Source organism: Arachis ipaensis, chromosome B8 (assembly GCF_059453495.1).
Source record: "Arachis ipaensis isolate K30076 ecotype BB chromosome B8, ASM5945349v1, whole genome shotgun sequence".
NCBI classification, from domain to species: domain Eukaryota; kingdom Viridiplantae; phylum Streptophyta; class Magnoliopsida; order Fabales; family Fabaceae; genus Arachis; species Arachis ipaensis.
In genome coordinates, this window is record NC_142443.1 from 25364042 (window position 1) to 25434921 (window position 70880).

Below are 70880 nucleotides of genomic sequence, written 5' to 3' on the forward strand. Positions count from 1 at the left end.
AAATATTATATTAATTTTTTATTATTTATTATAAAATAGAATATACACTTTTTCTAATAATAATGAATTTATATGAATTATGGTGATTAATTTAAATTGGGTATACCTAAAACTTAACATGACCCAAATTCCACTAATATAATATCTTAATAACTTTTTAAACAATAATGAAAAGATTAAAAAAAATACATCCTCTATTCAATTTTTATAAATAAAAAATTTAAAAATCACTAATATTTCTCAATTCTTACATAATAAATTTAATTAATATATATGAAAAAAATAACAAAATAAAAAACTTAAACAACCCTTGATAATTATCCCCAAAAGACAATGAGACCTCTAACAAAAAAAAAATTGTCAACGAGACCTTGTCAAGGTCAATGGGAGAGAGGTTGATCTCGGGCGCTAGAACTTAGAATTGAGCCTTCAGATTCTTCGTTAGCTCGTTCATTCCCTCAACTACCGACTCCTCCAGGCTAGCATACTACTCCCTCATCCTTGCCAAATCCTCTTTCAAATTCAGCTTCTCCCAAAAAATACAGGTATAGCTCTTTTCGACCTTCTTCTGCAAACCCTCGGCCATATCACAAGCCAGCTCGGACTGCTTCACCCTCTCACGAAGCTTTGACAAGTCGAAAAAAAATTCCTTTATCGACATCCAATTCTGACTTTATCTCTCGAAGAGAAGCGATTTTAGCCCGAAGGTCGGTCACCTCCCTCTGGATAGAACCAAGTGGAGTTGCCTCTAATTATTTCGAAAAGACTGAGTACACCCCAGCAGTTTGGATACCTCCCCAGACAAGTACCTCCAAATGTCTTTTAAGAAAAACATCATCCATATTTATATGGCTATAAGGAAGGATAAGCTCCACACAAAAGGTAATCGCATTGAAATCTTTGTCGTGGATGCTGCCTAAATTAGAGGAAGGAGTTTTTCGTTCTCGAGAACCCTGGTTAGAGAAGGGTGGCACAGGGAAAACAGTTCAAGGCAGGTGTTCCGTGTTCAAAGGTGGAAGAGAAGGGAGGACAATTCTTGAAGATTGGAAAGAAGATGAATCCAACTTTGAAGGTGAAGAAGTGTCATCCGACTTACCAGCCTCCTTCAGTTGGACGGCCCGAGCAGCGGCATTATTTTTGGCCTGCCGAACTCTGTGCAACGCATCTTTATCGTTGGTCATCTTCACTACAAAGGACAAAAACAATAAAAGAAACTTAGGTTTCATAACTCGGACACAAATAGTAGAAGTGTTCGTCAATGAAAAGCTAACTACCTAATTCAGTACGAATATAGCTTCGCTTTCCTATAAAAAAAAATTTGGTGTCAATATTAGGAGTTCAGCTCCAACACTCATGAAACAGGGCTATTACACACTCCTCTACTTTGTCTAAGTCCTTAAGATTTTATTTGATAATGTTGGGGATCTCCTCCCATTATAGGCTAAACACATTCTCATATCTTTCATTTAAGAAAAAAGGTCGAGCACCCTCCACATGTCAAACCTTAAAAAAATAGTTCTTAAAATCATAGAATGAATAGTTAAAAATAGAGAATACCTTCCTCTCCTGAACAGCTCAAAAAAGAAATCCAATACTATTTTTTAAAACTAAATGGTTTGTTAATTTGGAAAAGGTAAAATAAAATCTTAGAAGACAATGGAAGATGAAACTCCTAACTAATTAGTTGATAGACTTTTACGAAACTCGAGGAGTTAAGTTGAAGTTGAGAAGGGCAACTCTACAAATAGGAAAGATTTCCAACTCAAAGTAGGAAAAGGGAAGACTTACCCCCAACCTAGTAAAAAAACACTCATACATGAAAATGAAATGACGCTCCGATTTATTAAGTCAGGGAAAGAAAATTCTATCCTCAGGATCGGGGGCCATTATTTCATCCTTTTTTTCATCCTCTCTTTCTCTACAAAGTCTATGTTGCCTACAAAATGTCTTTATATACTCATTATCAACTACGAGGACAACGAAAAGAACAATAATGTCTACCTAATCTAAATCAAAAAGAACTTTAGTAGACATGCGGAGGACTACTGAGCAAGACATAAAAGGTTATATCTACAAAATAATAAGAAAGTCGCCACCACAAAAATTTATGAGTTACAAATTGAAAAAAACAACACCAACAATCAGACACTTAGAGAAGTCAGACCATTCCCAATGATGGGACATTCCAACCACCCTAAGCAAAAACACAAATGAAGCCATTCAAAATCAGCATTATTCCAGGGGCAAGGAAAATTCTTAGAATTCAACAACAAATCCAGATTCTACAAATTCTTGCAAGTTTTCACAAACAATAACGAAGGTTTACGATAATCAAGATGATGAGCATAAATAAAAAAATATTTTCACTTCTATGAACATGTATCAAGAAGCCATATTTTTAGGAAAGCAGTCTTTTGCAAGAAATATCAAAACAACAAACAAGGAACATCAACCGGCAATGGCAAAAAATAAAAGAAAGAAAAAACTAACTTTACTGAAGAATAGGAGAAAGTAACTATGACGGTAGCACAAGTGAGCAATCCCCAAATGTTTTAGACAGCATGAAATAGAAAATCAAACTAGAACTGAACTTCAAAATAAAGAAATTCTGAAAAAAGATCAATGGAAGCAAAGAGCAAGAGAGGTTTCGAGAGAAATGACGCAAGTTTTCAGAAGTTGAAGCGAAAAAGAAGAAAGAGAAAGTAATTATGTTTATATATAGCCACTAGGGGTAAAATGGTACATTCACCCCTCATTTAATGGCAGACACGATTATCAAGGTAATTGAAAAGACGCGCAAACAGTTATGAAAAGCCGTAACGTTCAGATTCAAAAACACGTCGAGTACCCGACTTAGCCCCAAGAAAGTCAGTATACCCGACGTGATGAACTAAAAGCTACAAGAGATCAAGATCAACTTAGAGATGCTTGAGCCCAACCTAAAGAAGTTCGGTCTCAAATAGGGACATTGTTCTTACCCTGTCCCACAACTTAGCCAGGTCCAAAATGGATAAAGCCCAAACAACACTCTACTATTCAAATCTTCATTACTACTTATACAACCTTACAAGAGGTCGGACACGGCGACATGGGCCTAGCCTTACTTATCTAAATAAGTAACTAACTCTTTCAATATCTCCTATTAATCTAAAAAGGAGATCTCAACAACCTCCATAATAAAAGAAAACGAGTATCCACCATCAAAGGTGAAACTACTCTAAGAAGTGGTTATTAACTCTACATTTACACTTCTAAATACTCCGACATCCTCAGGTATTCTTCGAACTCCAACTTACTAAAAACCTGCCTAAAACCCTTGCTAACTTAAGCATTAGAGTCCCTTGTAGGTACCATCCCCTACTTCCTCACGAAGAGCTCGGATGGCGATACCTCGACACCAGAAGACGTTAGACGCTACTTCAAAAGGAGTCCGGACCTCATGTTCACGCCCAAATTCATCTATTTCAGGTAACCCACGGAACATATCCTTTATGTCCTATTCTTAATATCTTGTCTTATTCTATTTTTGAAACCAAATGCAGCCTAACTGATGGAATAAGAGCATGAAGAAGAGAACTCAGATCCATGAGCACGTGTGCGTCTTGCGCTTGAGTTCACTATGGAGAAAAGAGTGACTTTAGAGTCACTAAAAACTAAAAATATAAATAAAAAGTCAAAAACTATAAAATTACAAATCAAACATACTCTTAGTTTTTGATAACCACTGCAGTTGGATTGTTTTTTAATGTTTCCAAATTGAACATTTTACTACCTAATAAATTTGTATTTATTAGAAGTTTTTTATCATTATTTTTATTGGATAAATTAATCTTCTATCGTTTCAAAGGAACTAACTTGTCTTATAGGAATATTTTTTGGACTTAATTGTCTTATAATAAAATTTGTTAAAAATTTATTATTTGAATATACATATTAAAAATTTAATTGAAAACAACAAAGACCAATCTGTCCATTGAGAATAATTCTTTCAAAGTTATACAAAATAAAAATTTTGTTGGAATCAAAATGCTTCAAAAAAATTTCTTAGGTTGTGTTTGATTCTAAAGATAAAACAAAACAAGTCATTGAGAATAAGATATAAAGAATAAAAACATAAAAATTAGTATTTTATATTTTATTTGATGATAAACTAAACATAAAAAAATCAAGTCATGAAAATTTAATTTTTACTATTTTTTATACAAAAAATTTAAGAAAAAAATATAATAATAAAAAATAAAATAAATTAATGTCAATATATATTTTTTTATAAAATATACTATTTTAGTATATTTTTTTTAGCCTGTGTATTCAATATTCATATTTCCACGGTTAAACATTTCACCTAAATTAGATTAAAATTTTTGGTCTTGCTTGGCCCTAGTTGGATTTTATATATATATTGGTTTTTTATATATATTGTTTTACTTTTTTTTTTTTTTTTGGTAAGGACATATATTGTTTTTCTTTTTACTACATACTTCAGCTTGGGCCGCATTTAAATCCTGCATTTGGATTTAGGCCCAAAAGAATGTTAAACAAAGCAAAATTGTCCCCAATTCCCATTTCCCACCACCATTTTCCACAGTCAAAACCCTAACACTCAGCTGCATTTCGCGGCACAGTTCGCTTTCTGTTATTAACAGGTAACAACCAACGAACTCTCTCTACATCGGTCCGAAAGAGAGCATCAATGGCGAAGAAGAAGGAGAAGAAAGTGAACGTGTCTGGGAAGCCGAAACACTCCCTGGACGTGAACCGCAACAATGGCGCCGCCACCAAGGAAAACACCCGCTCCGCCTCCACCGTCCGCCGCCTCAAGATGTACAACACGAGGCCCGTCCGAGACCGCAAGGGCAAGATCCTCAGCCACGATCTCCAGTCCAAGGACCTGCCTGCTACTCGCATCCAGCCTGACCGCCGCTGGTTCGGTCAGTCCCCAACTTCCACAATTCATCGGCTACTCGAACCTATCTCTCGTTGAGGGCATTTAGGGTTTTTGACATGTTTTCGTGTTTGTGAATTTTGTGATGTTCAGGGAACACTCGCGTGGTGAATCAGAAAGAGCTTGAGGTCTTCAGGGAAGAGCTGCAAAGCCGAATGTCAAGTAACTACAATGTTATTCTGAGGGAGAAGAAGCTTCCCTTGTCGCTCCTCAGCGATCACCAGAAGGTTTCTTCAGCTGCTTAATTGTTCAAAAATTACTTAAATTAGCGATTTTTCTTTTTGTTAAAACTTTGGTCATTTTTCAAGCTTTGGTAGATTTTTTTTTTTTTTGATGAAAAATATTCATCGTTTATATTGGGATTTTACGTGTGAATGTAGCAAGCAAAGGTTCACCTTCTTGATAGAGAGCCTTTCGCGAATGCATTTGGGCCAAAGACTACGAGAAAGCGCCCAACCCTCTTGGCTGCTGATTACGAGTCCTTGGTTAAGAAAGCTGATGGTTCTCAAGGTATTGAGAGATGATGATTTTTCTTTGTAACTTGATTGTATTGGCTGCTTAACGGAGGTTTTTTGTGTTGTTTTGTGCTTATAATTGAGTATTCTTTAGTGAAAGTGAAGAATATTGACTTTTTGTTTCCATTTTTGGAATGGTTGGTGTGATTGATTGATCATTTTTTTTTTTATCCCCAATCAAATGCATATCTGTTTTACAGAGGCTTTTGAACAGAAGTTTGGTGCTAGTGGATCTTCAGATGCTAATGAAGAAGATGGATTTAGGGACTTAGTGCGGCATAATATGTTTGAAAAAGGTCAAAGTAAACGTATTTGGGGTGAACTCTACAAGGTCATTGATTCTTCTGATGTTGTTGTCCAGGTAGAGATTCAGTCTTTTCCTAGATTTCTCTGTAAAACATTTTGCATTATAGTATGTTTATGCCTGATCCATTTGATGTGACTTGCATGCATTTCTTTGCTTGAAATACTATGGGTTTGTATCATATGTTTGAAAGAATGTGTTATGAATTATGATGGGCATTTCTGCTGCAAATTTGCATGGACCTTCTGTATCAATGTAATATATTGAATTTTAGTAGGTTTTTCGTGTTTGTTTAAAGCTAAAGTCCGTGGTAGGTTGGATTTCGTTTGACTTCAAGATTCCTTGCTGTTGCATTCCTACTATGCTTTTCTTTGGTTTATGAAAGCATTCATGTAACCTAATTCTTTTGTTGAAAAAATTGTGTCCCATTCAGGTTCTAGATGCTAGGGATCCACAAGGCACAAGATGTTACCATTTAGAGAGGCATTTGAAGGAACATTGCAAGCACAAACATATGGTTCTTTTATTGAACAAGGTTAGTTCCATATGTGTGTAACATTTTTCTATAAGTTGCATTGTTGCTGAATACAAATTGCTGTTATATGCAACACAACACGTTCTTGATGCAACTTTTTTATTTATTTTCAGTGTGATCTACTTCCTGCTTGGGCTACAAAAGGATGGCTTAGAGTTTTGTCAAAAGAATATCCAACTCTAGCATTTCATGCAAGCATTAATAAGTCCTTTGGAAAGGTATTTCCACTGTACTGAATCTTTATTTTGTTTGTTCTGTTTATCTGCCATATGAATAAGAAATAAATGAGGTTGCATTATATGCATTCCCCCACACTCTTTCAACTATTCTGCATCTGCAGTTTCTTTGTTGTTTGCTTATTGATTATCATTGTCTGTAGGGTTCACTTCTATCAGTTCTAAGACAATTCTCTCGATTGAAAAGTGACAAGCAAGCTATATCTGTTGGATTTGTTGGATATCCAAATGTTGGAAAATCTTCAGTGATCAATACATTGCGTACAAAAAATGTAATTGTTCTTTTTCCCTTACTGCATCTGAAATGCTTGTTCTTTTTTGTTAATTACGCAGTCAGTATAAATAATGAGAGCATTGAATTTAGAATCGTTATTTTCCCATATTGATTCTCGGGGAACAAATTAGAGTTTGTGCTATGTGGAGTGAGCATTTTAGTATTTTCATTGACGTTGTTCTTTTGCTGTGTCAAAGGTCTGCAAGGTTGCTCCAATTCCAGGGGAAACAAAAGTCTGGCAGTATATAACACTTACAAAGAGGATCTTTTTGATTGATTGTCCAGGAGTTGTTTACCAAAACAAGGACTCTGAAACAGATGTTGTCCTTAAGGGCGTGGTATGGTTTTCATGATTTCTCTTCCTAGCACAACAATATTTCACTCCTGCTTGTTATGGTAGTAGAGCTTAATTGGCATTCAGTTTTGCATATTAGTTAGTGGATACATTAGACAACCATTCTCAACATTTAATTTGTTTTCAGGTACGTGTTACAAACTTGCAAGATGCTGCAGACCATATAGGTGAGGTCTTGAAACGTGTGAAGAAGGAGCACCTGAAAAGAGCGTATAGAATAAATGAGTGGTATGGATCTATCTACTGAACTTACTACTCTTAAATATAAGATCTGTTTGTGCTATTGTTGTTTATGCACATAACTCTTGGTTCTCAAAAATATCCCTTGTTATCAGGGTGGATGAAAATGACTTCCTACTTCAGCTTTGTAAATCAACGGGAAAACTTCTTAAGGTAACATCTTGAGTGGATCTAGATTCTTGATTTTATAGTAGAAAGTTATTTTGTCATCAACTTGTTATGGAGGCCTGATGATCTGCCCTATTAATAAAATCCATTCGTTTTCAATATGCCTAAGAGTTGAATATTCAAATATTTGAACCAAGCAACACTTGTTTCAACTCAAGGAGAATGTGTTTTGATTCAATGATTTCTCTCCCCTTCCATGATTACGTAGTGTTTAATGTTCCATTTGGGATTTTGGGCATCCCTGCAATTCCTGAAGCTGTTCGCTTTTGGAAGACAGTGATACATAGTAGACTTAAACTGTTTATAATGGCTGTTTCCACTTTCCAGGGTGGGGAGCCTGACCTGATGACCGCAGCAAAGATGATTCTTCATGATTGGCAGAGGGGCAAGATACCATTTTTTGTTCCTCCTCCACGACTAGATGACTTACCTGAGGAAACCAATGTCAATGGTGTAGACATAGATGAAGCAGTTGATTCCAACCAGGCATCTGCAGCTATGAAAGCTATTGCAAATGTTCTATCATCCCAACAACAAAGAAATGTGCCTGTTCAAAAGGACTTATATGACGAGACTGAGTTGCAAGGAGAAACAGCCGACCAACTTCAAAATATGGAGGATGATTCAGACGAAGAGAACTCAACGTCTGACAGTGACACATCTGAGCAGGATCCAGCTACTGATGCCCCACCTGAGAAGCTTCCTTCTGCATAGCAGGTTCCCTTCAAAGAGCCAAAGTTTCCAGTTGCAGTCGTAGCCTTTGTGGAATTATGTATCAAATCACAAGTTGCTTGAAAATCTGGAAAGAGCATTCCCCTTTCCCTTCATTTTGATTCTGTTTCCTTGCATAGGCTCTTATGTTGGGAGTTGGGACATCATCTTCTGCGTCACATATACACATGTCAAATGCATCAGTTTTGTTCTCAGCTGTTCTGTTTGGTCATGTAAATCAAAGCTTGAGTGAAAGTCAACGATGATTTTGGTTCATATATCATATAGTGAATATTCTATTATATAGAAAATAGGAACTTGCTGGATTTTGTTTCCTTGAGCAGGAGTTTTACTGGTATAGTTTTGTAATTTGTATGGAAATTTTGTTTAATCTTGTTGCACATTTACTATCCTAATTGTGATTTGTGAACTAGGGAACATTTATTTATTTTTATTCAATTTAATACTATCATATTGCCATCCACGGGGACAAGTTTCAATGGATTTGCAATCATATCGACTTTTAAATGTTGAAACCATGTGAAGTGAATTTCTCACAGCAATCACATATTCTTGGAATTCTATTCTAGAATATAAGCTTTGGCGACTGATTTTCCTTGCCCCATGTTCTTGATTCATTCACCAAATCCAATTATGTTGTCATAGTATAGGTCTGTCATGACTCCTATAACAAATCCTTGAGCCACAAAAGTTGATGTCTTTGTCTCAAATAAATGGTGTGTCCCTGCATGCTAAGTGATGCACTCAAGGGTGGTGGATAAATTGCACGTTCCTTGTTTGAGCCAAAAGCTGGCTTGATGTAAAATTTCGTCTAACATTGAATGTCTACTAATAATAATAATAATTCAGTAGATATAGATTACTAGGAAGACAATGCAGCTGCGGCTAAGCTAAGACTTTAAAAAGATTTGTGCAATAAGCCAATAATTGAGAAAATCAGTTGGAAAAAGTAGGCCAAAGCTTCGGAAACAGCCTGGAGCTGACCATAGTCATAGTAGGACAGTGTATAGGATTTATTTGGTTTGCAATTTTATTGTTGATCTTTTTTGTTTCTAAAATTTATAAAAAAAAACTAAGGAAAAATTAAAAAGGATAAAAAAATAAAAAATATAAAAACGCAAAACAAAGAGATTATTTAGGATCTATTGTTTGATTAATCTCAAACCATTAATAAGTGCATCTTGGAAGCAGTAGATTCTAGATTGGATGTTGATCCTCAAAATAGAGGAAGCCTCTTAGAAGTATCACATGCTAGCTACCATTTTTTTTTTGTTTAATTATTTGTTGATCTCTGTAATTTTATCAAATATTTAATTAGGTCTTTATACTTTTTTTTAATTAAGTTTTTTTATTACTTTTAATTTTATAATTAAGTCATTTTCATATAAAAAAATATTAAAATTAACAGAATATTTTTTTTAAAAAATATGTAGTCAAAGATCTAATAGGTTCTTAATTATGAATACTTTTAATTTGTAAAAAAAATATTCAGTTAACTCTAACAATTTTTACACTAGAAAAGACCTAATTACAAAATTAAAAATAGTGTAGGAATCTAATTGAAAATTTTTTTATAGAAATCTAATTATAGATTTGGTAAAACTATAGAGACCAAAAGAATAATTAATTTTTTTCCTTTTTTTATTAAGCTGTCATCAGTCAAATAATATATATATATATATTGGTTGATGAAATTAAAAATGTCATTGAAAACTTTTTATATTATACATACAAGATTAGAAGTTTTTAAACTATAAAAACTTAATTGCAAATTGAATAAAATATAGTTTATAAGCATTTGTAGAGCAATTAAATCTTAATTTTTCTTTTGAAAGGTGAACTAACCTATATTTTTGTGTTATATATAATTCATATATTTTAGAGAGAATACTGCGAAGCTTATAAATGATTTTTCTCTTTTGCAAGTGTATTCCCCAAACTCAAAGATGAGAATAAATATTGCAAACGGATAGGCATATATTCCCCAATCATGAAAATAAGTTTTTTCTAAATTCTAAGACGTTGTTTTAGGAAATAAGATTTTATATTCTTGAAGCAAAAAGTCACCAAAAAAATATACTTGAAGCAAAAAAATTGTAAAATACTAATTAATGGAAAAATTATATTATAAATGATAAAAACTCATACGTAATTATCTTTATGTAAAGTTGATAGTAAAAAATAATTAGATAAATTAATAAATTTGACTGAATTATTATTTAATAATTATCAATTATCAATTTTACACAAAAGATTTGTACGAGAATTTCTCCCTTATAAAATTACCTTTAAGACCTCCCTTATAAAATTACTCTTAAGATCAAATTATTAGAAAGAAAAAAGCTTTGTTGAACATTGGTACTGTGGGCTAATTCAAAGCTACCACCACCAAATTGCGACAAATTTGGATGTGTTGGATTTGCTATGCAATTAGTCACCAGTTGTGTTGGTTCAGTGGCTTTTCTATTCAAGCGACATCTCAAATGACATGGACATCTAACCAAAAAATTCCAAAATAAAATAAAGAAAAAACAAACTATTCTTTTTCTTTTGCGTTTAAGAAAAAAACTACTTTATGTTGTTGCTACATACTTTAAGAAGAAAAAAAGAATGATTCACTTCTTTCTTATTTTAATTTTGTGTTCCCCCCTCCTTTTTTTAGACTTTTTAGCCTTGCTATAAAGTCATAACTCATAATTTGATCTTTACCTAAAAGATTTTGTGTATAATGTGTTTTTGCCTTTTATATTGGTATTAAAATTTGCAATGATTATTTACTAAAAAAGAACAAAAAAAATCACGAACGTTAAGTTTTGTCAATCAGTTTTCGGAATAAAGCTCCATTTTGCTAAACTTGACTTTAATCTTTTTTTTTTTTTTGATAATATTAATCTTGTTTATTCTAGTACCACAACTTCGTACACATAAAATAATATGATTCTAGCTCTATGTGATAAAATAATGGTGTACACCAGAATTATATAAATAAACAAATCATTCAATAATGGTGTTACCATCAGAATTATATAAATAAACAAATCATGAGAATGAAGTAGTCTTATATTTTAAGTTTAATTATTATTCGGTGAGTTTTTATAATTTTACTAAATTTTAATTAGATTTTTATATTATTTTTTTAATTGAATTTTTATACTATATCAGATTTTGTAATTAAATGCTCATTATAATAAAAATATTAGAATTAACAGAATATTCTATTAAATATTAGGTGTATTCGTTTTGTTTAATGAAATATTCTGTTAATTCTAACGTTTTATCACAGCAGACACTTAATTACAAAATTTATTATAATATAAAGATTCAATAAAAAAATATAAATACCTAATTAAAAATTAAATAAAATTATAAAATTAACAAAATAATTAAACCTATATTTTATCCATTAAAATAGTAAAGAAATTGAACTTTGTTAAATCCAATCTCACAATGTGAATTTCAATTAGAAATCTAGGTTTAGATATTGGTATTAAAATTCATGTTATTGTAAACAACACCACTCGTATAAAATTAATCTTTTGTATAAAAATAATAAAATAAACAACACGTGCTGTGAGAAAAAATAAAGTTTAATTATTTCATTCGTTCTAATTTTATTAAATTTGTAATTAAATTTTTATACTTTTTAATTAAATTTTTATATTATTTTTAATTTTATAATTAAATTATTTTTAGAATAAAAATATAAAATTAATTCAATATTTTTTTATAAATTAAAAATATTTATAATTAAAAATTTAATTAAATTATTGAACATATGTTTTTCTAAAAAAAAAAGTTAATTATACAATTAAAAATAATTTAAAAAGTTAATTAAAAAAATATATAAAAATTTAATTAAAATATTGATAAAATTATAAAGGTTATAAAAATAATTAAACTAAAAAATAATCATATTCTAACTTTATCATTTCACGTGATACATGATAGCGATATATGTGACACCGACATATTTGAATGTATATATGATGGAAACGCTGGAATCAAAATCGACTAGTAATAGTAAGAGCCTTATCATCACCGAATTGACATTATTTTCTTTTGCTTTCCTTTTTTATGATTTTGAATTTGATATCTTTGACCAATTGGGATCATCTGTGTAGTTTATTTCATGTATGTGTGATTCATGAAAAATATCAAAGTTATGAGGCATTTATTTACTATACTTTTGTAAAATTTATATTATATAGATTAAAAGGGTACTATAGTCTATATAGATTCGTTGATAGTGGGGGCAACAAGGACAAGTTGGATTATACAAAAGAAAAGAAAGATAATGAGAAAACACGTGCATGCTCCATGAAGATTCAGTTGATGTATATTTTGAGAATACCTTATATTATACAGTTATATCTTATATTATATTATATCCTTGTAGACATGAAAATGTTGTAGTCTTATATTTTATTCATTACATAATTTAATACGTACGTTATTCTATTAAAAAAACTACAATGGAAGTACCAAAATAGTGCTAGCTTTAATTATGACTACATCATATGCATGTTTCATGTCATATTTTGGTTTGTGTAAACTCTAAATTTTCTGTATTATATAAAGATAAAAATATAGAAATAATGAAATACAGAAGATGAAGTTATTCATCTTGATTAAAACATAAAAAATAGCATACAAACGAAAATTTCATATTGTGAAATATATATAATTTTTGGATATTTTCTTAGTTTTTAAAAATTTTCTAAAGTGAAAAGACTAATAAAATTAAATAAGAGATTAATTATCATTAACATGAAAGTTTTATTATTTTATTGTGATTAAATATGTATTTTTTATTTTACAAAAAAAAGTTAATTACTTGAATAATATTCAATAAAAAGATGTACAAATATTTTGCAGTTGTACTATGAGAATAAATATTTTATTCAGTTTTTTAATCATATTTGATTTTTTATGATTATTAAATAAATTATAATTATTTTTTATGATATGAGTTTACATGATTTGATGTATGTATAGAACTGTTTTACATTAAAAGTGTATCAAAATTAAATTGGATTAATAGTTAAATTTGTTTTGAAAAAAAGTTATTTTTTAAATTCATCTCTAAAAAATTTTATCAATCAAATTAGTCTTTAAAGATGATAAATTAACTATTTTTGTCATTCCGTCACTCTGTTAACAATTTCTATCAACGATTAGTCATGTAAAATGTTAATTGACAACATAGATAATTTTTGACATATTCAATTGAACACTAACCAAATATATTTATAAAATTCTATCATTTTAGTCTATTTTTTTAATTACATAAATTCTATTTTCAATATAATCTAATGACTAAATTGATAGATTTTTTTAAACAGATTTGTTTAACGTCTAATTGGACATACTAAGTACCATATATACGTTAGTTAATATTCTATATCATCTTGATGGAAAGGAGCGAGTGATAAAATGACAAAAATAATTAATTAAAAATCAACTAATTTTTTAAAAATTAATTTGACTATTAATCCAAATTAAATTTTTATGTAGTTTAAAAAAAAAAGTAAAGCCTCACATGCAATTATTTTTATACGAAATTAATAGTTAAAAATTATTAAATAATAATATAGTTAGAGTTATCAAATTATTTAATAATTTTTAAATGTTAATTTTACATAAAAATAACTACGCGTAAATTTTTATTTTTTGAAAAACTTCTTCCAATGTAAACAATTTTAACAAAAAAAAAAATTTGTAATAATTGATTTAGTAATTGAATCTAAGATTTTGAAGTGACACAAAAATAACTTGATCCAAATAAAAAATCTTTTTTATTTTTTTTATTTTTTTTTATTTATTTATGGTTCTAAGAATCATACCGATTTGATCGGTTCAATCACATTAATTGAAAATCAATTATCAGATAAGTTCAATTCAAATAAAAATTTAGTGGATAACAAATCTTCGAAGAATAAAAAAACTGGCAAAAAAAAAAAAAACTATTAACCCATCAAACCAGGGCAGTTTTTTGTTAACAGTTTTACTTAAATATAATATAGGAAAATCTTGAAGTGTTTCGATACATCCGTATTTTAGAAATTTTAAATCGTTATATAATATATATAATTAAAATCAACAATTAAAAATGAATGAAATGCTGGTATATCCATATATTTGAAAATGTAATGATGTGGTTTGTATTTTGCATTGCATGTTAGGTACATTACATAGTTTTGCAATTGAGTTGGCAGGGAGAGAGACAACTGTGGCCCAGTGAAGAAGCAGAGAGAAAGGAAGATTCATGTTACTGACATTGCATTCCGCATTGCCATTGCAGCTGTAATACACGCGCTTTGCTTTCCCCCTTTCATTTTGGAATCTTAAATGTTGTTTTTTCCGTTGAACTCATTCATTGTACTTTAGTTGTTATTAGGTAAGTTGTTTGGTTTTGCTACATTTTCATAGCTCTACTCTCTCTCTCTCTCTCTCTTTCAGCCTTTGAATTGTGACTGTCACTCATAGAAGAGAGAGAGAGAAAGAGAGGGAGATCTGTGAAGTCTTCATTGTTTTCTTTAGCTGATTTTCTCTTGTAATGGTGAGACAGGTTCCATTGTGTGAGTTTCCTAGGTTCCTGACACTGTTTTAAGGTGGTGGGGTGTTTGATGTTGGAATAAAGCTGTGACCTTTCCACTATGATTTGAGGATGTTCCCTGACTCATCTTGCCACTGTTGCTGAACCATGACAAAAAGGGTAGCATCTTTTTTCTGAGATACAGAAATAGTATTCCATGTGTTTGATGAAATGTAATAGTCTTAAAGGAGCTTCCTTGAAGAAAGAAGGAGAAGAAAATAATCCTCCTTTTGTTGTTTTTCTTCTTTTGAAGTGATTGGATTGGTGGAAAACTAAAACAGGCCAAAAGGGTTTCCTTATTTCACCTTGTGTGTGGGGTTCTAAATTTGCTTTTTTAGACTCTTGAATTTATGTGGAGTGAAGAACCACTAAAGTTCCTTTGGGGGTGCTTTGCCTTGATTCTCTTTGTTGGCCATTGCCCTTGGTCAAACGTGGTAGACTGGTAGTTAAGGGTATCTTATATAATCTGTGTTGGAGACATTAGAAATAACAGGATCTTCCTTCTTTGTTACATCTAAATTAGGGATCAAGCTAACTAGCTGCTGATCAAAGACAGAACCAATTAGGATTTCTATTTGTGGGATTCAGTATTATCCCACTTAAGTTATAGTTTGATTAAGCACTGAATGTTTGTACAATTTGCATAGTTGATCTTCAATGAGACCTTTAAATTTAAGTCAGTAAAGTCTGAATAGGTTGGCCTGAGGTTTTTTAAGGCATAGTCATATTTGAGGTTTGGTCTGTAAATTTGGTTACTTCAATATGTCGGATAGTGTGCAAGAAGCGCGGTCGCTTGCCTTGACTCCTACATGGTCTGTTGCCACTGTGTTGACCATCTTTGTTGCTGTCTCTTTGCTTGTGGAGCGCTCCATTCACCGATTAAGCAATGTAAGTTTTCTTCTTAGAAGTTTTATTCGGTTTAGGATTGGTTTTGATGTTAACCTCTGTAACAAGGCTATCAAACTTGAGAGTTAGGTTAACTTGAATTGTGTAATCAACAAGTAAACTTGATCAGGGACCTAAACTTACAAGTTTACGAGTTAACTTGAGAGTTTGATAACCTTGATCTTTAGTTTAACAAAGATTTGCATAGCGAAATTGGAAGCCTGTTCAAGGCATTAAGCAAACACAAGCTGTGGAGTAGCAATGGAGGACCTATTGTAGGACTCGTTTTATGAATTGGAATGAATAAGCTAAATTTTGTGTTCAGTTTTGACATGAATTCTGATGTCTGTTTTTTTGTTCCTCTGGGCCTCTGGGGCTGCAGTGGTTGCGGAAAACTAATCGAAAACCATTGCTTGCTGCTTTGGAGAAGATGAAAGAAGGTACAATGCACTGAATTTTTCTTCATTGTGTTAATATTTTTGTTGCATGTCTCTTTTTCACTAATCAACTCGCTTTTTTCTTTCCTTTTTGTGTTTTGTATTTTGCTATCTTCAGAGTTGATGTTGCTTGGATTCATATCACTCCTACTAACAGCTACCTCAAGAATTATAGCCAATATTTGCCTTCCATCAAAGTTCTACAACAGTGCTTTTGCTCCATGCACAAGATCTGAGATCGATGAAGAAATGGAAGATAATGGCTCCGAAGGACGTAAATTATTGATGGCTTTTGCTTATCCAAGCTTAACTCGGAGGATGCTGAATGGCATGAATAGAAGCTCCTGCAAAGAGGCATGAACAACAGACCCCAATGTTTAAACTTTGGCTATTATGATTATTCATTAATTATTGCTCCAAATCAACGTGTGTCAAATTTTCATTTGTTATGTTTCTCAGGGTTATGAACCATTTGTGTCATATGAAGGTCTAGAGCAATTGCACCGGTTTATTTTTGTCATGGCAATAACACATATATCTTACAGTTGCCTGACGATGTTGTTAGCAATTGTGAAGGTGAGAAATGTTTCAACATTAATTTGAATTTAAATGGCATTGAACTGAAATTTGATGTTACAGAACACTATCACTTAGATGTTTACTTATTTATTTTGGTAACTATGTATTAATGTATGCAGCAAAAAATCTAAGTGTTATAATTTAGATTTCTGATTGGCATGACAAATTAATAACACCAATAGTTTAAAGCAGATTCATAGTTGGAGAGTGTGGGAGGATGAGGCTCATATGGATCAGCATGGATCTTTGGCAGGTAAGCACAATACTTCTTAATATGCATTTGTTGTTTGTAAGTGATTTTCTTTGTGTGCTGTTGAGAGTATATTGACTATTTCATGTATTGATGTAGTAATCACGAGAGAGTTGACAATGCGAAGACAATCGTCCTTTGTCAAGGTTCATACATCAAATCCAATGGCCAGAAATAGTTTCCTCGTTTGGGTGGTAATTACGTAACTCTATTTTGTTTCCCCATTAACATTTGATTTCATTTAATGTATTTTGTTGAATGTCTACCTTTAAGTTCTTGAATTCGTGCGATGAAAAATGGCATGTCTGAAAATACTTTAAATCAAAATATTCTGAAACAGAAAGATTTTGATAATCAGATGGTTAGCTGGGCCAGAATTTGATCAATTTGCTTTGCTTAATATATTTTGCAGTTGCTATGGCAAATGAAGTAGTAAAATATTGATAATTCACGTTACCTAATTGCATCATTTCTCATCACTTTATGCAAATTGTAACATCAAACTCTCTCTGTGTGAATCTTTGATATTTTACCTGATATTCCCAACTGCTACATTCATATGTTATTTCGTCAATCTACTTATGTCAATTGCATATAGTTGTATATTAACTTGATAAACTGAGGTTTCATTTTGACAACTTATTTGGTAATACTAACTAATTCTAAGTTTAATCAAATTGTAGACATGTTTTTTCCGACAATTCGGCCATTCGGTGGTTCGTGCTGACTACCTTACACTTCGTAAAGGATTTATCTTGGTACGTATGCAATAGCTTATCTTGGTCTAAATGGTTTTGATTTAAAAGCAACCTGAGTTTTATTTTACTGTGTAAATTAAATTCTTACTTTATCTCTGTTATGCAGTGCTTGGATCTCTGAATTTTCTAGTATTCATGCATCGCTAATTTTTTTTTTTTTTTTTTGGTACTCCTTTACTCAGTCTCTTTTCCTTTATGGCAGAATCACAACCTCACATTAAAATATGATTTTCACAGCTATATGGTTCGATCTATGGAAGAGGAATTCCAAAGGATAGTTGGTGTGAGGTTAGTAATGGTTGAGCATTTTTTGTCCTCATTATTGAGGAAGTCAATAGTACATGATCTGGTGTGACCTTTACATACTGTGTATGATTTTATTTCAATGTTACAGTTTGTTAAGAAATTTCTGGAAAAGAGTCTTCAGTTTTGCATTTTTAAGCAGTAGTTTCAACTTTTCTATTCTGATTCATTGCAAATAATCAATGTAAAGAGAAAAGAATGTACATTATTTGTATTAAGCATGTGTTGCATTAAGTCATGGTTATAGTTTTTGTTTTCCACAAATGTATTTTCATGAAGTTGAGAGCTAACAGTGTCTGTTTGTAAAATCTCTTGCAGTGGCTTACTCTGGGGATTTGTTGTTGCTTTCATGCTTTTCAACATTAAAGGTTAGTCTGTCTTTTTTTTTTTTTTTTTTTTTTTTTTTCATAATCTTAACTTTCAAAATACACATTCCCTCCATTACTAAAACCGATTTGTATCTTTCTTTTGGCCAAAGCTTTCACTTTACTTCCATTTCTCTGTGAGATTACCTGAAACATAATTGTGGTCAGTTATTGAAGTAGTCAACCCAACTAAGAAGAATAACTTGCTGCTATTATATTGTGGTTTCATTATGTCTTTGTGTTGTCTTAGAATCTTACAATTGCTAATTAATTTATCCTTTTTCTCGGTTTACCGCAGGATCAAATCTCTATTTCTGGATAGCTATCATTCCTGTCTCGGCAAGTTATCTTTGTTATTTCCTTTCTTTCTTTAAGTTATTTTACTTTGTTGAACACTTTCTGATTACCGTGTCTTTTTATTTCTTGTGTTTATGAACAGCTTGTTCTTTTGGTGGGAACAAAGCTCCAGCATGTTATTGCAACGTTGGCATTGGAGAATGCCGGAATCACTGGTTACTTCTCGGGATCAAAGTTGAGGCCTCGCGACGAACTTTTCTGGTTCAATAAGCCTGAACTATTGCTATCCTTGATCCACTTCATTCTCTTCCAAGTAAGCAACAATAGTTTATCTGCTACTTTTGTGTTATTTCTAAATGAAATTTGTTTGTTTTTTCCCCTCCCAACTCTAGATGCATGTTCATTTCCTGGTTTTGTTTTCGCAGAATGCGTTTGAATTGGCTTCGTTCTTTTGGTTCTGGGTACTTCTCTACTTCCTTATCCATCTTAAGTCATAATTATTTCCTTCAACAAATAAGACAATAACTAGCTTTATATTTTCGATAAGCAAATGTTATAGCCTTATTCAAATTTTTTATGATTGACACGTTGATTTTAGTATTGCTTAAAAGCTTCTTTTTGGCAAGTTATTGCCACCTTTTTTCAGTGTTATCAGAAGTACTTTAGATATGATGAATCATCCATAGAATAAGATACTGAAGAATGGCATGAAGTTCTGTATGTACTAAAATGTCTTTTTTGTTATTGCAGTGGCAGTTTGGTTATAATTCCTGCTTTATCAGGAATCACATGCTTGTGTACTTAAGGCTAATCTTAGGGTATGCTGAAACCATGAGATCCTTAATTCCATTTATTTAAGATGTTAAAAAAGCCATGTGCCATTTTATACCTTTTCTATATAAACTTTGTAGGTTTGCAGGACAGTTTCTCTGCAGTTACAGTACCTTGCCACTATATGCGCTCGTTACACAGGTAATCCACGACCTAAATCGGTCGGTTTCTGTTGTATGTTTTCTGCTTTCAGGATTTTGTTGGTGGAAAATAGTGGAAAACAAGAAAATTTGTTTTCCAAATTTTTTAACCTCCATTATTTACTTCACAAAATTCAAAAAACAAGAAAACATAAGTCATGCTGACCCTATAGATCTGTTTAATTCAAGAAGATATTTTCTACGTTCATTCTTCAATATTCATTGGCAAAATATCAGATTGTTTTCATTCAAATTAATTTTTGTGCATCGACATCATAGAAAGTTCCACATTATACTAAGTTGGCATTTTTATCCAATTTTGTTAGTGGGCATGTAAACAGTGAGTGAGAAATTAGTTCCTGATCAAACCAAACAAAATCATTATGATATATCCGACTATATGACATGTTTTCAGTTGTGTGTCTCAAAAAGTCAATGATGGCACACCTAATTCCAAGGCTTCATTAGGAACCATGTGTATGTGATGCTTTTAAGGCATGGAGTTGGTTTGAGTGAATCATTCAAGTTCAATTTCGATGTACTAAGTTAAAGAATTTTACACTATTATCTAATAAACTTTTTCTTTTGGATCACAATTCGCGTTAGTCGTAACTGAGTGTAAAAGGAATTACTTTTACACTCTGGTGAATGGTGTTTTTCAATGAAGAGTGAAGATTGTTCTTTTTACAATAGGAAAAAAAAAATATTTAAAAAATAAAGACATCATATGCAATGCACACTCCTTTAAAAAATTTTGTTACAATATTCACTCTTCGCCAAATTTCATTATTCACCATAGAAATCCCCTTAAATATGTGTAAAACATTTTAAACTGCATAAAGTTAAATCTGAATCACTGGATTCTTGCCACTTTTATTTCTCATGCAATAAGATCTTTCTATGTTTTTTTTCAGATGGGAACAAACTATAAGGCTGCATTGATTCCACAGAGGATAAGGGAGACAATCCATGGATGGGGCAAGGCAGCTAGGAGAAAGAGAAGGCATGGTATGTTCGCCGATGATTCCACCATTCACACGGACACGAGCACTGTACTATCTCTCGAAGAAGACGATAGAATGGTTGATATCCCTGAAACTGGTACTGACCATGTCACTGGAACTGAAGTAGAATTACAACCCGTAGCAGCTGCTACGGCTACTCCTTCGCCGCCAGCTGCAAATGAAGCTTCAAGTAGGGCTGCCACACCACTCCTTCGACCATCGGCTTCAATATCTTCGTCGGGACCATTCAGTTTGAGAGCAGAATCTATTCCAAGATGTTCTTCTATGCCAATGCCAAGTGGAAGGTAATGAGCAATGAATGAAAGGAAAAAATAGCAGCAGCAAAGAATAGTAAACGGGTACATTAATAAAAATGGCTTTGTTGTATAATTCAGAAGCTAAATTATAAGGTGATTACTTTTGGTTACAACAAAAAAATGCAATTTAGAGGGTTAGGTATCAGGTCTCTTTTGGTTACAAACGGTTTTGCTAATCCTTGTGCTAAGGGCATTGGCTAAAGAATCTAGAGTATAATACTTTTGAAGGAAAAATAAATTTCCTAGAAGTTTCAAATGTGTTAATTGCCTTAGAAATTTTAAGAAAACTTACCCTTTATTTTTTAGTCTCTGCCCTTAGAGCAATTCTTTCCAAAACCTTTTACCATTTACTAATTTTGTGTGGGACAAATGTAGAATGGGAAAGATTTGTGCTGTTGATGATGCCATGTTGCGACTTTGTGGAGTATATGGACCAAGTATATTTGTATATTTAACCCTTTTTATTATGTTTTGAAAGAATGTATATTAAGCTTTAATAGAACTACAAAATGGGAGGAAGCAATCTTGAGATTAGTGTTTGTAACTTGGGAGTAAGCAATCTTTGTTAGTGTTTGGTTGAGTGGCAAAATATGGTGCTTAATATGGTCATTTCATTACACTTTCAAAAATTTATTTGTCCAAGTGAAAATGACGGATTTGACAAATGTAGGACGTTTGGTTTTGAAAACAAGACAAGCAAAAATTAGTGTTCTTATATTTTGTTTGGTAATAAATTAAAATAAATTATGAAAGTTTAATTTATTCTTTTTTTTGTCATTTAAAAAATTTGGAAAGAAAATATAATAATAAAAAATATAATTATAAAAAATAACAAGAATAATAAAAAAAATAAAAAATAAGTTCTCTTGTTAGTGAATATGTATTTTTTTTTTGTTATGATAAATATAAAATATAATAATTCAGTGTTTTTGAACATACAATACTTCTGTCTATATTTCATCTATCAAACATAAATTTGTGTGAAACTTAATTTTTGGAGATCTATTGAAGTATATACTCTTTTTTCTCAGTATACTTGTACGTTTGCTGGTACATGTATGCCTTACATACTCATATACTTACATACCTGCATATCAACCACTTTCCACTTAACGATTTGAGTGTTTTGGTCACTTCGTATTCCTCCAGCGGAATCATCACAAGCTTCCGCCTTCCGCTACCTAAAATAGTCAATAGGTTATAGGTTCTCCCTTAAACGCTGCCGTTTCATTCTCTTACGTTTTCTTCCCTCTTTCTATTTCTTTTTTAATTGAAACTTGAAAATTTATATATCAACTCGCATTTTTGCGTTTCACTTGTTCTGTTTGTTTGGCTGCCGAGAAAATTAAGGAAAATTTAAGTAAGAAATGTTTGATGAAAAATCAAGGACTTTAATGATACTAATATTTTCTATCACTGACGCCAGCATTTCCAAATTTGAGTTACGTGAAGAATAAGGCTCCTGTATCATAGTTTGCAGCGTAATCTCTGGAATCTTTTCATTTAAGGTGATTATTATCATTTTCCATGTGCTTTCATTCTTCGGTTTTGCTTCTTAGATTGCTCGGAAATTAAAAGTAAATTGTAATGAACATTTGACGAAGGTTTGAAGCCTTACGTAATTGATAAAGTCAAATTGTAAGCTGAGTTTTTTTTTTTTTACTTATTATTATTTTGTAATTTGTATGAACTTACATTCTTCGGTTGTTTGGTAGCAGAGAAAATAAAGGAAAAGTGAAGTAAGAGACATATGATGAAAATCGAGAGACCTTAGCTGCTAACAAACACTCTAGTCTACTGCATTTTCATGAGTTACTTGGAGAATAGTCATTGTAATCTCTTCTTCATTTTTTTTTAAGAAATTAAGTTTTCTTAGGAAAAGTAGCTCCACTGTGATCATTGTTGCTTCTGTTCAAGCTGTTCTTGACAGACATGCTAAGTGCATGATTTTCCATTTCTTTTTGCTTGCTGAGATTTTCTATTACAGTGGCTGGAGAGAAGAACATTTTGAAAATGCCTCCCTACTCTGATGTTGAAGAAAGGGACCTCAGTGTTCTGCTTGAATCTTTTGGTTCTTTATTTTCTCTGGAGGACATAGCAAGTGCATATTGTGAGGCGAAACGCAATGTTAATATGGCTGCTGAGATCCTCTGTGCCTCCTCTAATAGTGATGAGCTCAAGGGTACAATTTCTGAACCTACTAAAGTGTCTTCTGCAAGTGAATTTCCAAATTCCCTTCATGGGAAAAGGAACTCAGGTGCAGTGAAATCAAAGCCTCATCGTGTATCACTTGGCACTGTCTCTGGTGTTGTTGGAAAGGAGTACATTCACCCGAAGAAAATGCCGACTCAAGGCGTGAAGAGCAAACCTTCGAAGATAGATGCAAAGGAGCTGCCAGAATCAGAGACATGGAGTGAAAGGGATTCACTGAAAATTGAAGCAGCAAAGGGCAGCATGAGGGATGATGTTGTAAACTTCCTCTTTCAGATGCTTGGAGATGGCTTTGAGCTTGACAAGGATAAGATACATGATGTTCTTGGTAAATCTTCACTCATCATAAATGGAGAATGAGTTTGATGCTTATTGCATGAAGACAAGTAGTAATGATTGTATTTTAACTATGTATACTCATTTTGCATGGCAAACCATATTGATTCCATCAATGGATGGCTATGAGTGAACTTAGGTAATTGATGATGGATGAGCGGTATGGAGTTCCATGCAAAATGAGTACAACCACCATTTCTCTATTAGAACAGTGGGTTACAAGTTGTCATGATTGTCTTTTACTCGATGCATCAATTTGGGGTAACATATCAACAGAGCTTTTGTCATATTTTCAGTGTCCTGTAGCTTTTTTACTATGACCTTTCATGTTCATTCTACCTATGCCCTGCTTTTGGTACGATAGCTCTCTGATTTTAGTCTAGACTTGACCATGCTATATTTCACAAATTTATTTCTTTTGCGACAGTCACATTTTTACAATTTCACTATATTAATAACTGCTCTTTGTTAATATTTTGTTTGACTATGTGGTTGATAGATGACAAATTGATCTGTGGTATTTGCAGGCCTCTGTGGATATGATGTGAAGAAGGTACACGTGATTTTACCTATTTGCATTTTGGACACTTTGGTAATCTCCTTTGGGCTTAGTTACATGAACACATACTATATTCTCATTGAAGTTGCCACATCAACTGTTAGTTGCCACTAAGTATCATATTGCATAGAGCATAATCTTTGACAGAAAAAGTTGTTTTTAACAAGCTTAGAAAATGGTACCGTACGTAGTTTGTTCTGTTGGCAACTAAATAAGTACAGAACAACATAGAATAGGTTTTAGCTTTCATTTTCCTCCATTTTTGATAATGTATCTCTTTAAAGTTCAAATTTGCTGAAATATTTTCTATTAAGCAGTGAACCTTGTGATGACACTGATTAAAATAGGACGTGCAAAGGAAGTGATTTTGAGAGAATGAGTGGCAACATATGTCTATGATATGTATTGTTTTGGTCAATAACTGAGTTGTAGAATAAGTCCAAATTCTACGATCAAATATCATTTTCTTATGATCATTTAGGTCATTTTCTTCCAAAATCCTCTCCATTATTTTAGTTAAGTGAAAAAATTTCTCTATGATACAAGAATTGATTTGGAGTCGTTATGCAGACAATGGAGGAGCTGCTTGACATGTCAGCTTCTAGATTGGAGAAAGGTGATGATGATCACGGTCTGGCTGGTGAAAATGTAAGGATTCGGCTGAAAACCTAAAGTATAAGTTATACTTGTATGGTTTGCATTATTTGATTGTCAATTGTGATTGGGATTATTGATGACCCTGCACTGGCATGGGCTAATTTCAGCTATTCTCGTGTATATTCTGTTGTAATGCTTCTAATCTTTAAAATCAATCTACCCTCTTATTTGGAGCAAAATCCATCCTGTAAGAAGTTAAAACACATTATGCTTATTGACAATCCAATTGAAATTTGATGTGCCTTAGGTTTTAATATAAACATTCATTCTAGTTTTCTTATTTGGTTTTCTTTTTTATTTATTTGTGTCTTCTGACAGTTAAAAGATCAGCATCCAGATGTAAGCTCTGCATCCAGGTGCATCATTGTCAATGCTTGCTTAGTGTTTCATCTTAAGTAATTGCTTTCTGTTTTTATATTTTTCATGTTCCAACGTGCTTTACTTCATGTGGACATTCTTTGCAGCGAGAAAGAATGCAATTCAATTGATAAAGTAAGGCTTCAGAAAGAAATCTTAGGATCATTATTTTCTTTTCCACAAAGGTCTGAAGAACTGCCAAAGCATAGGCTTCCAGTGAGATCAACCCCATATCGTTATGGTAGACGAGTTGTAAGAATTCCAGATGATACCCCAAAAGTTCAGCAAAGTACTACTGTAGTGCCACAAGTTGTAAAGGAAGGTGTGTTGACGATATATGCTTTACCAAAATTAAGAAATGATGAGAATATAATAAAAATCTGGTATTAGTTCGATGATTATTCTTTGGTGTTTCCAAGACTAGGACCCAGACAAGATAAATATCTCTATAAGAGTTTCATATGATTAACTGAGATGCTTTCGCAGATGGAAAATTAGTTTCGTAAAATAATAACATATCCTTCAAGTCACATGCCACACCATATCACTCACAACATATACGTTAAGCTTTGTGCCAAGATCTTAGGTCAACTTACTCTTTCTCATGTTAGCATTGTGGTTTTGTAACATTGCTGCAATACAGGAACGACTCTTTCTATGCAAAATCCTTTTCTTCTGTATTGATTCATTGAATCTTGTTTCTGAACTCTGTTTAAATGTATTTATTCTGTTGTTAATTCTCTTTGCCACATTACTTCAAATGCAGAGAGCGACGAAGATGAGAATAGCTATAATGTGCTGCGTAGAGCAGTGAGGGAAAATTGGGCTACCATGAAAGAATACTACAGTGCTGTAAGATTCTTTCCTTTGCTTTTCCTTGATATTTCTAGACACACAAAAGTAAAAAATGTTTCTATGTAATGGAACTTGTGGACTTGCCAGGATCAATAGTTGCGATAGCAGTTGCCACTGTTTTCATACAGGAAGATGTCATGGCCTTCTTTTCTGCAGAAAATGCTAAATGTGGTTGGTAAGCCGTGTTAATTATCTCGGCTGTTTTGTAGGCTGTTGATGCATTTGCTAAGGGTGATTATGCACGGGCAGACAGACTTATGGAACAGGTATAGATGAATCTTGTGATTTGTTCGTTTTTATTTTGTCCTTGCATTTTATTTTGAATCTGGTATTTTCGGATATCTCCTGTTAATAATTCAATTCTTTCTTGTGTCACTGTGTGTGTTTGAGTGCACGCTTTAGAGGTTTATAGGATGCAATGATATACAGAATGTATGTTCAAACTGTCTTGTTCTTTTTCAAGGTGTCTAGTTTGTGTTCTATGGCTGGGTGCTTTATTAGTGGCTATCTCAAGGCAATTGGGTTTTATTTTCATATGCCATTGGAGCTATATGTCAGTATCATAGATGATATTTACTCATCATCCATGCATTTGTTGTCGATTTTCGATTGTTTACAAACTTCTTTAACGTACAGGGACACTTTTATAACAGAATGGCTCGAGAAGCAGATGAAAAATCTGCACAAAAGCTTCTTCAGTCTAGGTAAGTAGTCAAAATAAGTAAATAAAAAAACGATGTCTTAAATCATGTGTACTTTGGTGTCTCATTGAAAAAGAAAAAGCATTTGTTGAATTTTGATGGCAGTGAATCCAATGATGATGCTATACCTCTTGACTTGAGCGAACATGAACCAAAGGAAGCCCTTCGTCTTGTCAAGTTTCATTTGACTACTCTCTCTGGCATTCATTGTAAGCTTAGGCAACTAACTCTTTCCTTCCAAGTTATTTGATTTTCAAAGGGGTTTCAGACCTGGTACTTGTTTGGCATTTCAGCAATCAAGTACCTTAAAGTCATAGTTGGGACAGGAGATGAAGATAAGAAAGGAACAAGGAAAAAACTGGTAAGAACTTGATAAATTTTCTCAATTTGAAAAGTGTCCAAGTAGACATGAACTTTTGGAGTTCAAAAAATATTTTTGCTAATGAAAGAACTTATCACTCTTATCTTCCTACACATTTTGGTCAAATTAATCTCAAATCACTCAACTTATAAAATATACATTGTCATCCTGAGGTTCAAGTAACATTATATTTGATATTCTTATATTTTGAAAGGCGTAAGACAAAATGTTTGACAATTAAGTATTAAACTCTCCTAAAAAGAAATTTGGAAAAAAATAATTTGCTTGAGGTGAATTTCATAAAATTTTGAAAAAGTTAAGTATAATTTATAATTTAGTGTCTCTAAAGTGATGTGAGGACTAATATATCGATTTTTGCCTATTATTTGATTGGCATTGATAAATTTATAAAGCAGCATCATTTTAATATTGATAAGTTTTAAACTGTTCGATAATAGTGCTATCATGCCATAAGGGAACTTAAAATGCATATGATAAACTCATATACATGTATGATACGTGTATATCTTAGGAATTTTTAAATCTCCTAAACCAAGTTAAATAATTCTTTTACGAGGTAGATATTGAAAATTGTTTCATTTTTGACGAAAATGCTTTGTGGAGCATTTTGCTCAATCGATTAAAAATTAAAGATATTCGTAATTTATGTTGTAGATTATTAAGCAGCTGAGCAAGAATTCCATTCAATGGACCGAGGAAGACAACGGTAGGATCCTACGCCTCAAACTGGACGAGATTGATCGTAAGACCTTGAATTTTGCCCAAAAGAATTAATATTTGTGAATTTAGCTTAGTCCTTTAAAACTTGAAAAGTATATTGATATCAAATTGTAGTCTTTCGTAACCGATGATATCAGATTATTGTTAAAACATTCAGTAAGTGTTTGCACAATCAAATCAATGAACATGACAGGATAATGTACTTTTTTTGAACATGTGAGAACCCAGATTCTATGCAAAAAATAAAAGAGTTCAACTTGATAACTAATTATTTTTCAACTAATATCAACTAACTTTTTTAAAATTATTTTTTTAATTATAAATTTTACCTTAAATCTTAAAAATAATATCTTTTAAAGTAAAAAAAAATTAGTAAATTAAGAAAGTGAAAGTCTAATTACTCTTAAATCAAAGTTGTGAAATTCACACATAATAGAAGTTATAAATCTTAAACTCAATTCTAAATACTAAATCTTAAAAAAAATGAGGGTTAAAAAAATTTAAAATAAAAAAATTAATTAATATTAAATAATTAAAAATTAATTTTCTATGCATGTTACCAACTTTTTGAAAAAGGAACCAATAATTTTACGGTTTTACTTGAGAACCACTTAAGATTGTAGACAACTAGAGTCAGTTAGTTAAAAAATAGGTTTGTTATAAAAAAAGAGTAAAGTATACTTTTTGTCCTTGAAATTTAGTAAAAATTTTAAAAATACCTCTAAATTTTATTTTGTTTCAATTTTGTCCCAAAAATTTTTTATTTGTATTAAATATACCTTCGACGGCTAAATTTTCAAAACAATTAAGATCAATCTAACAATAATGTATGAAAATTATGCTTGATTTTCTTGTGTTGGTGGTTGTTCTTATGAAATTATTGTTGAATTGGTCTTTAATTCTTTGAAAAATTAGCCGTCAGGGTATATTTGATGCAAATCGAAAACTTTTGGGACAAAATTGAAATAAAATAAAATTTAGGGGTATTTTTGAAACTTTTGTCAAACTTCAGGGACAAAAAATATACTTTACCCTAAAAAAAAAAGAAATAACTCTCGTATTACCTTAATTTTTTGAATTTTAAAATTAAAAATATGAATTGACTTATGTTATAGTTGGCTTTTTAGACTTTTTCATAACTTTTAATTAAGAGATATTATGATGTTACCTATCTTCACCGTTAAGAAACAAGAAGAAAACAACGTAAAAATATAAAAAAAATACGTAGTAATTTTGGAGTATGTCTAAAACAAATACAATAATTTTGTGCACATTAGATGTGCAATATTTATATAAACTATCATATTTCATTAATGAAAATCAAAGACTAATATAATAAAAGAAAAGTATTGATAGACCCTAATAAATATAAAATATCCTAGTACATAAATAAATATATTTTAAATGACAACATAATCTTTTATGTTTAAATAAATAAATATAAAACACATAAATACAAAAAATATGAATATTTTTTATTCGTTAAGATTAATTATTATGCAATAAATTTTTTATAATATTAAAAGATTATATTAAAATAATATTTTAAACTGTAACATAAAAATATAAAATAATTAAATTTTATTTTATATTACTTGACAAATAATTAGATTATTATATTCAAAACTTATTAACTAATTATTTTGTTAAAAATATTATTATATAATCTATCTTTATCAAAATATTTATGAAATTTAAAATATTCACAATTTTTTTTAAATCACTCATTATCTTTTTGCACATCTTTTTTTTTCTTCCAACACTATAATTTCAACCAATCACCAATTAATATTGGCTGTCTACATCGACCATCTATTGTTTTGGTAATCCTAAATTCTAAATTTTAAATCTTAAATCTTAAATTCTATAACTTAAATTGATTTTATTTTATTTTATTTTAAAATTTTTTACTTGAATTTTTTATATTTTTATTATTTTTAATTTTAAATATTTTTTTTGTATTTAATTATTATTAGTTAATTTATTAATTGAAACAGTGTTAGATCCTGAAACCTTTTTCAATACAGATATTAGTTTCTATAATTGTATTAGTTGCCACACCATAGTATTATTCATGTATAAAGGTTATTTTTTCTGACGGTAACTAATATATAGAAAAGTTAACAAATAAGACAAATTTATAAAAATGAACTTACTATGTGAAACCTACGTTATACATATCAAATAAAGTCAGAAAATTAAATTTCACAAATATTTTGAAAAAAAAAGTATATTATATAATAATATTTTTAACAAAAATAGTTAGTTAACAAATTTTGAAGATAATAATTTAATTATTTGTCAAGTAATATAAAATAAAATTTAATTATTTTATGTTTTTATATTGGAGTTTAAAATATTATTTTAATATTATAAAAATTTTAATAATTAACTTGGTGAATAAAAATACTTATATTTTTAATTAATATGTTTTATATTTATTTATTTAAAAAGAAAAAATTATATTATTATTTAAAATATTATATATTAAAAAATATTTATTTATGTATTATGATATTTTATATTTATTAGAATCTATTAACATTTTTTTATATTAGTTTTTAATTTATATTTAATAAAATCTAATAATTTATATAAATATGATACATTTAATATGCAAAAAATTATTGTGTTTGTTTTAGATATATCCGTAATTTTGTACACATTTAATCAGTCAACAAGTCTCAATTAAAAGGTCGCGGGTTCGAGTCTCCTATCTTTTCAAATTTGCCAATGAGTTATAGCTCAAATGGCATAATCTCCTTATACTCAATTAAGAGGTTGCGGGTTCGAGTCTCCTATCTTTAGTGGAAAAGAAAAAATCAGTTAACAAGTCTATTCAACTAAACAAAGACTACGATCCAATAGGGTTTAAATTCTTTAGCTGTACAAAACAAGTCAATATGTGCCATTGAGATTCTATCACCCCGCAGGGTAGAGATGTCAATGGGGGCGGGGCCCAGGTGCCTTTTTGCTCGCCGTCCTTGAATCCCAAACTCCCATGTTCGATCACCAATCTCTATGGGAGAATATCGTGTCACATTCGAGTAAATACCCATAGTAGTCCCTGAGATTTACACAATTACTCATAGTAATCTCCAAGATTTCGATTTTTCTATTGTAGTCCTCCAGATAGAGCTCCGAGCACTCAAACTAGTCCCTGGCCATATTTCAGGTAATGACTCATCACCAGAACGCTGACGTGGCCTAGGATTGCCACGTGGGACATGTCCAAAACGACGTCGTTTTGGGTTTGGCGCCCTTGAAAGCCAAAAACGACGCCGTATAGTTGTTACTTAATATGAAAAACAGTTTTCTCCACCAACACAAACACTTTGTCTCTTCTTCTTCCACCCTCTGAGTTCTTCTTCATCTCCCCAACAATGGCGTAGCCATAGGGTTGTATGTGCTGGGTTAACAAAAATTTGAGAGAAGAAATCATCTTATCAGAAGTTGTTGTTGCTCTTCCCTTCCCTTCCTTCACCACAAAGACGAGGTTCTGACGTTGTGATCGGACTCAAGGTAACCTTTTTTTTTTTAAGTTTGCATTTTGAATACAGTGTTGGTTGATGATAGCATTGGTCAGTGTTGTTGAGGTTCTGGAGTTTTGGTGTCATTGTAGTGTCTAGGGTTTGAATGTTGGTTGGGGTTTGTGGGGTTGCTGTAATACCCGAATAAAACAGGGAAGAAACAGGGATTAGTATGGAGGTTTGGAAAAAAATATTTTCTTCTGGTGAATATTTTTCCTTTTTAATGCATGAGTAGGCTTTCAAATTCTCCCTATGTATTGTAAAAATTTTAAATTTCTTGCAGATGGAGGAGAAGTTGGACATCATGTTTCATCATGGGGGTGACTTCAAAAAAAATACAGAAGGAATTATGATATATTCTCCGGACAATAAGGCCTATTTAGGTGATCTAGACACTGATACTCTGGATGTGTTCTACATACGGAACTACCATAGGGAGCTTGGGTACAATGACATTAAACAGTGCTGGTGGCATGTTCCTGGAAAATGTTTGGAGAAGGGGTTGAGAAATGTAAACAGCGACAAAGAGATAAGAGAGATGGTGAATTGTGCTAGGACAAATGAGGGATTAATTGATATATATTTCGAGCATACAGTGTCAGTGCCAGAGGTGTTAGAGGGAGATAACACAGTTTTGTACTTGGATGATCATGGTGGAGAGGGATGTAATGCAGGTACAGATACTGATGTGAGTCCCCCAGTTACAGAGACTCATGCAATCATAGTTGCTCCTCCTATCCCTAAGGTTGTACCCAACACTTCTTGCAAATCCAGTCCCAAAAAAAACAGAACATCTCCACGGCAATCACAACCATCACACTCCAAAACTGCCAATCCTTCCAAGACAACCAAACCTGTGAAGAAGAACAACTCCCCAAAAGTCACCAAGCCCACCAAGCTCACGAAGCCCACCAAGCTCACCAAGCCCACCAAAATCAGCCAGCCCACGAAATCCAGTCAGAACACCAAATCAGATAGGAGCAAGAAGCAGAAACTGTCCAAGAGACCAAGTATTTCCAGGAGACCCTGTACACGGTCTGCTGCTAGAGGATTTACTAGCAAAGTGTTTAACAATGAAGTTCCCTTTGATGTATCTTCTAACTCCTCTGATAGTGAAGAGGATAGCATGTTCAAGCCAGGTCCGGATGAGAGTAGTTCCTCTGATTCTGAGGCTACAGGGAATGATCCTAAAACTGGGAGTAGGATTAGGAGAAACATGATACATGCTACGGTGGGTAAGAGAAATATTAATCCACTAGGTAAAGGGAAGGAGAAGATATTACATGAAGACGATGGTTTGGTGGAGGAGGTGAGCGACGCTGAGGTTGACCTTGCGTTTGTGGGTTGTGTTCATGAAGGGGTAGAGGATGGACTAGACCCAGGTGTTGACTCAGATGGCACCAATTCTTGGCACTCGGAGGAGATGAAGACGCCTCCAAACTCAGAAGATGAGCTGGAGGAAGGAAATGAATCTGAAGAGGCAAGTTCGCTGTTTAGGGAGGGTGCAAGGTTTGGAGAGCTGCACCTTGAGGTAGGCATGAAGTTCGGAACTAAATGGGAATTTAGAGAAGCTGTGAGAGAATATACAATCCAAGAGGGAAGGAGCATAAAGATAGTGAAAAATGATAACATTAGGTGCAGGGCGGTGTGTAAGGTGAAAGAGTGCCCATGGGTGGCTTATGCATCAAGAGACCATGAAGACACATGTTGGCAAATTAAGACATTCAATGATGACCACACTTGCCCAAGAGAGGACAAGAATAGGGCTGCCAACAGGAATTGGGTATGCAGCAAGCTTGTGAAGAAGGTGAGAAAGTATCCAAATTTTAGACACTGCGAGGCTACAACTTACTTCAAGACACGGTTTGACTTGACTCTGAATAAAAACTCAATATCCAGGGCATTAATGGATGCAAGAAGTGTAGTGTATGGGGATGAGAAAGAACAATATAGGATGGTTAGGGATTATGGTATGACGCTGTTGAAGACTAATCCCGGTTCCACTGTACAAATATGCACCACCCCCCAACCAGATGGTGAAGTTACCTTTGATAGAATGTATATATGCTTAAGTGGCTGCAAAAACGGGTTCAAGGCTGGTTGCCGTCCTTTGATAGGTTTGGATGGTGCTTTCCTGAAGACCCGGTTTGGTGGACAGATTTTGTCAGCCGTAGGGTTAGATGCTAATCATAATATCTATGTCATAGCCTGGGCTATTGTCAGAGTGGAGAATACAGAGACATGGAAATGGTTTCTCGAGCTACTTCATCAGGACTTGGGTCATTATAAAGAGCATGACTGGTGCTTCATATCGGATATGCAAAAGGTGTGACTTAATTTGAATGTCTCTATTTGATTTTATGTGATCTTATATTAAGAATTGTGTTGTTATGCTTACTGTGAATGATTGTGCTTTCATTAGATTTGGCTGGTTAGCTTTTAGGGTAACACCTTTGATCATTCGATTATTGGATTTTGGTGGTTAGTCATAAGGGAAAGAATTCTGTTGTTATGCTTACTTGAAGAATTGTAGCTTCCATTCGAGTATGATGGTTAGTTATTTTGTTAAGAATTTTGCTGTTTTGCTTATCTGCATAGACTGTGAGATGATTGGATCTTCATGGTTACTTATTAGGTGTGCTGTTATGCTTGCTTGAAGAATTGTGCTTTCATTATGCTTGTAGTGAATAGTGAATTTTATAGAGAATTTGTAAATACTAGTTTTGTCATTAATCTAGCTGTCCTATTAAACGTTAGGGACTTTTATGGGTCACGACCCTCAATTGTAGGGACTATTATGGGGATGTTAATCAAATGTTAGGGACTATTATGTGTAACGATTATAATGTCAGGGACGATTATGTGTCTAACATTTACTAAATCTGGCAGGGACTGATATTAGCAGTGAAAGCGGTGATGCCTGATGTGCATCGCCGTTTCTGCGTCTGGCATTTATGGAAAAATTTCAACAAGAATTGGAAGGACTTACAGCTAAGGGGACTTCTGTGGGAATGTGCAAGGGCAACAACATACCAAGAATTCAGGGATGGAATGGAGAAGATCAAAAGGTTAAATGAGGATGCCTGGGCATACTTAGCGAAGTGGCCTATGGATGCTTGGACCAGAAGCTTATTCAGCCATAAGCCGAAATTGGATAGCATCTATAACAACGCCTGCGAAGTGTTCAATGCTAAGATCAAGGATGCACGAGCCAAACCCATCATAACATTGCTGGAGGAGGTAAGGATGTTTGTTATGCGAACCATAGCGAAAACAAGGTGAAGCTGCAGAATCACACTGGGAAGCTCACACCTGTTATAAAGAGCAGGCTGGAGAAGGTGAGGAAAGAATCCAAGCATTGGAAGCCTATTTGAACTGGGGATAACGGATACGAAAAATTTGAGGTACACGGACATCCAACCAACCATGTTGTGGACATAGGAAAGAGATTGTGCACATGCCAATTTTGGATGCTAACGGGTAAGTTAATTGTGTTTATGCATTTTACTTTCTTCAGCCATAACTATTATCATGGTTCATCTCACTGTTTGGCACCTGCAGGTATCCCGCGTGTGCACGCTTGTGCTGCCCTGTCTCGTGTGAATAAACAGCCAGAAGACTTCTGTCACAGATGGCTGACCATGGACTCATACAAGGAAATTTATAACCACCACATTAATCCAATTCCTGGTCAACCACTGTGGGAAAAAGCAGAGGACTGTAACAGGCCACATGCCCCTAAAATCAAGACAAAACCTGGAAAACTAAAGATGAAGAGGAGGATGGATGCGGACGAGAAGAGTGCTTCTGGAACTAAGAAGCCTAAAGTTGACCCAAAACTCTCAGGCAACACTGCAGATGGTGTACACCTAAAGAGACAGCTGGGTGCCTTTACATGTAGTTACTGTGGTGATAAGGGGCATACAAAGAGAGGCTGCAAAAAGAAAAAAGATGCTGATGCTGCTACTGCTGCTGCTGCAGCAGTAGCCGCTGCCGCTGCTGCCGAGGCAGCTGAGAAGAAGAAAAATGATGAAGTTCATACTGTGCCTAAGAAGCCGGTTCATCAGCCCCAAGACGTGTCTGGCCAAGAAGATTTGGGAAGCAATCCCCAAGAGATCGAATGAACTCAGCCTTCTGCTTCTGAGCAAGAGGATTCTGAAAAGGTAACTAAAATTTTACATTTGAGTATGTTGTTATTTCCATGCATAAATAGTAGTTAATGCCACTTATTTCTCCTATAGGATCCTGCACCGAAAAGACCTTCCAAGCTGTCACCACGAAGACGATCCTCTAATCAGCCAACCACACCAACAGTGAATCCCTTGCAGGGTGCATCTTCAGCAACATCTTCAAAGTTTGCCAACTTGATGCAGTTCATCCCAACGCCAGGATTTAGGCCCCCAAGAAAGAAGAATTGAATACTAGATATATGTACTTAGGAGTTTCTGTTTTGTGTTTTGTTATTAGTCTTTTCCATCGTATAATGACTAGATGGTGAACTGTGATGCAAAGGCCTTTTTGGTATGCCTTGGCCTTGCTTTTGATGAAACTACTGATAGCAGCAACATGGTTTCTAGGCTGCCTTTTACAGTCAACTTTTGTTGTTTCTTGATAGACAATGGAATTTATGTTAATATGCTATGCTATGTGGTTTACCATTCAAGAAGCAGTTTCTTTATTTTTTTTTCATACACAATGGAATTTAAATTAACAACAATTTCATAGTTAATAACACTTTTCATTCCATCAAGAAGCAGATTTTTACAAATGTTGATAACAAGGAACCTAAAACCACCAATTCATTCATCATTTACAATACAGGATCACCAACAACACTGTCAATACACACACACCTAACACTAACAACTGGGTCATCACTTTTTGCATCTGGACATCCTCCTCCAACCTTCGAAGCCTCCAATCAACGTTGATCTTCACTTCATCACCACACGATTCTGATTTTTCAACCTGTTCCTCATTCACAGAATCTGCCCACACAAAAAGCCCGCACCATCTCTTCCCACTTGTCTGCAACCAATAAAGGATCAAAGTTTAGAGAGGAACAGCACAAGAACAGTCAGGGAAGGCATAACAACACAAGAACAGTCAGGGGAGGAGAATAACAGCAACACAAGTGATTACTCTAACCTACATTATAATTGGGGCAGCCATAGAACGGTTTATTCGGATTTGAATCTGTGCCAGACCATCTGAGAACTGGCCTACAGCCACAGCCGCACCATTCTGGCGGCGCCGATCTTCTGCTCTTCGTTTGCGTTCTACTCCGGTTCCAGCTAGATGGGGAACGAACAGAGCTTCCACCTCCAGTGCTACCTCCACCCATCATCGACATGAGTAGCAGCCCCGGATGAGAGTGCCTGAACAGGAACAAGTGTATGGAAGAGGAAGAAGAAGAGGTGAACAAGACGAAGAGGGGAGGTGTATGAGAATTTGGGGATTTAGGGTTAATTATACTACGAGGGACCAATCTGGGTAAAAATTGGAACTTAGCCAGCTCAGCTAGCCGTTGGCAGCAGTCCAGCGTGGCAATCCTAGGCCAAGTCAGCGCTCCGGTGATGACTCATCACCTGAAATATGGCCAGGGACTAGTTTGAGTGCTCGGAGCTCTATCTGGAGGACTACAATAGGGAAATCGGGATCTTAAGGATTACTATGAGTAATTGCGTGAATCTCAGGGACTACTATGGGTATTTACTCGTCACATTCTCATTTTCTGCCTCCTATAGTTTTCACGGAAATCTCTATTTATGTAGATAAGTAAAAGATAGTTATTTTTATTAATATGATCCTATATAATTGAATGCACATAAAATTAAACTGCACTAAAATTAAATTTATATATACAAACTTAAATTATGAATTATAGTTAAGGATAATTTAAATTTTAAATATTTAACATATTTTGGAGAACAGGACAAGAATCTCTGCTTCGATTCCCGAACACGTCTCCGGAGAACTTTGCAATCCTTATCCCCGCGGGTATTATTTCCTGTTTTAGAGCCCCATTCAGGGCATTTGCCACAGAAAACCCGCAGTGGGGAATATTATTATTGACATCTCTACCGGAGGGACAAGTTTGGTGTTGCATTGGCATTACATTACATCTCTATTCGACTTGCTTTTCATAATCTCCATAATTTCTTTACATGGTGCATTTTTTAGGAATATTTTAAGCAATGCTAACTTTTGCATTGAATATGTTCTTTTTGTTCCCAAAACATGATACTCTAGCACAATCTCATTTGTCAAAAATTACAGCTTGCTTAAACAACTACTTGTAACTTGTGCACAACTAACATATACATATACACATACACGGGGAGAACAAAACTAAGGTGGTAAAAATAAGCACCTTAGGCATGATCCTAAATATTAAAGCCCTGTTGAGAGTCATCACTGATAAAAATAAACCATGGGGCATATTTCATTGGGATCCTTGTGTAAGCCTTTGCGTCTCATTTTGGTCATTGTTGAGAGTTTCCATGAGAAGGGGTGGAGCATACTGTGCTGTTCCATTCTCTTCTGAATCCTGGCAGTATGAGAGAATGATGGTATCAATTGACATCTCGACAACTCCAAAGAAAAGCGTTGCAACAATGTACCCAAGAACCCAGCAAACCTGCATACACAGAATCCAAATGAGGTTCCAATAAACACTGTTGAAAACTTGAAATACTAATGATCCGTTTCCTTGGACTCGAAAACTATGGTGTTCATAACTGAAAGTTGAATCATCGTATCTTATACTTAGTTTTAAATAATAATTCATCTCCGTGCCATACTCATTTTATTATATATCATAGGAAACATACCAGAACAGGCAAGAGTGGGGATGTGATCTTGTTATGTGCAGCTCTATACTTGTGTGTATCCAACATGAGGAATGCAAAAACAGCACTTGAGAGACTAACACATAGTTTTCCAAGGAACAAAATAACATCTCCAATCACATTGACACGTCCGATCCGCAGGATGTTATTCATAATCAATTCTGTTGCAATAGCAGAAGATCTGAAGAAACTTTCACCTGTTATAGCAATCTGCATTTGTCAAGCAAATACTCTAGTTAAATGCAGGGACAGGAAGAGAAAGACCTAAAAATAAAAAAAGGTAATAATATACTATGTATCAAGGAGTGCAACAAAGATCAAGATGTGACCGAGCCTCTCCAAACTTGAAGATAAAAAAGAGAGTACCAATGCATGCATAAAGATTTGCTTTATGGAAGAATGACAAGACTTACGATTATGTATGCATTTCGATTCACTGATTTGATGATCCATCCAATACACCTTAGAAAAAATTGAGAAGATCGGTATGCAGCCTTGCCAATCCAGTTGTCAGGCTCATAACTGGAGACTTTTAGTTTGCGACGCATGGATTCAAGCAAAAGGCGGATCGACTCTACAAATGATACAGTCAGAGAGCCAAGAGCCACAGAACCCAGATTGTAACGCATAAGCCTCTTCATGGAGGAAATGACTGAAAGAAGAGGGATTTCTTGCTGCACCGAGAAAGATGAACTATTTTAAATAACATACAAGATAGGATTTTGTAAGTGGTAAGAAAATAAAAGTTTAAGTGTTTAACCAATTATTAATCCAATTCAAATCAGTCCAATAAACAAGTTCAGCAATTGGTAAGTATGATCCAAATTTGTTCTTTAACTTTATGAGGCTGCAAAATTGTCTTTACTTGACTCAAGCAGGTTAACATTGTGGTTAGTCCCACTTTCACAGCAGTATTGTGATAGTCAATAAGATAAAAACAATTTATAATCCTATACCAACACAGCTTGTTCTGATCAACAAGCATGAGCCAAATACTAAATCCATGCTAAGACAGGAATTACATATTGATGAATCTCATTTAAGTTTAAGTAGATTCGTTCGAACAAATTCTTGCAAGGTACTGTGACAGTGTGACTTACAGAATTTTCACCACGTGCCCAATAATAAGAGGCAACAGATCCAGCAATCACTGTTGATGAGCATGCTATGAAGAATTGTGTGGCCCAGTAACACCCAAATAGATGAAAAAGGATGGCGATTCCAATATGTGGTGTGTAACGAATGCTATATCCGCAACAACGATCACAGTTCACCTTTTTCTCAAGGAGATCATATGCGCAGCAATTAGAATTACAGTTGTTTTGAACAACCTGACCAGAGCTGAACAAATGGAGAGCAGCAGAAATCCAGAACATGTAGAACACTGCAAGAATACAATACGGTATGACTGGAAAAGTGATGAGCGCTCGAACTTCTCCTATCACTTTTGCAGCAACCTGTGAGAACAATTTACATTAAAATCAATTAGATTGGTTTTCTAACATGGCATAAACAATGCCACATCATCATTAATTCATTATTCATTTCACAGTTACTAATGACTTTAACATTGCTGTAATCACCACACTGTAACTTAGAAGTGTTGAATGAATTTATGCTTGCCTTAAGGACAGAAGTTCCCATAAGGATGCGTCGGACAATAGCAATTGATGTCAGAATTGCAACAATTGTTATAAATGTCATCATTATAGTGCCAATGCGTAGATGAGTCAGCTCCTGAAAATAAAATCTGTTTATAAGATTTACACGATAGAACCACCAACACAAAGATCATAAAATAACCGGGGAATGACTAGTGAGCCACAACAATACTTACCCTCCCAGATACATGAATGTAAGGATCATGCTCGCCAATGATGGGGGAAATAGCATTATTTCCTATCCATCCAACTACAAATAATGGGGTAAAAAAAACCATCAACTCGAGAAATATGTTAATTTTGGTTAATAAAATAGCTCAACAGACAACAGAGATCCTAACCTTTCAGGTAGTAGAACATTGTGACTGATACCATTAGGAGATTAAAGAAAACCACTGTCACCCAAGGCATTGCAGTGACAAAATACCGAATCATCAGCAGCCAAATCACGGATAGAAAAAGAGGTATAATCCCCCCACAAACAATCAGCACAGGCCATGACTTTCCTATGTCAGCCATGTATCTCTGGAAACAAAAGCAATTATTAAACACAAATTCCACCATGGCATGATGCTAAAGGACAGGACATATGAAAGGGTATAACTCATAGTTTCATACATAAGATTTTTGATAACGTAAAAACAGGTAGAGTTTCAAGATTCTAAACAGAACGCATATCAACAGCCACTTCTAATTTATACTCAATTGCATTCTATTCCTGCATTTCATGCTGCCAAGGACACTTTTTTGCATATCAACCAACTGTCAACTGAACATTTCAACACTATTTCTTTGCCATCCTACCGGTATATCTTGGTAGTCGCATGTTTTTATCTTCAAGGGTGCTTGCAAGAAATGCAAGTATAAATGCATTTTAAGGAATATAGATGGTTGAAAAAAGTTAACCTTTAAGACGGCTGACCGAGAGTTGATATACTTGTGAATAGACTTATCAATAACAATGTCTTCATTGATGCTAACTCCACCCATCTGCTGCCAATGGTTTAATGACACATTTGATGCACGAGCAATGAATTGGCAAGTCCAGTAAACTAGACAAAAGTTGTTGATCTAAGAATCAGGTACTTCAAAAACTCGTAATATATATGTTATTGACAATGTCTTCCTTACCATTTACACTAGGAAATATGACAGGATAACAGGGGCCCTGAAGTTGAAGAGAGGAGTTTCTCATTTCCGGTGTAAGGTACTCATAATAATTATAGTTGCTATCAATCCAATCATCCATACTAAGACGAATGTCTCCTTCGGGATAATCACACACCCAATTAAGTGAATCTTCAGAAGGTACAGGGCAGTCCAACAAGCATATGCTGCGAGCGTCGACCAGTTTTAGCTTGCTATCCTTCAATCCACTTTGATATACCTGATTAGGATTTAGCCAGTACAATAGCTCAACTTCATGAAGCCCTGCATGCTTGTCCCCACACACATTTCCTTTGTAATCCAGCCCATAAGTAAGCCTATTAAGTCACAGTAGCAGTTATTACAGACTAGAGACTACAAAACAATGACAATGACAACAATAACAAGCACAACTGGCCTTGGTAGGTGTGTGATCACAAATTACACAACAGTAACAACGAAAAAGAGAATGTATAATGACAGATCCAAAGAGCATTTCTATTATGAAAAAAGAAATCGATGATGTAACTAACACTTTTATTTGCTTAAATGAAAAGTTCGTTTATTTGAAGCATACCAACATTCATTTTTTAGAGAAAGGAACACATGCAACATATTTTTTAACAATTATATACCAATTTAATTCTAGAGAAAACTAAAACTAAAATAAGCATAAATTGATAAAATCTATGACCTCATGGAAGAAAACAACTACTCAACAAAATGCATAAATTATCAACAATTAGTCATCCATTACAAAGGCTTAAATAAGTGAGGAATAAAAAAAAGCGCCAAAAAAGAATCCCATTTACAAAACCTCACACTTCAAAGAAAATGCAATTTTCCAACCACAGAAGCTCCATAAAAGAATTTAAAAGAATTTAAAAAAATGCAGAATAATACGAAGTTGGAAACTTTACCTCAAAGGGTTGCCTTGGTTGAAACCAAAGCTAGAGTTTACAATCATGGAAATCCAGAATGCTATGAAGATAACAAGAACAGCAATGTCGCTGCATTTTCTGTTGTGCCTTATGATCCCACCAACTGGGGTGGTTCCATCACTTGATGAGTATCTTCCTATGACTGCACCCAAAGGACCCCTCATTTTGTTCTTAACCTTTCTTCCAAGTAGCAAGCTTCTTTCTTCAGCTCAACATTCCAGAGAGAGAGAAAGAGAGAGAACAAAAAAGGTACAAAAGTGGAGTAGAAGCTTAGAGAGTGTGAAAGCTTCTTTGGTGAAGAAAAGGGTTTTAGATTTTTTTATTATTTACTAGTTGGTTTTAGATTTGGAATATTATATCAATTAATGCAAATAGTTTATAAAATTTTCACTTAGGCAAAGATCTTCTGTGTTTTACTTCATTACACTTCACTTTAGTATTCGTTTTATAATTTTTTAAATTTTAATGTAATATGTATATCAATATTTAAACTTTTACTTTATGCTTAGGCTTATTTTAGATTAGATTACATCTCTAATTGACACACTTCTAAAAGTTTAAATGACACTTTCTTAGCGACAAGGACGGAGAATATTTTTTACTATTTTTAAGGGTCTTGTCTTGTTTAGTGGCTTACTGGCTTAACAAACAAAACTAAGGGGTTCAGCCATCAAAAAACACTTCTAAGGGGTGCCCGCTTTAGACTCGTTGTCTTGTGATTTGTGAAGGTAGGGGCGATGGAATAATAAGTGTTTTCCCTTCAACCATCCCACTTTTCCAAGTCCTAATCATCTGATGGGTTGAAATATTTCATTAAAAAAAATGCTAACAAATTAATATTTTTAGTGATGAAAGAAACGAACAATTGATTATTATTTATTTAAATGTAAAATAAATAAAAATATTGATATTTTAGTATTTCTTATATTTATATCTTTGTGCTTATTCTTTAATAGTTTACAACATAATACAATGCGGTGTTAATTGTTATTCACTATTTTGTAAAAAATATTTTAAAAAAATGTTTTTTTTAATAGTTTACAACATACTACCCTGAAACCAGAAAAATAAATGGAAATCAAAAAATAAAAAATAAAATAAAAACTACATACGATACGAGTATGTCGTGAGAGTTGTATTTAATAACTCTTTCAAAAAAACCAAAAATATTTAAAAATATCAGAATTATTATTTTTTGTTACTAGTTAATTATTAATATTTAAAATATGTACTAAAAATATGTTGTTAAATTATTATATTAAAAAAATTAAACTGATGACTAAAAATAATAAATTTGAATCTTTTAAATATTATTTTTTATTTAAAAAAATAAAATATGATCACTCATCATATATTTTATAAGTGAAATAAAAAAATATATAAAAAATATTCAAAAATAATAAATTACACTCTATTTTTTCAAATAAAAAATAAAATTTTAAAAATTTAAATTTAAAAATAATTATCAAAAATAATAAATTCAAATAATTTTTTAACATTTCTCTTAAAAAATATCGAATTGAAAAAAAAAATTATTTTTAAAGGGATGAAATGGAGAATGGGCATTGGGGCAATAACCGTGCACTATGACATCCTATACAGGGGTGGCAATATATACTCTATTTGCGGGTACCTAATCCGACTCCACCCGATCGGGTAGGGTTGCCAATCCGATCAGCAGTGGGTAGGGTTCTCGTACGGATATCGGGTAGGGTGCGGATTGAGTCTCAACCCTATTCAACCAACCCGCATTCTATATATGTTTATGTTATATACTTATATAAAAGGGCAAAAAACCATATTAAGCCACATGCAGAAAAGTTTAACCAAAATACGCCAAACAGAAATTTGTTTCAGCAATAAGCCAAGAGGCATTTTTATATAAATCGAACCACCAAGGTTCGAACTGTATTAACTAGTAATTCGAACCAACTTGGTTCGAACTACTACTGGAAAAGTTTGAATAATTCGAACCAGATTGGTTCGAACCAAGAAAGCATGTAATTCGAACCTGGTTGGTTCGAATTATGGGGAGAGAGCTTGGTTGTAGTAATTCGAACCAGGCTGGTTCGAATTACATGCTTTCTTGGTTCGAACCAGGTTGGTTCGAACCAAAGAGAGGTTGATTGTAGTAATTCGAACCAGCTTGGTTCGAATTACATGTATCATGGTTCGAACCAGGTTAGTTCGAATTAGTAGGAATCAGAGCTCTATATAAACGCTGTAAACGTGAATTGCTCTCATTAGAGGACGTAAGATGGCTAGTGAGGAGGAGAGTTTTGCTGTTTTGGTACACCACAAAGGATCCATCAAGAGGAAAACTCGGTCCGGAGTGAAGTTCACAGATAAGAATCCTCTCTATATTGTGGTGAATCGAACGACAAGCTATGATGACCTGGTTAGAGCTGTGCTGATGAAACTTGGCCTGGAAGGTGCGAAGCGGATTAAGAAGTTTTTCTATCGCATTCCAGTCACGATCCTGCACGATACGGTGAAGTATGATTGTCTGACGATTGGTAGTGATGAGGACCTCCAAGTCATGTTTCTTTGTCGGAGGCAGTTTCCGGAGGTCCGCACACCAGAGTTGCTGGCAAAGCTGGTTGATGTGGTATCCAGCTCAGGGGGTTCGAACCGGAATACCGCCAATGTAGCCACGGCAGCTGGCTCCAGTTCGATGGCTGCTGTGGCTTCTTCCTCCGTCCCAGTTTACGAGCCAGCGGCCCAACTTGTCGCCTCTCCGTCATTTGCTGTTGATTTGAATGACGGCGTCCGCGACGAGGTAGGATCCTTTGATGTTCTGGCAAACGCTTTACAGGGCGTTCCACCGGTTGGCGTCGGAGACGGAGAATTGGGTGATCCTGATGAGGACGACGTTGAGCCCGAAACGATTGAGGATGATAGCGGGGACGAGGTTCAAGCGGCTGGGCCTGCATTGGCTGGCGGTGGTTCTAGCTCTGGCACACAGCAGTATCCACCATATTTTTCTTCTCTGGACCTGGACGCCATGACGCATGAGGGTGCGCTAGGTCACCCTGTTGGATTCGGAGCTAGAGATGCGGAAGGAAATGCCGGTCTCACAAAGTTCCAGGTTGGTCAGCAATTCCAGGATAAAGATGAGGCCCTGTTAAGTGTGAAGACTTACAGCATCCGGCGAGGGGTACAGTACAAGGTGGTGGAGTCCGATCACCGCCGGTATGTGGGCAAGTGTTCCGAGTTCGGGAATGGGTGCACATGGTTGATTCGGCTCAGTCTCCGGAAGCGCAAGGGCATTTGGGAGGTCAAACGGTACAATGGCCCTCACACTTGCCTGGCCACATCCATATCAAGTGATCACAGAAGTTTGGATCATTCTGTGATTTCGGCGTTCATTATGCCAATGGTTAGGGCTGACGCATCGGTTAGCATAAAGGTGCTCCTGAACGCCACGGCAGCGCATTTTGGTTTTAGGCCGACTTACAGGAGGGTTTGGATGGCGAAGCAGAAGGCCGTTGGCCTCATCTACGGTGACTGGGATGAGTCATACAGCGAGATACCTAGGTGGGTGTTGGGTGTCCAGCTGACGATGCCTGGTTCTGTTGCGGTCCTCAGAACGAGCCCGGTTCTAGTTGGAGGACAGGTGGACGAGTCTCAAGCTTATTTCCACAGACTTTTCTAGACTTTCCCTCCATGCATCGAGGCATTCCGGCATTGCAAGCCGCTAGTCAGCATTGACGGCACACATCTATATGGTAAGTATGGGGGAACGTTGCTAATTGCGATTGCACAGGACGGGAACTCCAACATTCTACCTGTCGCATTCGCACTAGTAGAGGGTGAGAATGCGGAGTCGTGGACATTCTTTCTCTCGCACCTTCGGCAGCACGTGACCCCGCTTCCCGGTCTGCTGGTTATATCGGATAGGCACAACGGCATCAAGTCTGCGCTTGAGGCCCCGGACGGAGGTTGGTTACCACCTTCTGCGTACCGTGCATTCTGCATACGACACGTAGCGGCCAATTTCGCCCTTACCTTCAAGGGCAAAGACGCTAGGAGGCTTCTCGTGAATGCAGCGTACGCGAAGACTGAGGTTGAGTTTGATTACTGGTTTGATATACTGAGGTCTGAAGACCCGGCGATGTGTGAGTGGGCGAACCGTATTGATTACTCCTTGTGGACGCAGCATCGCGATGAGGGGAGGAGATTCGGTCACATGACGACGAATATCTCCGAGTGTGTAAACTCAATCCTCAAGGGTGTAAGAAATCTTCCTGTAGCATCCCTGGTGAAGGCAACATATGGTAGGCTGGCCGAACTCTTTGTTCGCAAGGGGCGAGAGGCTGAGGCCCAGATGGGCACCGGACAGCAGTTCAGTCAGCATTTGGTGAAGTGTATTGAGGCCAACTTGAAGACGGCCAGGTGCTTCACGGTGACGTTGTATGACCGTGATAACTCCGAGTTCACCGTAGCGGAGACCAAAAGATCCAAGACTGCAGTAGCTGGAGCGGGCCCGCTAACTTCACAACATGTCTGTTTGCCACTCTGCACATGCACCGGTACAACCAGGCCAGTGCTGCCGAACCCCAGCTGTACGTACCCAGCTCCTCCAGCCTCGCTACATATGGAAGCCATCTAATGTGAATCCGGTTGCCAGACTTGTCCGCAAACAACTGCGTGCCTAGCAACATCATGATGTACGCACGGACATATCGGCGAACAGTGTCATCATCTGCATCCTCAGGGCACTCACCAAAGGTCTCCTGAAACCAGCTGCAGTTCACTGCGTACTTCTGAACCTGACTGGGAGGAGGTATAACTCCTAGCAACTCCTGGAACCAGACCCAGGGTGGACGGCCTCCATCGATGTATATATGGAACTCTGACAGGCACCCGCTCACGTAACGGCCATCGACTGGCAAACCCAGCTGGTATGCCACGTCCTGGAGTGTGATCGTGCACTCTCCGAACGGCATATGAAAAGTGTGCGTCTCGGGACGCCATCTCTCAACGAATGCACTGACGAGCGCCTCGTCTAGCCGGAACCACCGGTCGTTCAGCCGTGCAAGATGGTATAGCCCTGCCATCTGCAAGTATGGAACGTATCTGTCATCAAGACGCATGCCCTGCTGCCGCCTCATGCTCCTAATGCATCGCTCGGGCTGCGCATGAAAAGAACCCCATACTGAGATATATAACTACACAGGTTTTACAGTAAACCGGTTCACATATACCGGTTCACAGTAAACCGGTCTACGTAAACGGGTTTACATAAAACGGTTTCCATAAACAGGTTTACATTAACCATTTTTCTAAATTAAACAGCATAACATTACATGAAAGATAACTAACTGGAAAACAAACCCTAAACCACACAACTAAACCGCTAGCATATACCACAATTAACGAGACCCATTAACAAGAAACAAATTCAATAAACCGGCTTACTTAAACCACCTAGCATTAAACAACTACCATAAACCACATAAAAAAACCGCTTGCGAAAACCGCTAACAAAAACCGCTAACATAAACCACCAACATAAACCACTACCAAAAACCACTGACTTAAACCACTAACAAAAACCACTACCCTAAACCACCACCCTAAACCACTTACATAAACCACTAACTTATACCGCTAGCTTAAACCACTATCATAAACCACCTACATAATCCCCTCACCTAAACCACCTACATAAACCACTAACATAAATTACCGTCTAACCAAGATACAAAACCACTAAGGCACAACTAACGCTTGAATCAAAAAAAATTTCCGTACTAACCTCGTCGTTGATGACCCCGGCTATATGAGCGACTCCGTCCAACCGATATAACCGTGCCGGATCGTCCCCCATCAGCAGAGTAGTCCGTTCAGGTCTTTCTCGGAGAGAATCTGGGTCGTTTTCTCTGAGATTTTGTGGGGTAGGGGGGAGGGATAATGGTTCGAATGAGGGTGATTCGAACTCCTTATATAGTCGAATCACACATAATTCGAACCAGCCTGGTTCGAATTATGAAGGAGTGCATTAGGAGTAATTCGAACCGACCTGGTTCGAATTACATGGACTCGAATACAAAGCATAATTCGAACCACCCTGGTTCGAATTATGCATGAGAGAAGTTCGAACCTTATTGGTTCGAATTATGTGTGGGAGAAGTTCGAACCATCTTGGTTCGAATTATTCAAAAACGTGGAACACTAAATCGAACCATCTTGGTTCGAATTATGAAGGAGTGCAATTCGAACCAGCTTGGTTCGAATTGTATTAAAATACACTTTGGCTCATTGCTGAAACGAAATTGGATTTGGCGCATTTTGGTTACAAGTTTCTTGCTCTGGCTCAATATGGTTTTTTGCCCTATATAAAAATATGTTTTAAGTAGATGTTGAATCAAAGACCTCTCACTAAATGCAAAAGATCCTTAACCATTAAAAGAAAATCATTAATTGATAATTTAATATATTTATTTTACATAAAAATCAGTTCTATTTTAAACTATTATAAAGTTATATAATAATGTTATATTTTTTGTAACCCGCGGGTAGAGTCGAGTACCCACGAGTTAAGAGCGGGTAGGATTAAGGTTGAAATATTCTCAATCCGCGGGTAGGGTAGGATTGAGTTTATATAAAAATCTCAACCCGCAGATAGAATTAGGGTTAAATCCAAACCATATCCTACCATACTCATTGCCACCCCTAATCCTATGCCTATATAAGCATTACTTTAAAAAAAGTTAATTAAGTACTGAAAATACATATTAAAATTATTATTAGTAAAAAATCTTTTATTTTTTTAATAAATATATTAAAAATTTAATTATATTTTTTTATAAAATTTTTTTACTAATTTATATCCTAAAAACATAGAGTAAACATACCATAAAAAAATATTTATTTTTATTATTATATTTTTAAAATATATCTTTTAAGACACAAGTTAATTAAATTCTTTATTATAATATGATTGGTGGCGCCGCTATGATGACCAGAACATAGTAATTTAATCAAACCTTAATTGTTATTAATAAAATAAATGTGGTCCCGCTATCGGTGCTGGCAAGCAAGAACTTCTGTTGGAAACATAAATATGGTCTTATCATAGTCAGCTGTGTGGAATGTATGACCAATATGGTCCATTTAAGATCGTTGGATGCACATGGGGACCATCACTCTTTCAACAAGACAACAACAATCTACGGTAAAAGAGTAATATTCTCCATCTTCCTCAAAATAATGAAAATATACATATATCTCCATTTCCCTTAAAAAAAAAATGCCAAAAGTTCAGTTTGATATATGGTCGTTCAACTTTAGGGTTTAGGATATAGAAAAATATCTCATTTCTCATACGCTCAACCAAATTATATTTAGATCTATGGTTCAAGACAACATGATTTTTCCACCTTAACTTCATGCTAAAAAGCAGAACCTCTACAAAACTCTAGTATCTAAAATTCGAAATAGCAGTAAGCAAAAATGAGTCACAAACAGTGAGCCTTTAACTAAACTTTTGGAACAAATAAAATCCATCCCCACCTCTCAGGCATATCTCATACCTGATAACCATAACAATTCATAATCTACATTGATGTTTGTCATGAAGGCATGATCACCATGAAACTGTCACCAAATTCTTTGATCAGAAAGCTCTTTTCTCGATATTTATTCATGGAAGCTATATCCAACTACAAAGCAGCATCAGGATCCAACCTTCTCTGGATAGCAGCAGCAGCCTATAGTGACAAAATTACAAATAAACAAGCAGAACCATTAAAACCAACCAAAGAAGTGTAATTTGGGATTCTCACCTCAAAGTTACCAAGCTTGTATTGGTATGCCATTTCCTCCCTCAGTTGAGCTTGCTCTTTCATTGCCTGTGCCTGTAAATGACAGCCCAGAAAGTGTGAGAAAAAAAGGACCTTGACATCAACAAAGTCATCTAAGAATAGGAGCCACATCAACATAAAAAAGCAATCTGGTAAAAACTAACCATTCCACTTTGCATAGAGTGCTTCAAAGCAATCACTTGCTCTTCCTTATGCTTTTCACGTGCTTGCAACAATTCTTGCCTGCAGTGGCAATGAAAAAATGATCATGCTATAATGAAAATAAGGGAATTTAATGTTAAATCATATAAACTACTATATGCCTGGATGGTGTAGATTTTCTGATTTTGTGCAAATGAAAAACAGTTAACAAAGTCAAACAAACAGATTGAGAAAATCCTATGCATAACAAATTTAAAACAATGAGAGTAAAATTTTCCGCTTCATAAATCAAATAAAACCAGGTGCAGTGTAAGTTTAGAGGAAAAGCTTAGACAAATGGAATCAATTTAAAATGCCAATAACAAAATCCACATGTAGGATGACACATACCTGCGCTGTTCTTCATCGTTAAAAACAGTACGTTCTGATGCCCGGACCTTCTTAATACCTTTCTTCATATCCTTTTCCATTTGACGTCTGTAATAAGCATCGAGGTTGTAGTACCTGCCAATAAATATTGAACCAGTTGTCAATCCCAACAAGTATACAGAAAAATTCATTCAAATCCATGTCAACATTGCACAACGAGAAGTTTAAGAAGATGACAATGTAACTGAAGGACAAAAACATCCCCAAATTTACAATTAGCAGACTCAAGAGCAAAGATTACTTCTTATCTACAAAAGCATGCAGAGGCTTGTTCAAATTTAAATGAGTTAAAGTATAACTCTGCATGAGCTTACTTTTTGGAAGGGAAGGTAGCTGTGTTGTGATCCTCCATGAATCTGCACACCAGAATTAGAAAAATTGTCTTACATTAAATTAACAAAGAACCGAATGTAAACACTTGAACCAAACAGTTATATAACACAAAGCAAGTTTATGTGCTCTTTCCACTTTTACTCCCCCCCGGCCCCTCCCCTTCTCTCTCTCTCGACCTACCCCCACCCCCCTTCCAGAGTAGCAAGTATACGTGCTTACTGTTTGAACATCTGCTTTTCTTCCCAATTCGCCAGATTCTCAAGATTCACCTGTCAAGAAACAGCAAGGATTACAATATAGTGATAGTATGGTCCATATGACCATGCCTATGTGTAAATTAAGACAGCAGCCAAGTCTAATAGGCAGGCAAGAAAGATGCGTAGTCTAAATAGTTATGAAAATTTTATCAATGTCACTGCTATAATGGAAACAAGATCAATATCTCATGAAGAAGAATTTGGAAAACATTTCCCAAGAAACCGAATAATTTTTTACAACATGAGAAAAACACAACATGACAACAAGATATCATATATGTTTTTAAGAATTAGGTTGCATAAAATGGAAAGTAGACTGAAATATTTACCTGCTTTACTTCTGCCAACCATGCAGTGAACTCTGGTCGTTTGGTCCTGTAATATTCATAACATCACTCACAGAAGAGAAGACGAGACCCTTTAATTCACAACATATACAAGCTAAATCAGGTGTAGTTATTAAATGCAGATTCAACTGAAAATGCAAGCATGTTACTTTAACAAAATCTACTTAACTTTAGTAATCACTCCACAAACCAGAGACCTTCAACGAGTTTTCTCAAGGATGAAACTAACATTAACTCAACATGCTATCAGGCTTAATAGTGCTCCTAAACAATGCTCTCTGTTTCAAAGTAAATGTATGTCTCTTTAAACAAATTGGTATATCCAAAGCAACATTTATTGAAACAAAGGAAGTAAACTACTGCCACATTTTAATCTTTCTTACGATTACATAGGCAGCTTGCTCACCATGATCACATATGACAAACATATAGTATAGTTTACTGAAATTCTTTGGTGGAATTGTTTACTTTCAGTTCACTCCATAATCTCAGAATATTTTCTAGTCAATAGAACAACTATGAATGCTACTATTTGTTATACCGATTCTCCAATCTCACATTGTTGACAACTTCATATAGAAATTCTAATAGTCCAACTCCAACAATGATCAATGCTCGAATTCATCATTTTTCAATCTTCTACAACCTTATATAATTTCAACCCCAGTAACTACATATTCAATCCTATACATCCTAAGTAATCCATACATATCTTTGAATCAAATTAATCAACAAGGAAATATGAGATAGAAAAGAAAAAAAAATGCCAAAAAATTTAATAAACCACTTACCACATATCAGTTTCTCTTATGACACCATATTTTCCCCACAAATTTGTGACTGCACCTTTCTTCCCTCTCTCCTTCTTCTCTTTCTTCTTCATCTTCCGCTTCTCCTTCTTCCTTCTCTCCTCCTCCTTCTCCTTCTTCCTTCTCTTCTTCTCTTTCTCCCTCTTCCTCTTCCTCCTCTCTCGCTCTTCCTCCTTCTCTCTCCTCCTTCTCTTCTCTCTCCTCTTCCTCTCCCTCCTCTCTCCTTCGCTCTCCGACTCCGAATCCGAATACTCCGAACCTGAACTCTCCGACTCTCCCTCCTCCGAATCCGAAGCTGAATCCGAACCGGAATCGGAGCTCTCGTCGCTGCTGTACCTCCTCCGCGACTTCCTCTTCCTCCTACGCGATTTCTCATCCTCTGAATCCGAACTATCTCGTCGCGATTTCCTCCTCAAACTGCTCTTGTGCTTTCTCTCCGTTTCCGAGTCTGATTCCGAATCTTCCCGCGCTTTCCGGGAATCTCTCTTCGACGTTGGTGGAGAATCGTCTTCTTCGCCTCTCTCTAAGATTTCCAGCTTCTTCGTCGGCAGAGCGCCTCCGTTGGTGTCTCTCGACGACATTGTTTCCGTTTCTGTTCCTCCGAGCTTCTGGCGTCGCGGTGAGTCGAGTCAAGAACGAGTTTAGTGAGTTGATGACTCGGAATTAAAAAACGGGGATTAGAGACGAAGGTGCTATCTAGTGGATTCTTATTATATGGGCTTGATCTATGGCCCAATAATAGTTCCGTTGCTTCACTTTTAAGGTGTTTTTGGACGCAGCCGAGGCTTGGAGCTAGTGGCAGAATTTGGACGGATTCCTTCATTTTTCAGTTAACATTTATGGACTATTCTCCACTTCAGGCCCAAGTAGTGAACTCTTAGGTGAATTCAGTTCAAATACCTTCTCATGAGAATTTTATTATTATATTGAGATAATGCTAACAGAAGTTAATTTTGTAATTTTGTACTTTTTCTCGGTCAAATAAGAACTTGTAATCCTGATCCTGTACGCTCTCGGTTAGGCTAACTAGCAAGAGACGTGCGGATAGGTGATTGAGTTTTTGAAATTAATAACAAAAATATAAAAATATATATATAGAAATTGTTGTGAAATAAAAGATATATATATATATATATATATATATATATATATATATATATATATATATATATATATAAAGTTACAGAAGACTCTAATATTAAAATAATTAGCTTAATAATAATTTATATATATATATATATACAAAGATAGAAAGAAGTATTAAAAATAAAGAGAGAGAGAATTGCACATGTTTATTGTTACTATCTCAATATAATAAAGATGATTAATATTATTATTAATATTATATATAAAGAGTAATAGAAAAGAGAATTTAGAATACTAATAAAATAAAAGAAGAGAAAGAATTGTAGTAGAAATATAAAGAGAAGAGTATTTGATTGCAACATAAAGAGAGAATTGATTTTGTTATTACTTGCTTGTGTCTTATATCCCTTAGATGGCTTCTCTATTTATAAGCCAACGAGGTTTGCTTTTTCAACTTAATTCTTATTGGAAATGGAATTCAACCGCCCATATTAATGGGCATCTAATGTGATCTTATCACAACACTCCCTCTTAGATGCCCATTTAAGATTATTGCCTCGTTAAAACCTTACTAAAGGAAAACCCTGTGGGAAAAACCTTAGTGAAGGAAAAAGAGTACAATATCCTTTGTGATGGGGACTGCCTCATTAAAAACCTTGTCAAGAAAAACCCAATGGGAAAAAAACTTGACCAAGGAAAAAAGAGTACAGTCTCCCCCTCTTGCTGACATTATTTAATGTCTCGAAGTCGGCGCATCCCAATCTCATGTACCAGTCTTTCAAAGGAGGATTTTGGGAGTGACTTTGTGAATAAATCTGCCAGATTATCACTTGAACGGATCTGTTGGACATCAATTGTCCCTTGATTTCGAAGGTCATGAGTGAAGAAGAATTTTGGAGAAATATGCTTTGTTCTATCACCTTTGATGTATCCACCCTTAAGTTGAGCAATGCATGCTGTATTATCTTCAAACAGGACAGTTGGAGCTATCTTATGATCAATCAGTCCACATGATGACAGAATATATTGAATCAGACTCCTCAGCCAAAAACACTCGCAACTAGCTTCATGAATCGCTAGTATTTCAGCATGATTAGAGGACGTTGCTGCTATCGTCTGTTTCGTGGATCTCCATGATATAGCTGTACCACCATATGTGAACAGGTATCCTGTTTGAGATCTCCCTTTATGTGGATCAGACAGGTATCCGGCATCTGCATAGCCAACTAGTTGTGACTTGGATCCATAGGGATAAAACAATCCCATATCAACCGTTCCATGAAGATATCGAAAAATTTGTTTGATTCCACTCCAATGTCTTCTGGTTGGAGAGGAACTATACCTTGCTAGTAAATTCACCGCGAATGATATGTCAGGTCGCGTATTATTAGCAAGATACATTAGTGCTCCAATGGCACTAAGATATGGTACTTCAGGACCAAGGATATCTTCATTTTCTTCTTTAGGACGGAATTGATCCTTTTTCACATCCAAAGATCTTACGATCATTGGGGTACTTAATGGATGTGACTTATCCATATAAAATCTTTTCAAGATCTTTTCTGTGTATGTTGTTTGATGAATAAAGATCCCACTTTTTATATGCTCGATCTGCAGGTCGAGACAAAATTTAGTCTTTCTAAGATCTTTCATCTCAAACTCTTCTTTTAGAGTTTTTATAATTGTTGGAATCTCTTCAGGAGTCTCAATGATATTTAAATCATCAACGTACACAGCAATTATAATGAATCCAGATGCAGATTTCTTTATGAAAACACACGGGCAGATATCATCATTCTTGAATCCGTTTTTGGCCAGATACTTAGTAAGATGATTATACCACATTCGTCCAGATTGCTTTAGACCATATAAAGATCTTTGCAATTTGACTGAGTATAACCCTTGCGAATATTCATTGGATGGTTTAGATATCTTTAGTCCTTCAGGGACTTTCATATAGATATCTCGATCTAATGAGCCGTATAAGTAGGCTGTTACCACATCCATTAAATGCATATGCAGTTTATGATATGCAGATAAACTTACAAAATAACGCAATGTTATCACATCCACTACAGGGGAAGACGTTTCTTCATAATCTATACCGGGCCTTTGTGAAAAATCTTGTGCCACAAGTCGAGCTTTGTAGCGCACAACTTCATTTTTCTCATTTCGTTTTCTCACAAATACCCATTTGTATCCAACAGGTTTTACATCTGCAGGTGTACGGACTACAGGTCCAAAGACTTCACGTTTTGCAAGTGAGTCTAATTCAGCCTTCATGGCTGCTTCCCATTTTGGCCAATCATTTCTTTGTCGACATTCTTCAACTGATCTTGGCTCAAGATCCTTACTTTCATGCATGATATCTAATGCCACATTATATGCAAATATTTCATTGACAATTGTCTTATTTCGGTCCCATTTCTCTCCTGTAAAGACAAAATTTATCGAGATCTCGTCATTTTCACAATTTTCAGGTACCCGAACGTCTTCTGGCGTTATATCAGAATTTTGGACAACTGTAGGTGTCTCTTCTATGTCTTTTTCAACAGGAATATTATTTACCTCTTTTCTCTTTCGAGGATTTTTGTCTTTGGAACCGACAGGCCTGCCACGCTTCTGGCGTGAATTTGCTTCAGTGGCTACTTGTCCTACTGGGACATCAATTCGAATTGGGGCATTTTCCGCTGGTATATAAGATTTAGTTATTCTCTTTGTATCGAAAAATGCATCAGGCAAATCATTCGCTATTCTTTGCAAATGTATAATCTTTTGAACTTCCAGTTCACATTGCCCTGATCGAGGATCTAAATGCATCAATGATGATGCATTCCAATTAAGCTCCTTTTCAGGAAGCTTATTCTCTCCCCCTAATGTTGGAAATTTTGATTCATCAAAATGACAATCCGCAAACCGGGCTTTAAATACATATCCAGTTTGTATCTCAAGATACCTCACTATAGAGGGAGAATCATATCCAACATATATTCCCAATTTTCTTTGGGGTCCCATTTTGGTGCGATTAGGTGGTGCAATGGGAACATATATCGCACACCCAAATATTCTTAAATGGGAAACATTTGGCTGCTGGCCAAAAGCTAATTGCATAGGAGAGAATTGATGATAACTCGTTGGCCTCAAACGAATAAGTGCTGCGGCATGTAAAACAGCATGCCCCCAAACCGAGGTTGGGAGATTTGTTCTCATAAGCAAGGGTCTAGCAATTAATTGGAGGCGCTTAATAAGTGATTCTGCTAACCCATTTTGCGTGTGAACATAAGCTACTGGATGTTCAACATTTATTCCATTAGCCATACAATAAGCATCAAAAGCTTGGGAAGTAAATTCACCAGCATTATCAAGACGAATTGCTTTGATTGGATTTTCTGGAAATTGTGCTTTTAATCGAATAATTTGAGCCAATAATCTCGCAAACGCCAGGTTGCGAGAAGATAATAAACACACATGTGACCATCTCGAAGATGTGTCTATTAGGACCATAAAATATCTAAAAGATCCACATGGTGGATGAATATATCACCTTGAATCCTTTCCAGGAATTCAGGAGACTCAAATCCAATCTTTACTGGTGATGGCCTTAAAATTAACTTTCCTTGAGAACATGCAACACAACAAATCACTAGTTTTAAGAATCTTCTGGTTCTTTAGTGAATGTCCATGAGAGTTTTCAATAATTCTTCTCATCATGGTTGTTCCCGGATGACCCAATCGGTCGTGCCAAGTTATGAATTCATTTGGGCTAATAAACTTCTGGTTTACAGTGGCATGTGATTCAATTGCACTAATCTTGGTATAATACAACCTAGATGAAAGTGAGGGTAATTTTTCTAATATAACTTTCTTATTTGAATCATGAGTTGTGATATATAAATACTCATGATTTCCCTCATTCATCGTCTCAACATGATATCTATTTCGGCGAATATCTTTGAAACTCAACAAGTTCCTCAGAGACTTGGTAGATAATAGTGCATTATTTATTATAAATTTTGTTCCTCTAGGAAACAAAATTATAGCTCTTCCGGAGCCTTCTATCACATTGCCTGAGCCAATAATAGTATTAACATATTCCTCTTTTGGCACAAGATGGGTAAAATATATATCACTTTTGAGAATAGTGTGCGAACTTGCACTATCCGCAAGGCATACATCTTCATTACATATCCTTGCCATTCTTCAAAAACAAATAATAATAAAATGAGTAGTATGCACAATTAAATTGAATATTTGATCAGAATTATTTTTCTAAGAAACACTGTACATAAAATAATGTCATATACTAAAATCTTATTTTAAAATTTGACATATTTAATAATTCAAAATTCATATTAATATTTCATTATTTATGTACATCACATTTGAAACTTAAATACATAGAAAATAAAACTTAACAATAAGTTCTTTACATTATTTATTTACATATATACTTCACATTCCCACATATTAAACTATTCCATCATTGATCAAATGACCAATATTTCCTTCAGGGTCCTCAAAGAAATCAGATACATCATAATGAGTGGTGGAGTTCTCAGCATCATTTGAAACAAAATTTGTTTCCTTTCCTTTGTCGTTCTTTTTCAAAGATGGCTGGTAAAGATCGACTAGGTGCCTTGGGGTACGACAGGTACGTGACCAATGGCCCTTTCCACCACAGCGGAAACACTTCTCCTCGGTTGATTTATTCTGCCCGATATTCCTTTCTTTGTCCCACTTCTGGTGAGATCCTCTCTTTTGAACATAATTCTTTTTCCTTCCATAATTTTTCTTGTTATTAAAAGCTTGCCATTTACCTCTTCTGGGGTAATGATTTGCCGCATTTACTTCAGGAAATGGGGCAGCGCCAGCTGGACGCACTTCATGATTTTTCAATAACAACTCATTGTTGCGTTCGGCAACAAGAAGGCAAGAAATTAACTCAGAATATTTTTTAAACCCTTTCTCTCGATACTGCTGCTGCAGGAGCACATTCGAGGCATGGAAAGTTGAGAAAGTTTTCTCCAACATATCATGATCAATTATTTTTTCCCCACACAATTTCATTCGTGAGGTGATTCGAAACATTGCAGAATTATATTCATTTATAGATTTAAAATCTTGTAAACGCAAATGCGTCCATTCATATCGGGCTTGAGGAAGTATCACCATTTTCTGATGATTATACCTTTCTTCAAGGTCTTTCCAAAGATCTGCAGGATCTTTTAATGTAAGATATTCATTTTTCAATCCTTCGTCAAGATGACGACGAAGAAAAATCATGGCTTTAGCTTTATCCTTCTGGGATGCATTATTTTCAGCCTTAATGGTATCTCCAAGATCCATTAATCAAGATGGATTTCAGCATCTAGTATCCATGATAAATAATTGTTTCCAGATATATCAAGAGCATTGAATTCAAGATGAGAGAGCTTCGACATAATGAAAATTTGTTACCTGAGTCTTCCTAAAAATTTGATCAGAGTCTCGTGCTGATAACGTGTTGTGAAATAAAAGATATATATATATATATATATATAAAGCTATAGAAGACTCTAGTATTAAAATAATTAGCTCAATAATAATTTATATATATATATATATAATAATATTATATGTTGTAATGTATATATATATACAAAGATAGAAAGAAGTATTAAAAATAAAGAGAGAGAGAATTGCATATGTTTATTGTTACTATCTCAATATAATAAAGATGATTAATATTGCTATTAATATTATATGTAAAGAGTAATAGAAAAGAGAATTTAGAATACTAATAAAATAAAAGAAGAGAAAGAATTGTAGTAGAAATATAAAGAGAAGAGTATTTGATTGCAACATAAAGAGAGAATTGATTTTGTTATTACTTGCTTGTGTCTTATATCCCTCAGATGGCTTCTCTATTTATAAGCCAACGAGGTTTGCTTTTTCAACTTAATTCTTATTGGAAATGGAATTCAACCGCCCATATTAATGGGCATCTAATGTGATCTTATCACAACATTGAATAATGATATATTTGTTATATATATTTATTGAGCTTAGAAATATAATGAGAATAATATAACTAATAATTTTAAATTATAATTCTAAATCATGTATTAATTAAACATGCTTAATTCAATGATTGCATGAATTGAGTAATTAAAATTTGTAATTAAGACTTTAAGAGTTCAGGTGGTATAGGCACTATATTGTATTATTTTTTGAATGTGCAAGTTTTTTATCTCTCAAATCAAGGATCTATTATACAGATTCTCTTTGTTCTCTGACGCTTTCCTTTTTTATTGAAGACCTTAATCTCATATTCTAAGTTAAAGTTAATAACTTCTATTCATGCCATAGATAAAAAGAATTAATTGATGCAATAATAATATCTTGTCTAGATTCATTTGTCATCATAGGAAGCATTTGAACATATGATAATATAACGTAATACTTATTTTAATAATTTGGTTTTGTATTTGTGAAATTTTTGAAGGTATAATTTTGAACAGACTTATGCTTAGTTTAGTAAAACTTTTTGAAGAGATGCTTCTGCTTTTCAAAAGCATAAGCACCTCATTTTGCGTTTGATAAAAATTAAAAGCTCATGTGCTTATACTTGCAACTTTTAAAAGTTAGGGATACTTTTGATGAGCTATTATTCAGAGTGAATTATTAATTCTATCCAAAACATTTGTATTCTAAATTTCTAATTTCAAGAAGAGATTTTCAAAACTCCAACTATAATTCATGATGTATAATTGAAGACAGGATAATATTAAATCACTTTTATAAACGTTAGTGATACAAATAAGACAATTTAAATGTTAAAAACACAAATAAGACTTTACTCCAAATGTTGGAGACAAAAATAATATTTTACTCGAATAATAAATATTCGATGGTGTTTGCATCATCATATGTGAAATTCACAACTAAAAGAAACAATAGCCTTCACATTTAACGTAATTTATCAGCATCTCAACAAAAGTTATATGGCTTGTTGCTTACCTGAAATTAATTGAAGATGAATTTATAAAAAGAATATAGTGCTTTTAGTTTGTACATACATGGGTTACATTCATCATAGTTACAAAAAGTCAAAGTCACCACTTTATGCTAGTGCCTAATTGTCCTCAACCATCTATTACTTTTATAGGTTTAAAAACAGCAAATATACTGTATTCTGAATCATAAATCTAAAACAGTATATTAAATAGTATTTGAAGGAAAATTGTTGTCCAGTACAAAACAGTGAAAATAATAACAGAAAAAGAAACCCACATGAATGTAAAACTATTCTGAAGATCTAAATTGTTACTTAATCTCATTGCTACATTATAAGAGTCCCTTGTAGGCAGCTTATAAACAATTTATTCATAATAACAGATCTCTTTGCACAAAATATTTATTCATAATTTAGATTAATTAAAAGCAAATTAGGTAAATATTCAATCACCTAAGCTAGTAATAAAAAAGAAAATGATTCAAAATTTAAAAAAACAATTTCTAGTCAAAATAAGAAGAAAAGTAAGAATCTGACAAATTCTATACGATAAAAACTGTAAAAGCATGGAATTTAGATATAAAATTGTACATGAGTAACCTTCTTTAAATACATTATCCTCTTTGCTCTATATTTTTTTTTGTGTAATCCTCCTTGCTCTAAAATTGCCAAAAAATTTCATTACAAACTCACTTAACTGCAATTTGAACAATTTGGAATCAGGAACATAATATTATTGGAGTCAAAGCTTTTAAAGTTATTACATGATATCAAATGATATAGTCTTCTAAAGAACTATATATAATAAACTGCATAATTTCTCATGATTTGCTACACCTAGTCCTAAACTTAAAATAAAATGACAAATCCAGAGGCAGCAAGTAATTCAAAAAAAGAAAAACATCATGATTTTCCCATTTCTCGTACTACTTAAAAGTAATAGACTTACTTCCACTATAATTGCATCACCAAATCCAAAACCACGGGCTACTCATTAGCACCAAAAGTTGAGAACAAATTATCATAACAGTCACCACCACAAATAGCTTGCAGATTTCTTTCTCAATCAAAACCCTCCTAATGAAATTAATCGTGTAAATATTGTTTAATACAACTATTAATCATGTAAAATAATAAGAATTTTCACATTAGTAATAGATAAAAAAAGAGGTCTTATTTCTTGTAAGAAAGAATATTATAAGATACACTTTTATTAGTTCCCATGAAAATTGGAGAACTTTTAGATTATCAAAATAATAACCATCATAATAAAATAGCAACATTGTAGTGGAGCACTGCAGTCATAATATCTTAAGAGTTTAAGCTTTGCTAAGATCAAACATAAAACTCAAGAACTTTCAAATTCTATGGTTTAACATACTTATTTAAGTTAACCAAAATGCAAAAAATGTTAAATAACTTTTTGGTTCACTTACAATTCATTTATAGCTCATGTAATTTATCATATTTATTTAGATTTTGATACAAAAACAACATAAAAGCTTTACATCCATGTAAAAGTTACATGGATGCTATCCATTAAACTTTCACTCCACACCCCCCACACCCCTGTTTGTTTTACACACGCCACTTATAACCTATATAACAAATCCTTATTTTGCTTTATCAACGTTTCTCAACGTAAACCTTCTCATACAACGTAAACCTCTTTTGCGTTCTTCCTGTTCTCATTATTATTCTTTAACCTAATTAAATTCGTTGTTCTCCTTTTTCACGTTTTTCTTCTCTGCATTAGGGATCTAGATTGATTCAACGCAATTAGCTTTGTCGTTCATCTTCTTCTTCATTTTCTTCTTCGATCTGCACTTTTGAATTGAAACAATGAATGAATCAACTTCAAATCACTTGAATGACTGCAATTTGGATGATTCTTCTGAAACACATTAATTTGATGAGGTTTGGATTATTAAATTTTGTATTGAATTTAATGGAATGAAATTGCTAATTTTATTTGAAGTGAAATGAATGGACTGAGGTGATCTACATCTGAATTGAATTCAATTCAATTGATAATATGTAACTGTGAGTAATTGTGAGTCTCAGTAAATGAGTAAATTTGAGTAATGTTTCGGTTCGGTAAGTACTAAAGAGGTGGTTCATCACGCTCATGTTTTCGGTTCGGTATGCAGAAAGGAGTCTACCAAAAATTAGACCAATATGTTTTGTTTTCATCCCTTAGCACTATATAATTGTTTCACCGTAATTAAGATTTCAGTTCACCATAAATAAGATTTCGATTCACCGTGCAAACTAGCTATGTTGTGGATGAAAAATTTGTCCCAAAGGTGGGAATGATTTTCAAGACACTAGAAGAAGCTGCAAAGTTCTACAAACATTATTCCAAACTTGCTGGTTTTTCTACCAAAATCAGGAACACGACTCAGGACGGAGATAAGATTAAGAATCAACTAATTGTATGCTCTAGAGAGGGGAGGTGAAAATCAAAGATATCTCCAACTTTGAAGACAAATCCTTCAGCTGGGTTAAATTGTCCAGCCAGAATTTATGTACACATAATGAAGGATGTTGCTCTTTGGACAATTTCCAAAGTTGTTTTGAATCACTCACATCCTTGTTATCCAGACCAGGCTGAGATGCTTAAACAACACAGGGAGCTTAGCATGTTCGTGCGTTGCACCATTGAAACCCATGAGGAAGCCGAAATCAGACCAAGCAAAACTTACCAATCATTTGTGGCAGCAGCTGGCAGCCACAGTAAACTAGGTTTTATAGAAAAAGATGTCAGAAATTACATCATAAGGGAAGTACGAAATATTTCCGAAGAAGACGATGCCAAAGAATTTGGGAAGTACTTAGTTAGAATGAAAGAGAAGAACCAAAATTTCTTCTTTGAGCTCAACCTTGAAAGTGATCACTGCATTAAACATGCATTCTGGGCTGATGCAAGAAGCAGGGCTGCATTTGATTATTTTGGAGACGTGGTTTCATTTGACACCATGTATAACACAAACAGGTACTCGGTTCATTCAAACAATTTTTTGATGTTCAGTTAGTGTATATATTTCAGTTCACTAACTTGTGGTTGTTATTTATGCAGGTACAATTTGGTTTTAGGTTCTTTTGTTGGCGTGAATCACCATGGCCAGTCGACACTTCTTGGATGAGCGCTGATGAAAAATGAGGACATTCAATCATTCAAATGGCTATTTGAGTGTTGGCTATGTTGCATGGGAGGGAAGGCACCAAAAGGTATTCTTACCGATCAATGCGCATCAATTCAAAGGGCAATTGAGCTATGCATGCCAAGAACAATTCACCGCTGGTGTATCTGGCACATCATGAAGAAGATCCCAAGCAAACTAAACGGCTACAAGGGACACATTGATATTGAACAAGAGATGAGCCATGTTGTTTGGAACTCGTACACAAAAGATACATTTGACAGAAACTGGAATGATTTCCTCACAAAGTATGGTCTCGGAGGCAACAAGTGGCTTTCAGGTAATTGAGATTTCAATTCGAATTATTTTTATGGTCATATCTTTTTTTCCCAAAAGCATGCACTATTTTCAGTTCACCAGACCTTATAGTTTCAGTTTGGTATGCAGAGCTGTACGAGGATCGGCATATATGGATTCCGGTTTACTTGGATCACCACTTTTAGGCCGGGATGAGAAGCACGCAAAGGAGCGAGAGTATGCATTCATTTTTCAACAAGTTCATCACTCGGAACAGCTCCTTGAGACAATTTGTGAAGCAATACGACAATTGCCTAGCAAGCAGAGAGAGAATTCGATGCTGCAGATTTTCACACTGTGATACCGTGTGCAACAAAATCAGTAATAGAGGCACAGTTTCAGCGTGTATATAACCATCAGAAGTTCAGGAAAGTTCAAGCTCAATTTAGAGGTAAAGTGAATTGTATCACAAGATCAATGCATTCCACCCTAGGTTTCACAACATATGAAGTCATAGAGCAGGTTTTCAACTCCACATTCAACAAGTTTGTCGTCACCTACGACGCAGTATCACAAGATGTAAAGTGCCGTTGCTTGCTGTTTGAGTCTAGGGACATATTGTGCAGCTATTCCCTAAGTGTTCTAAGCTTTGAGAGAGTGGATAACGTGGCGTCGAAATACATATTGGAACGCTGGAGGAAGAACATAAAGAGGAGGCATACACACATCAGGAGTAGCCAAGATGAACCTCTATTGGAGCCAAGAATTAAGAGATTTGATGAATTGGTATTTCGGTCACACAATATATGTGAATTTTCATCTGAGTTTGAAGAGTTCACCGGAATTTTGCATCGAGCATTTGACAAGGTCATGGCAGAGATGGAAGAATATCAAGGGAGAAGGAAAGGAAAAAGTTTGTTAACCCACGAAGAAGCGACATTAAGCAATGTGAATGACCTTCAAAGCCCACCACGTGTCAAAACAAGAGGTCATCCCAAGAACAAACTTGGATCAAACCTAAAAAAAAAAGATCTCAAATGCTATGAAGAAAAAGAAAAAGACAGCTCCAAGCGAGGTAAAATTGATTTGCTTTTGATTAGTTAAAAATTGAAACGTTCATTTTTGCTAATACACAATTATGTCTTTTGTAGTTGAACCTTTTAGACTCCGGATCATCGATTTAGTCAAGCTCCACTCTTTACAATACACCAGATATGAATTATCCAAGAGAGGATTGTACAAGTTTTAGTTTTTATTAATGTAATTTTTTGTTCACCCATGAGCAAATTTTGGTTCACCATGGTTATAGCAGGTTTAATTTCTGAATGTTGATAGTCTTTAATGAATAGTCACTTTTTTTTTTAATTCTATATTGGTATATGCAGTTTTTTGATACATCTAGTTTATTCATTTCTAAGTTCAATAATTAGAATTTGTTTTTTAGTTCATGGTTTAGAGTTCAGAGTTCAAGGTTTAGGGATTAGGGTTTAGGTTTAAGGTTTAGCGTTTAGGGTTTCAGGGTTTAGGGTTTTTGGGTTCAGGGTTCAGTGTCTTTCAAACTTTCGGTTCACCCCTTGTATTAATTTTGGTTCACCGTGTTCATTGTTGAGGGTTTATAGTTTATGTGTCTTGGGTTTGCGGTTCAGGGTTCAGGGTTTTAGGGCTTTAGGGTTTACAGCAGGGGTTTAGGGTTTAGGGTTTAGCATTCAGGGTTCAGAGTTCAGTTTTCAGGGTTCAGGTTCATAGTTCAGGGTTCGGGTTCAGGATTTAGGGTTTAGGATTTAGGTTTTAGGGTTTAGGGATTTAGGGTTTATGGGTTCAGGGTTCAGTGTTCAGGGTTCTAGTTTTAGTGTTTAGGTTTAGGGATTAGTGTTTAGGGATTCAGTGTGTTTCTACCTTTTGGTTCGCCCAGTGTAGTAATTTCGGTTCACTGTGTTCTTTTGGAGTTCATAATGTATTGGTAATCACGCGGATTTCTTTCACTGTGAACCTGCAACAAAACAGCAGCCAGGCAGTTCCAACAGGTATATAACAAGTCAAGGGGTAATCCATCTTGAATCAGTATATACATTAACATTTGATCCATACATTAATATTATTTACATTAATGTTAACATATATACATTCAAAAGAAGCACCGTCTGCTTTTTTAAACAAGTTGAACAAAATATTGTTAATTAGAACCATTCAAACTGCACTAGTTTTGAGATTCACTTAATGTTTCTGAATCCGTTGGAACAATTTTTTCTTTTTTCATGAGCCTCTTTTGTCTTGTTCTTTCTACCAGCGTTATATTGTCAAATTCCCATTCTGATTTGGATTCCGAAAAAGATTCTTTTTCCAAAGAAGAATCCACAACAACAACTTTCTTTTCTTCTTTCGGTGTTTTTCTATTCTCTTTTCCCTTTATTTGCTTTATATACATAAGTCCCTAAAACACAAAATTATTTATTTAGCAGAGTATTTGAAATGAGGAAATACAAGAAGCACTTTTATATGAAGACGACAAAAGTCCTGCGGAATTTTTGCCTGTTCTCCTCCCTTTCAACACTCATATTTAGGATAGACTTTGTCAAAGTCGCCAACGTAACACATTTGAAGTTGTCAAATATTGCCTTGTCTTCCTCATTCAGTTTGCGATAGTCAACCTTTTCAGGAAAACGATCCCCTACAATATTTTAAAAGCAACAAATGAGCAAAAAAGGTTCAGTTTAATTTTTTATATACCAACGAACCAAAATTAAAGGTAGCAATGAACTGAGATTAAAGGAAGCAGTGAACCGAAATTTAAGGGAGCAATGAACTGAAAATAAGTAAGAAGTGGAAAGTGTATTATCGACGTGGCTTATCCCCAGCGCAGTTGCTACCTTGGCAGGTGTTATGTATATTTTTTCATGGAGAGTTTTCAGGCAACCATGATACTCATCATAGCACTTAATCAATTCACTTAAGAGGGTGTGAGATACCTTCATTTCTGGGACATGTGCGAGGGCACCGAATCCTATTTCTTCAACTATATCTTTCTTCTCTTGACTCATATTCTTGAACACTTTTGCTAAATGATAGTATTTCTCCATCCAGAAGAAGTACTGAATAGAGTAACAACCAATTTCAAAACCCTAGTTACACTATTCACTGAACTGATTAAAAATAACAACAAACTTCATTCCAAGCCCTAGTTATACTGTAAAAATGCATTCACAATAGTTCGATCTTATAAACGAAGCAAATCAACCCAGTAAACCTAACATGTAACTAGGAGAAATGCGACATTGTAAGATTTCAAGTGAACAGTAATTTTCTCATACCTTTAGTAGTCTCTGTTACTGTTTTTGTTCGTTTGTGGTTGTTTATTGCCAAATCTTCCCTCTATTCTTCTGCAATAGTGTTTTTCATAGAGAACGTGACTGGAATTTGAGTAATTTTGAGAGAGGTTTGAAGAGAAGGATAGGTTTTGTGTGTTTTGAAGAGGAATTTTGTTTTTTTATAATGAAGCGCGTGGAAGTCACGTTTATTTTATTGACATTGGAGGCGGGTAAATTCATCTGGGAGTGGGTCAATTTGGGATTTAGGTTTTATGGGTTCAGCGTTCATTGTTTAGGGGTTCAGTGTGTTTCAAATTTTTGGTTCGTCCAGTGTAATAGTTTCGGTTCACCACTTGCATGGTTGAGGGTTTGGGGTTCAGGATTTAAGGGTTCAGGGTTTATGGGTTTAGGGGTCTAGGGCTCAGGGTTTAGGGTTCTAAGGGTTTAGGGTTTAGCATTTAGGGTTCAGAGTTCAATGTTCAGGGTTCAAGTTCAGAGTTCAGGGTTTGGGTTCAGTGTTTAGGGTTTAGGGTTTAGGTTTTAGGGTTTTAAGGATTTAGGGTTTTGGGTTCAAGGTTCATTGTTCAGTATTTTAGGGTTTAGGGTTTAGGTTTTAGGTTATAGGGTTTAGGGATTTAGTGTTTAGGGTTCAGGGTTTAGGGTTTAGGGGTTAACCGTGTTTCAAAATTACGGTTCACCCCTTGTAGTAATTTTGGTTCACCTCTTTCATGGCTGAGGGTTTAGGGTTCAGGATTAAGGGTTTAGGATTTAGGGTTCAGGGTTTTAAGGGTTCAGAGTTCAGTGTTCAGGGTTCAAGTTCAGAGTTCAGGGTTTGGGTTCAGTGTTTAGGGTTCAGGGTTTAGGTTTTAGGGTTTTAGGGATTTAAGGTTTTGGGTTCAGGGTTCATTGTTCAGCGTTTTAGGGTTTAGGGTTTAGGGTTTAGGTTTTAGGATTTAGTGTTTAGGGGTTTAGGGTTTAGGGTTCAGGGTTTAGGAGTTCAGTGTGTCTCTACCTTTTCGGTTCCCCCAATGTATTAATTTCAGTTCATTGTGTTCTTTTGGATTATAAATGTATTCGTAAATACAGTGATTGCAATCACTGAGAACCTGGAATAAAACAGCGGCCACACAGTTCCAACAGATATATAAATATAACATTTTGATACATACATTGATATTAAGAATAGATATATACATTAACATTGACATATATACATTTGAAAGAAGCATTGTTTGCATTGTTTGATACATACATTGACATAGATACATTTGAAGTATGCATTTTTTTCTCTTTAAACAAGTTAAAAAAAAAATATTGTTAATTACAACTAGTATATGCTATTTGCTATCTAAATCTCCATATGTGTATTTACAATAAGGGCTGGAGAGGAAAGCAGATGGCTTGGGGAGTCTTATTGCTTCAGATTCCGAAATTACTTGGTCTCTCATTTTGTTCATTTCATGAAACAGTGGACCATATTGGTATCTGGAGTCATCAATTTCTTTCTGCATTTCAATTAAATTGATTTAGTTATATAAGAAATGAACCCAAATGAAATAAGAACAATATCATTCAAAACCCTAATCATACTGTAAAAATGCAATGACAATAACCCTTCATCCTGAAAACATTAAATATTAAGTAAATCAAAACCACATTAAATAACAACAAATTTAATTCAAAGCCCTAGTTATACTGTAAAAATGGATTCACAGTAACCCTAAACCTAAACAAATTAAAAGGAGGCCACCGAACCAAAAAACATTCACTTGGTGAATCAAAATTATATGAGCTACCGAACCGAAAAGCTTATATGTGGTGAATAAATGGTGATCAATTTTCAATCAACAAAAATAGTATTTTTTGCATGGAAAACAACTATTGAACAGAGTAACAACCAACTTCAAAGCTCTAGTTACAATATCAACTTAACTGAATGAAATAAGAAAAGAAAGAAGTTTATTAATTTAGAAAGTACTTACTTGTATCCAAACTTTATATTTATATCTCTTGCCGCTCTTTATTTTTTGTGGATCTATTGTTTCCAGCCATTTCATTACGAATATTCCACAATCATAGCTAAGCAAGAATTGAGTATAATATGATCATTAGTATATAAAATAAAACACATTAAAAATAGCACTATAGAAGAGAAAGATTCTTACCTTGTACGTTGACTATTTAATGGGATATACTCTGCTTCCTCTCCCAGTGCATCCTCTATTAAAGGTTCCGCCTCTATTAAGGGTTCCTCCCCAGCGTACACCCTCATCTGGGAAATTATTAAACTTTGAAAGAGACAAAAAAAGTAAATAAACAAAACCAACAATAGTGAACCAAACTCCTCTCATGTACGGAATAATTTTAATAATTTACAAGAAAATAACTTACAACAAATTTGTTTATTTCCTTTCTCGAATCAGGTATTTCGTCTGGCTTCTTGTTGATAGGGTCAAGGACATAGAATTTCTTATTTTTTACATCAGCAATCCACAACCACCAATGCCCTCCATTACAAATTGATACAAATAGCTGAAGTTTCGAAAAATTATAGAATATTTCAGTGAGAACAATAGCAAACAAGAGAATTATCAAAGAATTTTAAACATTACAACTTACAAATAGATGGGATGCAAGTTTCCTCTTGTCAATAAACTGCCAGAATGCTAGTAGTGTTCATACTGCTGAATATTAAAACTGTGGACTTTTTTTGTGTCCTTATCATAGTACTTGTCGCCATATGTTCCCACGATAAAATTCTGCAAAATCAACATCAGTTAAATCATATTTCACCGAACTGAACAAAAATCATATATTGAATAAAACGTGAAAAATATTCAATCTTCAAGAGAAAAGTTTTCTTAATCCAAAAGTACTCAAAAGAAGACATAAGAATCAGGTGAACCAATATTAACATTCTGACTGAACCGAAAAGTAATAAGCAGTGAATAATAAATTTACTTACCACAATATCCATCGGCACAATGTATATTTGTTCTTGATACCGTTTAGTTTTTATTTCGTTGAGAATCAAGCTGTGTATACTAACCACCTACAGGATGAAAATTTATGAGACATAATATTTAAGAGTGTTTAAAAAATCATTAATGTTAACGCAATTGGCAAAGGATTTTACCACGGCATGCACTTGTTTTTTGGGCTTTAGAGACATGAAATATTCTCTTAATCCCTCGTAGTGTCCCTCATGTTTCAAGACAAATAATGGTTCAAATTCATTGGTACCATCTTTTGTCTGTTTTACATGTGTCATCCAATGATAACACTTCTCAATCAGCTCGTTCGTGATTTTCGTTTTTTTTTTTTTTTGCGGGGTTTTGTAAATTTGAGCCGTTGGTAAGGTTGGTTCTGAAGATGTTTCTTCACCAAATTTTAATGCTGCTTCCACTCCAGCCTCTATCACCGCCTCTGCCAGGATGTCAAGCTGTGAATCACTCTCTTGAGATGGCTGATTTGGTTGAGATGCTGGTGGACTTATCCCAAGGCTAAAGGAAGGCTTGTCACCTTCCTTTTCCCTAGGTTGAGCAGCACTGCAGGATGATAGATATTTAACAATGATATTAAACAAAAATGATATTTAATAACTATAGTGAACCAAAATTCAAACAAATAGTGAACCCAAATCCAAAGTAACAGTGAACCGAAATGATATTAAACAAAAATGATATTAAAGAAAAGTAAGTAACATACCTGTCAAATGATGACAAAATTAGAGTTTCTTTTTCTGATTGCCGTGTCACTGGAGGTTCTTTGGATTGTTCTTCATTAGAAACTTGATAGACATCGGCATCCTTGAAAAACTGTTCAATTACAGAGCTTGTAATAGACCTCATAACCCCCTGCTTGTTGGGTTCTGGAGGGCAGCTATAAGAAATAGAAGAGAGTCCAAAGACAACAACATAATTAAACCATGTATAAGC

The 70880-nt window shown here is 34.5% G+C and overlaps 6 protein-coding genes and 1 pseudogene across 14 annotated transcripts; 5 read left to right on the forward strand and 2 right to left on the reverse strand.

Annotated features, from left to right (window-relative positions):
- Positions 1–4509: 4509 nt before the first annotated feature.
- ATNUG2 (GTP-binding family protein) lies at positions 4510–8767 on the forward strand. Its single transcript, XM_016315402.3, has 11 exons — positions 4510–4931; positions 5039–5172; positions 5326–5455; positions 5661–5821; positions 6198–6299; positions 6413–6517; positions 6679–6807; positions 7007–7147; positions 7292–7392; positions 7500–7557; positions 7900–8767. Exons 1-11 carry the CDS (start codon positions 4694–4696, stop codon positions 8284–8286), a joined length of 1686 nt encoding a protein of 561 aa, XP_016170888.1. The 5' UTR covers positions 4510–4693; the 3' UTR covers positions 8287–8767.
- Positions 8768–14522: 5755 nt separating this feature from the next.
- LOC107613571 (MLO-like protein 11) lies at positions 14523–21575 on the forward strand. Of its 2 annotated transcripts, XM_016315642.3 has the most exons (16): positions 14523–14701; positions 14873–15787; positions 16167–16224; positions 16340–16575; positions 16681–16797; positions 16993–17053; positions 17150–17244; positions 17734–17808; positions 18011–18096; positions 18430–18479; positions 18775–18815; positions 18916–19086; positions 19199–19234; positions 19524–19591; positions 19685–19745; positions 20659–21575. In XM_016315642.3, the coding sequence occupies exons 2-16, from the start codon at positions 15662–15664 to the stop codon at positions 21055–21057; spliced, it is 1680 nt and encodes a 559-aa protein (XP_016171128.1). In that variant the 5' UTR covers positions 14523–14701; positions 14873–15661; the 3' UTR covers positions 21058–21575. The 2 variants fall into 2 exon arrangements, with proteins under 2 accessions (XP_016171128.1, XP_020964786.1); XM_021109127.2 differs by lacking the exon at positions 14523–14701 and having other exon boundaries at positions 14769–15787.
- Positions 21576–22088: 513 nt separating this feature from the next.
- SDE5 (silencing defective 5) lies at positions 22089–34657 on the forward strand. 8 transcript variants are annotated; one of them, XM_088495947.1, is made up of 15 exons: positions 22089–22269; positions 22492–22573; positions 22784–22897; positions 23053–23604; positions 24140–24165; positions 24742–24819; positions 25147–25184; positions 25293–25507; positions 25952–26037; positions 26250–26306; positions 26677–26744; positions 26847–26950; positions 27035–27102; positions 27778–27865; positions 31657–31812. In XM_088495947.1, exons 3-15 carry the CDS (start codon positions 22873–22875, stop codon positions 31695–31697), a joined length of 1446 nt encoding a protein of 481 aa, XP_088352073.1. In that variant the 5' UTR covers positions 22089–22269; positions 22492–22573; positions 22784–22872; the 3' UTR covers positions 31698–31812. The 8 variants fall into 8 exon arrangements, with proteins under 8 accessions (XP_088352073.1, XP_088352077.1, XP_088352075.1 ...); XM_088495951.1 differs by lacking the exon at positions 22784–22897 and having other exon boundaries at positions 22089–22262; XM_088495949.1 differs by lacking the exon at positions 31657–31812 and adding an exon at positions 31019–31321 and having other exon boundaries at positions 22089–22573.
- A 60-nt stretch (positions 34658–34717) lies between these two features.
- Positions 34718–36011, forward strand: LOC110269311 (uncharacterized). Its single transcript, XM_088495954.1, has 3 exons — positions 34718–34853; positions 34935–35536; positions 35615–36011. Exons 1-2 carry the CDS (start codon positions 34844–34846, stop codon positions 35495–35497), a joined length of 573 nt encoding a protein of 190 aa, XP_088352080.1. The 5' UTR covers positions 34718–34843; the 3' UTR covers positions 35498–35536; positions 35615–36011.
- Positions 36012–37540: 1529 nt separating this feature from the next.
- LOC107613844 (choline transporter protein 1) lies at positions 37541–42307 on the reverse strand. The gene is made up of 10 exons (XM_016316012.3): positions 41952–42307; positions 41017–41369; positions 40792–40937; positions 40227–40410; positions 40062–40135; positions 39848–39961; positions 39325–39681; positions 38638–38898; positions 38207–38434; positions 37541–38013 (listed from the first exon to the last, which is right to left on the reverse strand). Exons 1-10 carry the CDS (start codon positions 42134–42136, stop codon positions 37819–37821), a joined length of 2097 nt encoding a protein of 698 aa, XP_016171498.1. The 5' UTR covers positions 42137–42307; the 3' UTR covers positions 37541–37818.
- Positions 42308–49263: 6956 nt separating this feature from the next.
- On the reverse strand, positions 49264–52922 carry LOC107613687 (nucleic acid-binding protein). The gene is made up of 8 exons (XM_016315792.3): positions 52100–52922; positions 51291–51336; positions 50924–50973; positions 50686–50727; positions 50333–50446; positions 49945–50023; positions 49763–49834; positions 49264–49687 (listed from the first exon to the last, which is right to left on the reverse strand). Exons 1-8 carry the CDS (start codon positions 52696–52698, stop codon positions 49640–49642), a joined length of 1050 nt encoding a protein of 349 aa, XP_016171278.1. The 5' UTR covers positions 52699–52922; the 3' UTR covers positions 49264–49639.
- Positions 52923–62734: 9812 nt separating this feature from the next.
- On the forward strand, positions 62735–65030 carry LOC107610746 (protein FAR-RED IMPAIRED RESPONSE 1-like; annotated as a pseudogene).
- Positions 65031–70880: the final 5850 nt, after the last annotated feature.

Bases quoted from the DNA above. Each gene is read 5' to 3' on its own strand.
- ATNUG2 (XM_016315402.3), top strand. From the start codon at position 4,694: ATGGCGAAGAAGAAGGAGAAGAAAGTGAACGTGTCTGGGAAGCCGAAA. The intron at 4,932-5,038 runs GTCAGTCCCCAA...TGTGATGTTCAG, and splicing joins GCCTGACCGCCGCTGGTTCG to GGAACACTCGCGTGGTGAAT. The intron at 7,558-7,899 runs GTAACATCTTGA...TCCACTTTCCAG, and splicing joins CAACGGGAAAACTTCTTAAG to GGTGGGGAGCCTGACCTGAT.
- LOC107613571 (XM_016315642.3), top strand. From the start codon at position 15,662: ATGTCGGATAGTGTGCAAGAAGCGCGGTCGCTTGCCTTGACTCCTACA. The intron at 15,788-16,166 runs GTAAGTTTTCTT...CTGGGGCTGCAG, and splicing joins CCATTCACCGATTAAGCAAT to TGGTTGCGGAAAACTAATCG. The intron at 19,746-20,658 runs GTAATCCACGAC...GTTTTTTTTCAG, and splicing joins TATATGCGCTCGTTACACAG to ATGGGAACAAACTATAAGGC.
- SDE5 (XM_088495946.1), top strand. From the start codon at position 31,657: ATGGAGGAGAAGTTGGACATCATGTTTCATCATGGGGGTGACTTCAAA. The intron at 33,700-34,262 runs GTGTGACTTAAT...TAAATCTGGCAG, and splicing joins TCATATCGGATATGCAAAAG to GGACTGATATTAGCAGTGAA.
- LOC107613844 (XM_016316012.3), bottom strand. From the start codon at position 42,136: ATGAGGGGTCCTTTGGGTGCAGTCATAGGAAGATACTCATCAAGTGAT. The intron at 40,411-40,791 runs GTTAACTTTTTT...TTTTGTTTCCAG, and splicing joins CTCGGTCAGCCGTCTTAAAG to AGATACATGGCTGACATAGG. The intron at 39,962-40,061 runs GTAAGTATTGTT...TTTTATTTTCAG, and splicing joins ACATTCATGTATCTGGGAGG to GAGCTGACTCATCTACGCAT.
- LOC107613687 (XM_016315792.3), bottom strand. From the start codon at position 52,698: ATGTCGTCGAGAGACACCAACGGAGGCGCTCTGCCGACGAAGAAGCTG. The intron at 51,337-52,099 runs GTAAGTGGTTTA...TGAATATTACAG, and splicing joins ATAAGAGAAACTGATATGTG to GACCAAACGACCAGAGTTCA. The intron at 49,688-49,762 runs GTGAGAATCCCA...TTGTCACTATAG, and splicing joins ACAAGCTTGGTAACTTTGAG to GCTGCTGCTGCTATCCAGAG.